This window comes from Camelus ferus, chromosome X (genome assembly GCF_009834535.1).
Source record: "Camelus ferus isolate YT-003-E chromosome X, BCGSAC_Cfer_1.0, whole genome shotgun sequence".
Classification (NCBI taxonomy): Eukaryota; Metazoa; Chordata; class Mammalia; order Artiodactyla; family Camelidae; genus Camelus; species Camelus ferus.
The window spans coordinates 76,346,742-76,418,830 of record NC_045732.1 but is presented as its reverse complement, the minus strand read 5'-3'; the positions used below and the strand labels follow the sequence as shown (position 1 = coordinate 76,418,830).

The following is a 72,089-nucleotide window of genomic DNA, read 5'->3' as shown; positions in this document are numbered from 1 at the left end:
GAAAACTACTAGAGCTCATCAATGAATCTGGTAAAGTTGCAAGATACAAAATTAATACACAGAAATCTGTTGCATTTCTATACACTAACAATGAACTATCAGAAAGAGAAATCAAGGAAACAATCCCATTTGCCATCGCATCAGAAGAGTAAAATACCTAGGAATAAATTTACCTAAGGAAGCAAAAGAACTGTACTCGGAAAACTATAGACACTGATGAAAGAACCTGAAGACAGCACAGATGAAAAGACATACTGTGCTAGTGAATTGGAAGAATAAATATTGTTATAATGAACATACTACCCAAGGCAATCTATAAATTCAATGAAATCTCTATCAAATTACCAATGATGTTTTTCATAAAACTAGAACAAAAGAAAAGTTTAAATTTGTATGGAAACAAATGATCTCGAATTGCCAAAACAATATTGAGAAAGAAGAACAGAGCTGAAGGTATCACAGACCCTGACTTCACACTATACTACAAAGTTACAGTAATCAAAATTGTATGGCATTGGCACAAAAACAGACACATAAAATCAATGGAACAGCCCCACCTCCTTCTGATTGGCTGTAAAGTTCTATTGCAATTTTCAGAATGCCAGTCTTCTCTCTAGTCATTTGGAATTTCTTAAGTAGTCACCTTTCCCAAACCTGGAGTGTTGGGGCACATCTGAGGACTATCTTCATTCCCTTCCATTTCAGATTGCAGATTGGAGAAATTCTCACCTGAGATCAACTCTTTTTAATGCTTTTCTAAAAGCATCAAAGAACAGCCAACATAAATATTCTGACTCTTTCTAATCACTTTCTCTAGCACTATAGTCTCAGTAAGCAGTAGCCTGCATTCCAAGTTAGTTTAGGTGATAGTTTTACCATGCTTTGTCATGGCATGTAAGGAGTTATCAGTTTTCAATTTGATAATATCAGTATCTTTGTCCCCAACACCTACCTGCTAGGTTTTTGTTACAATAGAACCCTATTTCAAAATACAATTCTACTTTGGTTAAGGTAAAGCTAAATTGTTTTAATACAGACCTACCAATAGGATGGCTGAGATAACAAAGCTTTTTATTTCTCTCTCACTTAACAGTCCTGATGTGAAGAACCTTGTTTGTCAAGTGGTTCTCCCCCTACCCCTTTGAAGTCATTTAGGAACCCATGTTCCTTTCAAATTGTTGCTTGGCTATCCATTAGGGTATTGATATAATTCACCTAATTAAATGTGCATGACCACAATATAAAAGAGTGTAACTGGTGGGAAGAGGGCAAGAAGACAAGGAGAAGGCACACTGTGTCTTAAGGTGTGTATATTCCATTAGTGATAATATAGTCACATGATAACATCTAGCTGCAGGGGATTCTTAGAAATTTGGTTTAACTGAGCAGTTATGTGCCCAGCCACAATGTCATTATTACATAAGAAAAGGAAACTAGATTCCAGTGCACATCTAGCAGTGTTGACCACACCCATTTCCCCTTGCTTCTTCCACATCCAGAAGCTAGGCTGAAATCTTCGTTTGCATTTAAACCTAAAGATCTATGTACTGCTTACCCTAGCAAGCACCTCCTCGGCCTTTATCACATTTATCATTCCCAACAGTACTGTAAGACAGGCAACTGTGGATTTTGGGCTCCAAAGATAAATAAAGCAAGGCTCAAGGAATTTACCTGCCCCTCAAGTGGCAAACCTGAGGTCATAATCCCAATCTTCCAACCCCAAGCACCTGTAAATTTTTTCATTATCCTGTATTCTATCTTTCCTTCTTCTTATAATCATCTGCTGTTTTTAGTTGTACACCTCTATTTCTGCCTTGCCCGCTACCCTCTCCTCATATTTTCCAGGACATTGCCAAAGCCCCACAATAATAGAATCTTCTTTACCTTGGCAGTTTGATGCTTTCTGTCCTTTACACTATTGCTTAAACAGGTTCTCAGTCACTTTGCATATATCACTCACACTCCTTGACATACCCTCCACTCTGCTCTGTTTAAACTTCTTTTCATCAACCCCTTCAAATTCTGGGTCCAATACACCGTTCTGAACAACATCCACTATGCTTCCTTAATATTTATATCCATAGGCCACTTACGTGGTCACCTTTGTTCTTCAGTAGTTCTTCACACTGGGGCCAGACTGCTATTTATTTAAAGTTAAGTCTGATCATGCTGCTTGTATTAGTTTGCTAGGGTTGCCATAATGAAGTACCACAAACTTGGTGGCTTAAACAACAAACTTTTATTTTTTCACAATTTTGGAGCCTATAAATCCCAGATCAAGGTGTCAGCATGGTTGATCTCTTCTGAGAAGTCTCTCTTTGGCTTGCAGGTAACCATTTTTTCCTGTGTCTTCACATGGTCTTATCTCTGTACATGTCTGTGTCCTGATTGCCCCTTCTTTTAAGGACATCAGTTATATTGTATTAGGGCCACACCCTAAATTACCTCATTTAACTTTAATTTCCTCTTTAAATACCCTACCTCCAAAAACAGTCACATTCTGAGGTACTGGGGGTGAGAAGTTCAACATATGAATTGGGAGGGACACAATTCAGCTCATAACACCACTCCTATGATCAAAATCTCTTTAGTGATTCCATTTCAGAGTGAAAACTAATGTTTTTTCACTGGTTCTGAAGATACTTCAGGATCCAGCCCCTAGCAACTCCCTGACCTCACTCCTCCACTACTCTCTCCCTTGCCACACTGGCCCCATTTCCATTCCTCCAACACATCAGGTATGCATTCATCCCACCACCCCCAGAGCAGAGATAGGAGGAATTCTTTCCCTTCAGACATTGGTCCACATGGCTCACTTCCTCTATTCCATCCCCTTGTCAACACAGCATCCTACTTAAACTAATGAATGACACCCTAAGCAGTACATCTTTCCCTCCCCTTCTTTAGTTCTTTTCATAGGATTTTCCATCTTGTAATACATCTTGCAATGTACTTATTTTTTTAAAGTATCTCCTTCCATGAAATGCAAGATTCATGAGGCCAGGGATTTTTTCTGCTTTGCTTACTTCTGTATCCCCAGCCTCTAAAAGAATCTCTGACATACAATAGGTGCTCAGAAAATATTTGCTGAAAGAACGAATAAGCCATGCTTAATGAGAATATAACTAAGAGGGAGAAAAAAGGAAAGACTCAGAGCAACCTAAATCATGATCATGAAGCCCAAGCCCCACTCTTTTACTGGGAATGGGGGATTCATGATTTTAGTCAGAGCCCAGAAAGTTACATAAATGAAATGTTTGTATCTAAGTTCCAATCTCAAAGCAAATGAGAAACAGTAAAGAAGAGTGAGTTCATGCAAGAAGCAGGCTCACTGACAATCATGAGAATTGGTAGTTGACAGATTGACAGGGAAAGAAGAGAAGAAACCCTGTAAAAAGAGATACACTGACTCTAAAAGTACATCAATCTGGGGCCATTTTTCACTGAAGTAGAGTGAATACATCTAAGTAGCAACAAAGAAAACAACTGTCATGACCAAAGACAGGACATGACATTCACAATAAGAACCTGGAGTCATTAGAAAGAGGTTACTTATGTCTGGTGTGCTTCGTTTTGCTAGGATAGAGAAAAGATGTGTTTTTTACCTCCTAATACATAGCTTAAATAGTTCTTTTTAAAAATCTTGATGCCTAAAGTGGTGAACTTCCTTTTGACAACTTTATGCAGATCCCTCACTACTCAGGTTGGAAAATGCGATATAAGAAGTATGATTATCCTTAGCAAAGTTCTGCTACTTGCTTTCTCCTGACATGAGGATGGGAACAAACTGCCTCCAGTTTCCCTGAAGACAGGAACCGTAGCTTCCATTATCTTCCTTAACACCCTCCCTCTTCCAGCTCACTCTCAAGTTGACTCTTGCCTTTTGGATTTTCCTCACTGCCTCCTCACAAGGACCATTTGGAGAACTGCCCTCCAGTTTACAATGCCCTCATTTCAGTCTAGTATGCCATTTGAACCTTCACTGGAGTTTGTTTGCCAATCAAGCAAATCGCAACCATTCCTTCACAGACCTGAGAGGGGATTAAGAAACATGTCTAAATTAATTCCTCCCTTGTAATGTTCCCTAGGCATTGGCACCCAGAACCTAAAGCCCAGCCAGCTCAAGCCCTGGACAGAGTCCAAGACCCAAACAGAGAGGTCTGGGATGGTGTAGTGAGTCAACAATTTAGGGATGCAGCCAAGATTCAGAACCTCAAAGCACAGTCAATAGAGCCAAGATACAAAATACAAACTGAGTGACTTTGGTAGAAGCACAGGGAGGAGAGGGCTAGAGTAGGTATGGAGGAAAGCTGAGAAAGACAAAGTTGCAGCATCCCTGGGGCCAAGAGCAAGGTCTAAAGGCAAGTGAAAGCATAACATCTTATTGATAAGAATTATGCAGTCCCAGCTACAGTCAGCTTATATCTACTTTCATGAGAATTCCAGGATTTCATCTTCTGTCAAACACTCTTCTTACTTTCTATAAGCTTTATGAGGGACCTCAGCAAGTTTCATGGCTACCCCTACCACCTTTGTGTAGCTGATAGTGTCATTTTGAAGAACAGTGGAAACATGTAGCATTTGGCATCAGGGGACCTGCATTCTAGCCCCAATTCTATTCATTCTTGACTATGTGATCTTAGGCAAGTCATTTAATTTCTGTGGAATCCAGTTGCCTCATCTGGGAAGTAGGAAAAATAATGTCTATCTCAGAGAATTGGGGTAAGAATTAAATGAAATCATGACAATGAAGATGCTTTGTAAAACACATGCTATACAATATCAATCATAATATTAAGTCAGTCTCTAATCTAGCCTTCTGTCCTACGCTTCAGCCTGATATATTCAACTACCTCCTGGAAATGTCCACTTGGATCTTCAGTGGATCTGCCCTCATGGCTTTGTGAGCACAGTGCCTGAGGGGCACTAGGGCAAACTGCTTGTATTCCCATGGCTGAGATGGGGCCGAGGGCAGTGTCAACAACAGTGTACATTAGGAGCCTGTACAATAGGTGACAGGCAACACCACAGAGTGTACACCCCATGGATATCTCCTACAGAGGAATTATCAGTGGCTCCTATACCAACAGAAGCACTACAGTGCTGCCCACCTCATACAGCAGCTCAGAAATGGATTTGGGGGCTTCTTCTCCAACAACTGGAAAGCAGACTCAGTCCCTGGCAGGGCTGTGACAACCAAGGAGCAAAGAGGAGGCCCTGCTCAACATTCAGTGCAGGCTCTGGTCACCACAACACCAATCATGCTCCCTATCAAGGGGATAACAGCCAACACACACACAGGAAAGACATGGCAGCCATACATTTCAAAATCAGTGCTCACAACAGAAATACTAGATGCATGCAGGCTACACAGGGACACTTCCACATAAAAACAGCTCTTCGATACCACAGCAGATAACTGTTCCCTGTTACTCCTAAATTCATAGAGTCAGAGAAACAGAAATGAAATGAAGAAACAAAGGAACTATTCCCAATTAAAAGAACAAGATAAATCCCCTGAAAGAACAAATAATGAAATAGACCTCTCCAGTCTACCAGATCTCGAGTTCAAAAAGGAGGTAATCGAAATGCTGAAAGAATTAAGAAAGGCTATGAATAGAAATCCGGATGATCATGAGTCTGTTTCTGGACATTTAGGTTGTTTCTATGTTTTAGCTATTGTAAATAGTGCTGCTATGAGCATTGGGGTGCAGGTCTCTTTTTGAATTAAGGTTTCCTCTGGATATATGCCCAGGAGTGGGATTGCTGGGTCATATGGTAAGTCTATTTTTAGTCTTTTGAGGAATCTCTTTACTGTTTTCTGCAATGGCTTCACCACACTGCATTCCCACAGAAGTTGACACAACATTGTAAACTGACTATAATTCAACAAAAGAAAAAAAGAAAGAAATTCAGATTACTATAAAAAGGAACTAGAAACTATAAGGAACCAATTAAAATCAGAAACTCATTTGCTGAGATGAAAGCCAAGCAAAAGACAATAAACAACAAACTAAATAATGCAGAAGAATGAATAAGTGATCTGGAAGATAAAATAGTGGAAATTTCCCAATAACAACAGACAGAAAGACAAATGAAAAAAAATATGAAAGCAATATAAGGGACCTATGGGATAATATAAAGCATGCCAATCTACACATAATAGGAGTCTCAGAAAGAGAAGAAAGAGAAAAAGGGATCAAAAATGTATTTGAAGAAATTATGGCTAAAAACTTCCCAAACCAAAAGAAGGAAACAGATATCCACGTACAGGAAGCACAGAGGGTCCCAAACAAGCTGAACCTAAACATACCTACACCAAGACATATTATAATTAAGATGACCAAATTTAAAGATAAAGAAAAGATTCTAAAGGTAGCAAGAGAAAAACAAAAGATTAATTACAAGGGAACTCCCATAAAGCTATCAGCTGATTTTTCTAAAGAAATGTGCAGGCCAGAAAGGAATAGCAAGGTATATTCAAAGTCCTGAAAGGGAAAAATCTGTAACTTAGAATATTTTATCCAGAAAGATTATCATTTATAATAGAAGGAGAGAGAAAGAATTTCTCAGATAAACAAAAACCAAAAGAATACAGCAATACTAAATCTATCCTAAAAGAAACACTGAAAGGTCTTCTCTAAATAGAAAAGGAGTAAGAACATATAGAAAAGAGAAAGTCACAATTGGAAATGCAATGATAACTACAATGAACAGCAAAAGAATAAACATGAAGATGTAAAAGAGGACATCAATCATAAAATGTGGGGGATGGGAGTAAGATTTTTTTTTTTTAATTAGAATGTGCTTGAGCTTATATGACTACCAGCATAAAGCAAGTAGATATAGTAATGGGTTAATATACTTGAACAAAAGGGTAGCTAAAAATCAAAACCATACAATAGAGTCACAAAAACCAAAAGGAAAATAACTCAAGCATAACAGAAAAGAAAATCATCAAATCACAAGAAGAAAAAAAAAGAAGAAAAAAAAGAAAGGAACATATAAGAAATACAAAATCAACCGGAAAACAAGTTTTAAAATGACAATAAATACATTTCTTTCAATAACTATCTTCAATGTCAATGGTCTAAATGCCCCAATCAAAAGATACAAAGTGGCAGATTGGATAATAAAACAAGAGCCTAAAGGGGGGTGGAGGGTGGGAAGGGATAGACTGGGATTTCAAAATTGTAGAATAGATAAACAAGATTACACTGTATAGCACAGGGATATATACACAAAATGTTATGATAACTCAGAGAGAAAAAAATGTGACAATGAGTGTGTATATGTCCATGAATGACTGAAAAATTGTGCTGAACACTGGAATTTGACACAACATTGTAAAATGATTATAAATCAATAAAAAATAAAATAAACAAACAAACAAACAAATAAATAAATAAATAAATAAATAAATACCAAAAAAAAATAAATAAATAAAAGAGCCTAAAATAAGCTGCCTAAAAGTGACTCACCTTAGGATGAAGAGCCCAAACAAATTGAAAGTGAGGGGGTGGAGGAAGATATTTTATGCAAATGGAAAGACAAGAAAGTGGGGATAGCAATATTCCTATTAGACAAAATAGACTTTAAAACAGAGTCCATAAAAAGATAAATAAGGACACCATATAATGATAAAAGGAGCAATACAAGAGGAGGATATTACACTTATTAACATATATGTACCCAATATAGGAGCACTTAAATACATAAAACAAATACTAACAAACATCAAACAGACATAAAGGGAGAAATTGATGGAAATACAATGTAGTAGGAAATTTTAACACCCCACAAACATCACTGGACAGATCTTCCAGACAGAAATTCAACAAGGCAATAGAGATCCTAAATGACACAATAAAACAGTTAGACTGAATTGATATTTTCAGGACACTACATCCAAAAAAGGAACAGAATAAATATTCTTTTCAAGTGTACATGGAATATTCTCTAGGATCAACCACATACTTGGATACAAAAGAAGCCTCAACAAATTAAAGAGGATAGCAATTATTTAAAGCATCTTTTCTGACCACAATGGCATTAAACTAGAAATCAACCACAGAAAGAAAAATGAGAAAAAAAAAACTGCATGGAAACTAAAGAACATGCTAATAAAAAACCAATGGGTCAATGAAGAACTCAAAGAAGAAATTTAAAAATAACCTGAGACAAATGACAATGAAAACACACCCACACAAAATCTATGGGAAGCAGCAAAAGCACTCATAAGAGGGCAGTTCATAGTGATATAGGCCATTTCTTCAAGGTTGTCCAATTTGTTGGCATATAATTGTTCACAGTATTACCTTACTCTTTTTTTGTATTTCTGTGGTATTGGTTGTAATTTCCCCTCTTTCATTTCTTATTTTGTTTATTTGGGTCCTCTCTCTCTTTTCATCTTGGTGAGCCTGGCCAGAGGTTTGTCAATTTTGTTTACTCTTTTGAAAAATTAGCTCTTGGTTTGATTGTTTTTTCCTATTGTGTTTTAATCTCTATTTTATTTATTTCCTCCCTGATCTTTATCATTTCTTTCTGCTGACTTTGGGTTTTGTTTGTTTGTTGGTTGGTTTTTCTAATTCTTTTAGGGGGTAGGTTAAGTTATTTATTTGAGATTGTTCTTGTTTTTTGAAGAAAGGTGATATAGAATCTGAACATAAATGAATAAATAAATAAATATTTTATAACCTCCCTGCAAACAAAAGTCTAGGACTGGATGGCTTCACTGAGGAACCTTATCAAGCATACAAAGAAGAACTTATACTGATCCTTCTCAAACTATTCCAAAAGACTGAAGAGGAGGGAATATTCCCAAACTCATTCTATGAAGCCACCATCACCCTGATACCAAAACCAGGCAAAGACACTACAAAAAGGAAAATTATAGGCCAACATCATTAATGAATATAGATGCAAATATTCACAACAAAACATTAACAAACCAAATCCAACAACACATGAAAAGGATCATACACCACAATCAAGTTGGATTTATCCCAGGGACACAAGGATGATTCAACATATGCAAATCAATCAGTATGATACACCACATCAACAAGAGAAAGGACAAAAATCACATGATCATCTCAATAGATGCAGAAAAAGCATCTGATAAAATTCAACATTCATTCATGATAAAAATTCTTACCAACATAGGTATAGAGGGAACATATCTCAACATAATAAAAGCTATTTATGACAAACCCACAGCCAACACACTACTCAGTGGTGAAAAGTTGAAAGCCTTCCCACAAAAATCTGTAATAAGACAAGGATGCCCACTCTCATTTCTTCTATTCAACATAGTATTAGAAGTCCTAGCCTCAACAATCAGACAAGAAAAAGAATGGATCCAAATGGAAGGGAAGAGGTAAAATTGTAACTATATACAGATGACATGATTTTATATATAGAAAATCCTAAAGACTCCACACAAAAACTATCAGAGCTGATAAACCAATTCAGCAAGGTAGCAAGATACAATATTAACACACAGAAATCTGTCACATTTCTTTACACTAACAATGAAATATCAGAAAAGTTAAAAAAAATTCCTTTTAAAGTCACATCAAAAAAAAAAAAAGTAAAATACTTAGGAATAAACATGACCAAGGAAGTGAAAGACTTATATCCTGAGAACTACAAAACACTGATTAAGAAAATCAAAGATGATTTAAAGAAATGGAAAGATATCCCATGCTCTTGGACTGGAAGAGTTAATATTGTTAAAATGATCATACTACCCAAAGCAATCTACAGATTTGATGCAATCCCTATCAAACTACCCAGGACATTTTTCACAGAACTAGAACAAATAATCCTAAAACTTATATGGACTCACAAAAGACCCAGAATTGCCAAAGCAATACTGAAGAAAAAGAACTAAGCTGCAGGAATAACCCTCTCAGACTTCAGACAATACTACAGAGCTACAGTAATCAAGACAGTGTAGTATTGGCACAAAAACAGACATATGGATCAATGGAACAGAATTGAGAGCCCAGAAATAAACACACACACTTATGGGCAATTAATCTTAATTGACCTTAATTAGTCTTAATTAATACAATGCAGAAAAGTCATTCTCTTTAGTAAGTGGTGTTGGGAAAACTGGAGAGCTGCATGTAAATCAATGAAATTAGAACACTCCCTCACACCATACACAAAAATAAACTCAAATTGGCTTAAAGACTTAAATATAAGACAAGACACTCTAGACTTCCTAGAATAAAATATACACAAAACATTCTCTGACATTCGTCATAGCAATGTACTCCTAGGGCAGTCTACTAAGGCAATGGAAATAAAAGCAAAAATAAACAAATGGGACCTAATTAAACTTATAAACTTTTGGACAGCAAAGGAAATCATAAACAATATGAAAAGACAACCTACAGAATGGGAGAAAATATTTGCATATAATGCAACTGACAAAGACTAATTTCCAGAATATACAAACAGCTCATACAGCTCAGTAACAACAGCAACAACAACAACAAAAACTGAATCAAAAAATGGGCAGAAGACCTAATTAGACATTTCTCCAATGAAGACATACAGATGGCCAATAGGCACATGAAAAGATGCTCAGTATCACTAATTATCAGAAAAATGCAAATCAAAACTACAATGAGGTATCACCTCACACTGATCATAACAGTCATCATTAAAAAGTCTCCAAATGATAAATGCTGGAGAGGGTGTGGACAAAAGGGAACCATCCTACACTGTTGTTGGGAGTATAATTTGGTGTAGTCACTATAGAGAACAGTATAGAAATTCCTTAAAAACCTAAAAATTACCATATGATCCAGCAATCCCACTCCTGGACACATAACTGGAGGAAAGTGTAATTTGAAAAGGTACACACAGCCCAATATTCAAAGCAGCACTACCAAGACACGGAAGCAACCCAAATGTCCATCAACAGATGAATAGGGATAAAGAAAATGTGATACACACACACATACACACACAATGAAATAGTACTTAGCCATAGAAAAGAATGACATAATGCCATTTACAGCGACATGGATAGACCTAATTATTCTAGTAAGTGAAGTCAGACAGAGAAAGACAAATATAGTATGGTATCACTTATATGTGGAATGTAAAAGAATGGCACAAATGAACTTATTTACAAAACAGAAGCAGACTCATAGACATAAAAAGCAAACTTATGGTTACCAGCAGAGGTGGGGGGAATGGGAGGAGGGATAAAATGGGAACTATATTCAAAATCTTGTAATAACCTATAATGATGAAGTATATACATATATAACTGAATCAATATGCTGTACAGCAGAAACTAGCATGTAAATCAACCATACTTCAATTAAAAAAATAAATCTGACCATGTCACACTCCTCTACTTAAATCATTCAATGGGCCCTAATAGAGAAAATCCAGTCTTAGCACCAGGGCACTAGAGTACACGCCAACTTCACTTCCTACCCTATCATTCTAAGTATCCAGTGTTCTCACTACTCCTGACCAGAAACATCCTAAACAGATCATGTCCTCTTCAACTTCCTTGACCCTTTTCCATTTTGATATATCTTGAACCTTATCATGGAATTAGATCCTTCCTAGAGTAATGGGACTTTAAAGACAAATGGCCATCAGATATTCCCCTGAGATAGCTTTCTTCAACTTCCAGTGATTTTTTTCCCCAACACAGCCTAACACAGAAGATAATCAGAATATCTACAATCCTAAGAGAGCACAGACAGTGGACATAACTCTAAGTTAACTGTCAGGTGAATTTAGGTCCAGCTCTTGTTATAGTTCAAGTTCTACCACTAAAGGAAAGAATCAACATAGACAACATTCTGTTGTCTGTGAGATGGGCTTTAATGACATTGTTGAGCTACTGAATTAAGCAATTCAGTAGCTCACATACCTCTGGACTTCCTGTTATAAATGTTTTTGTTCTCTGAGTCAATCTAAGTAAGGATTTTTCATTACTTGCAGCTAAAAGCACTGTAAATGATCCAACACAATAGCTGACTTGAGCAATAACACAGGCATATGAAGTAAGCACGGGAGCTATCACCTTTCTCACATCAATCAAACAAACAAAAACGGAAACTGGCTCAGGGAAGGAAAGTAGTTTCTCCAAGGACACACTGAAAAGTCTATGGCTAATCGCATTGATTATGACGTCACTAAAAACTATTTACAGCCTGAGTTATCAGGTGAATAAGCCCTGTTCCCTTCTAATTGTGCCATTAAGCTGCTGTGGGTTGGGTAACCTGATTTCCACAAGATATTTAGAACTGTGTGTAGAATAAGTTTCAACAAGCTCTGAGTAAAGTCCTAAGGGCTTGCCTATGAAAAGTTGGCAGAAGCACTAGTGTTGACTCTAGGACATTCAAATGAGTGTGATTATATATTATTAGCTCTTCTTTGGTCCATACACTAGCAAAAATACTAGGATAATGTGTCTCCTATTTAGTTGCAGTGTGTGTGAAAATGATTACTGAATGTCACAGAGTGGATACCTACAGAGGGAGAGATCAAACCATTCCTGCCTATGTGGGCAAGGCAAAACAGTGGTAGGGACAGGCTCTCTAATTTCAAGTTTAAATATTTTGTCCTGGCCAACTTAGAGTTGAAAAGCAAGGGGAGTCTGATTGGCCCCTCTATCTTCTTTCAGGAAATTATTTACTTATCATATCAAGGGAATGCTTTGCTGCAGAGCTAGTCTAAAAGTGACATAGGCTACCCCGTGAGTAGTGGGCTCCCCATCCCTGGTTCAGTCTAAGGTTAAATGCCCCACTTATGAGGGAGACTACAAAAAAGACTCTATTTCAAGAGGAAGTTAGGGCCAGTTTCATCAAATCACTTATAGTGCCTTCCAAATCTGGATTCCTCTTAAGCCCTCATACTAGGCTGTTAGAGATAAAAACATACTATCTCTTTTCTTCCTGTTAAAACTGCCCATAGAAATAGGGAGTCTCAAATTTATCTAGCCCACCACAGAGCCCTTTCTATTTCATACAAGAGCACTAACCCTGATAATTTTGGAACTGAGACCCAACCAATGATGTTATTGATGATGCATCAGAAAAGAGAGAATGCCTGCTCTTTACAAAGATCTTTTTACATTAAAACTACATACTTGCTTGGTGAATTCACCTCTCAATCTATTGGAACAAATTTCTTTTGTAGAACAGGCTGCTTCACATTGTAGATTCAATGGTGAAGCTTCCATCCAATGAGACTTCCAGAGCACTTGACCAAACCCAACAATCCCAATTGTTACAAATAGTTGGCAGCTGGCCCCACAGGCATTATGAAGTTGCTAATCAGTTTTCCACAGGCTTGGAGAACTGTCTTTCATTAAATAGGCTATATTTGTCAAGAGCACCAAGGAAAAGGTGCTCCTCCTGGGAATCTCCAACAAGAGACTCCCTAATGTACAAGGCAAAGAAGTGTGTCTGGTGAGGAAGGGAGAGTGAAACAGACTATTCCATCTAAGTGCCTAGCTCCATCCCCATGGGGAAACCACCTTGCTCCCAGACATTGTTTAAGCATTTGTTTGTTCCCTTTGGACCACTGACAGTCGGGAAAGTCTTTCTTTGAGCTGGAGTGAAGAAATACCACTCCTCAGGATTATTCATGCTCAGAAGCTCTGTCTCCTGAACTTTGGGCTTGGGAAAATAGGCAAGCCAGTAAACCACTGGGACTGTTTGGTGCAAAGTCCTTCAGCTCTGAAGGATGAGTCATCTGCTTTTACCACCACTTGAAATAAATGATAATGGCTTGGCAGCCTCTCGTATATTAATAGCCTTGTCATTTTACCTCCCTCCCGCTCCCTTTATTCCCCATTGGAATTAGAAATGGCAAAAGCAGTTTCAGAGCTGATTGCCCTGAGTTTCCAAGCTGCCCAGAAAGCCCAGAACATTCCGTGCACCTTGGCCAGACTGACAGTCCACTGTCCTTCTCCTGTAGTCATTCTTGGCTATATTATCAATTTTAACTACATCCTCGCATTTCATACTGGAAATTATCATATTTGTTTCCTTGTCTGTGTATTACCTGTTTCCTTCTATAAAAATGTAAGCTTCATGAAGGCAGGGACTCGTCTGGCGTGTCATGGTATCTCCAGCACCCAGAATAGCATCTGTGAGAAAGGAGAGGGGAGGCTGGAAGTGTTACCTCCTTTCTATACAAAGAAGGATACACAAAGTGTTGGTAACGAGGGAAGGGCCTCATGAAGGGCAGAACAGGACTCTCTGTAACCAGAGGCTTACTGATATACCATGCCATTTCCCCCACCCCTGCTACAAACATGATGGTCACAGCCCCACCTCTGGTTAATCTCAGACTTAATCATTAAGCTTAAGGGGTTAAAAGGAATAAAACCTGGAGATTGTAAGTGAAATGATTCCTCCTCTGTTTAGCATCTCCACTTTGCTCATATAATAGGAAACATCTGTTGCCAGCCTATTTGAGAAACATTTCTGCTCCTTCTCTTACTTCTCCCCAAGGAGCAGTGGCTTACCTGATTAGTAAGACAGAGCAAAGGAAATGAAGCAATCCCAGTTCCCCAGTTCTTCTGTACCAGGAGTCTGAGGTACACAGAAGGGTCACCTGCCTTTTGCAGCTGCCTGTCCTCAGGAAGAGTAGCTAAATTTAATTTGAGGCAGGGGTGAATGATGGGATTGTGTTCCTGGAAGCCAGTCTTTATATATTTATTTATTAGGGAATATGGGGAAGTACCTGTCCTTCTGTATCTCTCTGACCCCTGAATCTTATTTTTAAATTACCCTGAATTTGGAGAGAGGGGATAGGAGGGTGGATAATCCTCCCTCTCAAACCCCAACAAGACCCACCACACTCCACTCCCCAGATATCCACCATGCTCTCTGGCACCCCATCCCTCTGCTGCTCTGTGCTTCTGCAACTTCCATTGAACTCCTGACCACTCTGGAACCCTCTCCACATCTTTAATGCCTCCCACTAGCCCACTGGCACCTTGCTCTATGAGGTAGATGCCTCCACCTTCGCACCTCTTGGTGAACACTACCTCCACCTCTTTATCCAAATTCAGTTCTAGCTCCTCCATCTGGAATACATGGCTTCGCCTGCAAGCCTCTCATTTACACACAGTTATTAAGCCAGTCAATAAACAATGATTGGGCACCAGCTCTGGAGGCCAACTGTAGCCGTCTATTCTCCTGTACTCCATTTCTCTCGGGGTGTGATTTAGGGTTGTCATATTCCCCAATGCTGCTTCCAAACCATTCCATCTCATCCCTGCTTGCTTATTCAGTGACATCACAGCAGTCCTCGTCCTTACTCTCCTACAGCATAAAGATTTTACTCTTATGTGGGCATTCCCTTCAGCATCTACACATGCTGTCACTTCTCCCATACAACCTTTTCTTGATCCTCCTTCCTTGTCCAACAACTGCCCCATTTTGCTACAAACAAAACTCCCCGAAGGAGTAGTCTATGCTCCTTACCTCTAGTTCTTTGTCTTTTTTGAACCCATTTCAATCAATCTTTGTTTTTCCTCCCCACCCCCTCCCCAAACACAATTATAGAAACTTCTTTTATCAAGGTCACTAATAACTTACATGCTACTTACCGCAATGGCCAATTCTTAGTCTTATCCCGCTCGACCTGCCAGCAGCAACTGAAAATTGAATTCCTCCCTCCATCCTGATGTCCACATTGATTCACACTCTTGATTGTCCCCCTACCTCACTGGTAACATTTTTCTCAGTCTTTTTTGCTGGCTCCTTTTCTTCTCCTCAGTCTCTTAATATCAGAGTACCTTGAAGCTCAGTCCTTTTTTCACTTCTTTTCTCTAGCTACACTTATTCCCATGTTCATCTAATCTAGTCCCATTATTTTAAATGCCATCTCTATGCTGCTGATTCCCAGTTTTATTTCTCTAGGCTACACTTTTCTCCCCACACAAACTTCAGACCCATAAACACATCTATACAAGGAGATCTAATAGACACCTCACATTCGTCATGTCCAAAACTGAACTTCTGACCTATCCACCAAAAAATAAAACAAAATGAGCAATAACAAAAACGCTAACAAGACAAACAACAGAAACAACAAACAAACCCTGTTCTATCCATAGCCTTCCCTATTTTACCTGGTGGCAGTTCCATCCTTTTTGAATCATCCTTGACTTTTTTCTTTCTTTCACACCTTATATATAATCTGTCAAGAAATGCTGTTGGGTCTACCTTCAAGATATATCCAGAGTCTGAACACTTCTCACTGTCCATCCACTGTTATCACTCTGTTTGAAGCCACCATTATCTCTTTTCTGGATTACTACAATTGCCTCTTGTTTTGATCTTTGACATCATCACTTTATTCTAAACACAGTGGTCCTTAAAAAAAAAAAAAAAAGTAAGCCATATTATGTCACTCCTCTGCTCATAACTTTCCCAATGGCTCCCCTTTTCAAGCAGAGTAAAAGTTAACATTTTTTTCAGTGACATATGACGCCTCATAATTTGCCAGCCCCCATTTTGTTATTTCTCTGACCTCACCTCCTACTATTTCCTCCTTGTCCAGTCTACTCCAGACACCCTAGCTTTCCTGTTGTTCCTGGAACACTCCAAGTATGTGCTGACCATTGGTAACTTTCATTATTTATTCCTTTTTACTAGGACACTCTTCCTTCAGACATTTACATAGTCCAGTGCCACCTTCTTAGTGATGTTCTCCCTAATCATTATATGGAATATTGTAGCCCACTCTCCCTAGCACTCCAGATCCTCCTTACTTTACTCTGCTTGTTATTTTTCTCCAAGCCATTTATTACCCTCTAACATGCTATAAATTTGCTTATTTTATATATATATATATAAATAAAACTATACTATATATACATACATAGTAGTTGTATTTTAGTTTATATATATTTAGTATATATTTATATAAATTATATATTTATATTTAGTATATATTCAGTATTATGTATATATGTGTGTGTATATCAATACATATAATACATATATATATATATATATATATATATACATATCTATATATATTAAATGGTTGGTCTTCTCCCTCTGGAAGGTATGCCCCACAGGGCAGGAATTTTGATTTGTTTTTCTCTTTTCTTAGCACCTAGATAACAAATGTTGGTTGAATGAATGAATGATCCTGTCTCTTTCCTCTCATCTCCTTCTCTCCCTTCCTCCTATAAAGAAAAGTTGTTCGTCCTCCACTAGCCAACCAATTTGGCCACTGGGTTGTGACCATACCCAACTACCTCCTTAAGAACACCCTCCCCTCTCTTTTCTATAGTTTCACCCTCTTTTCTTCAATTTGGTTCTTTCTATCAATTTATAAAAATGCTTATATCTCAATTGTCTTTAAAATACAAAAATCAAAATGTTTCAAATATTTGCTTCCCTCTAGCTGTTGCACTTTGTCCTCCTTCATGGTAAACTTCTTGAGAAGTTGTCTATGTTTTCTGAACCCACATCCTCACCTCAAATATTCACTCCTAACATAAGACACTTTCTAGACCTTGTCATTCTCAATTGCTGCCTGCTAGCATTTGCCATCATTGTTAGCTCCTTCTTTGAATTTATTTCCCTTCCTCTCCAAGGCCTTGATCCATGCCCAAGGGACTTAGAGAAGAAGCAGACATGACCCCTGCACTAAGCCTTCCTCCCCATGTTTCGTCTGGGAGACAGCAACAGCTCCCCTTGCTTTCCAGCCAGACTTCTCAAATAAGCTATCTACATTCATATTTTCCCTTATCTCATTCCCCCTCTCCTCCACTCCTCAATCATCTGTGAACTAATCCCCACCCCACTGCTCCACTGCAATAGCTCATGCTAAGCTCACCAATGACCTCCCTGTTGATAAACCAAATGGACACTATTCAATCTTTGTCTTATTGGAATGCTGTTGAACCTGCCATGCTAATAAAAATGCCCCTCTCTTCGGTTGGCTGCTGTGACAACCCTCTCAGGATTCAGGCTTAAGCCCTCTTCTTTCTCTCTAGATGACTGCATCCCATCCCATGGCTTTGAACAGCACCCATGTACCAGTGACTCTCAATCTCCATCCCCAGTGATGCCTCCCTTCTCCCATGTAGACTGGGCCTGAGTACCACCAGCCTGGGGTGCTTAATAAGTGGTTCCATTCTCTGAAGCCTAGAGTCCTGTTTTGTCCACTCCGTGTCTACCTTCTTGGGATAGGGGCCTTGCTCTGCAGTGTATGTCTGGGGCTCAGCTCTTGCTACCTGGTCAGACACTTCCTAGGTGATGTTCAAAACCTCAGGGATACCGCTGTGCCTGCATTGCTATTTATTAGTTATTAGCTAATAATAGTAATGGTGAGAATGGCACATAAGTTTTGTTGCATACTGACCACATGCCACAAACTGCTAAATATTTTACATGGTCTATGCCACTGAATCATCACAAGTTCCATGTGAGTGGAAAGCATTATAACTCCCATTTTACACATGAGAAATATGGGACTCAGGGGGCTTTAAGTAACTTGCTCATGGCCATTTAGCTAGTATCTAGTGGAGAGTCTAAAATTCAAACCCAGCTCTGCCTAGTGGAGCATAGAGGCCTAATCACTGCCCTGTGCTGCTTCTCTATGGTCCGTCTATTTGCTCTGAAGCCTGGCTGCCTCCTGCTTGCCTCTTCATCCACTTCAGCTCCCAGCTTAGCCCTCTAGATTATTCTTTCTCTAGCTTGCCTCACCCAGTGTCCCAGGTATCTTGGTCTTGCTGCAAGCCCAGATACTTAACAAGCTAAGAGTCTTACACAACTTGCCGCAGCTGGTGTTTTTCCCTTGGCCTAATAGGACAAGCTCATTGTGTACGTGTTACAGTTGGGTCCACCCAGGGCAGGGACACAGATTTTATGACCAGTAGCTCTGGTTTTGTTCCTAAACCACATTTATAGTAGGGCATGTGGTGATTGGATGTTGGCTATTAAATGTGATCATTCACAACTGACAAAGAGGTCACTCACAGCTATTCTGATCAATGAATATCTTGGTTTAGTTATGAAAATACAGCTACCACATAATGTTCTTGTTTATACCCAACTTGAATATCAAATTGAAGAAAGACACATTTGAAGTACAAACAGCCCAGGATAGAGAAGTGGGCACATGCACACACACACATACACACACACACACACACACACACACACACGTCTAGACAATAAATGTTAAGGTTCTTGGAACATTAGAAAGTGAAATATAAAATGCCAGGTTCTGTTCTCACTACCATGACTAAAAGCTCTTCCCCCTCCTCCTGCCTTCCCTATTTTTGTTTGCCACCTTGGTCCCCTGGGGATGACCCTATGTCTTCTCCAGCAACACTCTCTCCTTTGTCCCCTCCCCTACTCCACCTAATATGCCATCACCTGTGTCGATTAAACCTCACCACGTTGTTCCCTCTCTTCTAACCATTAACATGGCTCTGATCTCATTCAGATCCCTAAAACTCCTTTTTCTGGGAGAAAAGAGGCTTCAGTCTATTCTTCCTGCGAGCACTCTTGCCTACCCTCACCCGAGGGATCTTCTTGAAGAACAGCTCTGACACACAATGGCCCTGTTCAAAACTCTTCTGTACCTTCCCTTTGCCTACAAGATCAAGTGCAGGTTCTTAGTTTGGCATTTAAGGCCCAGCGTTAGCCTGTCCAGCCTCCCATTCCAGCTTCCTCTCCCAAAGACTCCTCCTTGTTCTCTATCACTGCACATTTCTGATTGGCTGGCTCTCTGCTTGGAATGCCCATCTCTGAACCCCTGCCTGGAAGACCCATTGATGGCTACAAGGTCCAAATCTATGTGAAGGGCTGGCTCCTCCTGCCTGCATGCAGCTTCCAGGACTGCTCAGCCACAGGGAGGCCTATCTTCCTGGAAAGTCCAGGGCAATCATGACTTCCTACCTCATACTCTCCTCTCTTGAAACACATATGAGAGCCAATACTGTGTCCGAGGCCTTGCTGGCTATTCCCCCATCACTAAGTTCAGGGCCTGGGACAGACCAGCACACAGGAAATAGTCAGAGAACTGCAACACAGTAATAAGGCCCTGCCTTCTGCAAAGCTCAGGAGTCTTCAAAGGTCCTTGCAGCCATCTTGTGAATGAGGTTTAAAAGGAAGATGGTAAAGGGTAATTAAACTCAGCCCTTAAGAGAAAGGTGCCTGGGGTGGATGTTCCGATGAGGAGCTCTAACCATTTGCCTGTTTTGGCTGCTTGGATTCACTCACTCATTCACCAAATACAATTTGCCAGCCATAGGACACAGCACTCCACCCAGGGGAATACGGGTAAATCAGACAACCCTGCATCTCCTGGAGCTCCAATGTCAGTAGAGAAAAAGACATATGTGTAAGACACTTCAAGTCCAAGGCTGGCTGCCTTAAGTGCAGAACTGCCCCTCTCTGCAGCAGTCTGGTGCTGGACAGAAAGGCAAGCAGAAAATCCAGCAGCTTTCTCTTTCTAGTAGGTTCAGGAATGCTCTGCTTTTGCCTGTTGCCTGCTCTGCAGCATGTTGTCTTAGGGCAAGAGTGGCTACCTAATGTGCATAGCCCAGGGAAAAATAAAAATGCCAGGCCGCTTGTTCAAAAATGACTAAGAATTTTAAGAAAGAGATAGCAAAGCATGAAACAAAGCTTGGGGCACTTCTGTGTGCAGGGCCACATGGAGCTGCCCAGGCCACACACCCAGGAACCTGGGAAGCATGAACGTGGCCTGCAGTCTTCTCTCCTGCACAGTGAAGGGAGCCAGATCTCAGTGAACTCAGCGACACTAAGACACACATAACTGCACACAGGCCAGTAAACAAATATTTGTTGAGTGCCTACTGTGTGCCCAGGACTCATCTGAAGTTTCAGGGATGTGGTGGAAAATCAGACAGGCACATTCTTTGGTTGGGTTGGTTGGGTTGTCATCACTGAGTTCACTCCGGTAGGGGAAACCCCCCCATAAACAAGCTCACAAAGAAATGTTCAGGAAAATCATCAGTTAGTGAGCAGTGTTGTGAAGGTGACAAAGCAGAGTGATGAGATGGGGGTGGGGTGGTAGAGAGGGTGTATTAGATTAGTGCAGTACAGCAAAGCCTCTCCAGGGAGCTGTCGTTGTGAGCTGTGATTCACACAGCTTGTTCCAGAGCAACAGGTGAGGATGCTGCTAGTGTGGCAGCAGCTTGAAGGCAAATCTCTGCAATCCCTTCCCCTCTGAAATAAATTATGAGGGTCTAGGCAAGAAAGATGAAGTCCAAGGATGCTTGAGACTTGAGGTGTCTTCCCTGAATGGAGCCACTGACCCCCACCCCACCCCCAGTGCCTTTTGCCTTTTCCTTTTGGCATCACCAGGAGCCAAGTCTCCAGAAAGACACGGGCAGCCGTCTTGGAGAGGGGGTTGACAAAGCCCCTCTACCCCAGGGGGTCCCTCTCTCACCCAGGCCCCTAGGCTGAACTAGGAACCACATTGTGTGGAGGGCATTTCTTTTGGTTTCAGAGAAAGTCCTCCAGTGGCTGCCTTGGCCTGGTGCTCTGTGGGAGGGTCCTCTCCCACCCCTAAATACCAAGGAAACTGGCCTGTGTACTAACTCAGAACAGAGATTTCTGGGGAGACTTCTTCTGTACCCAGGAAGGTGCTAAGTTACCCAGCTTCTTTTGGATGCCAAGGGATGTGCTCTGAAGGGCTGGAAGGGGTGGAGTGACCGTGGGGGAAATCTCAGAGACCAGGGTACTTGGGAAAGTGATGAGGTGCAACAGGTTGCGCGGGGTAGGAGTGGGGGGTTGCGGGGGGAGGGGCGGGGGATGGGGTACGAAGCGATAGAGGCCAAGTTTGACCCCCGCAGGCTGGAGGAGGTCGCAACCTCCCATCCTGCCCCTACGAGGCCCACTCTGCAGCCTCTCTCCCAGCCGCAGCGGCGGGCCGCTGGTTTCCCCTCCCGGGGCCCGCGCACCGCAGGCTCGCCTCCTCCCCCCTCCCCCACGTCCCCCGCCCCTGGCTGTCTGGCAGCGCCGCAGTGGTGGCGGAGAGGGGCGGGGGGCCTTGGCGACAGGGCTCCTTCCTCCTCTCCCTCCTCCCCTCCCAGCCCGCCCCAGCCTACCCCCGCCTCTCTGCTGCAGCAGTGAACACGTCGTCGGAGATTTCCATCGGGGCTCAGGGGGCGGGGCCGGGGGGGCGCGGGGCGGGGCGAGTGGGAGGAGTGAAAGTTGGAGCCCAGCAAAACCCTCCACACCGCGCTTGGTGCGGACAGACCCAGTGCAGCGACCTCCGCACAGGTGGTCGCGCCGGTCCCCTCCAAGATGTTAGCCAAAGTTCTCCTGATCCTCCTGGGCACATCCGTAATCCTCCCGTCTAGGTGAGTCTCCAACCCAGGACCCAGGAGCCCTCGGAGCCCAGGTCCCTCTGCCCAGGAGCGAGGCCGGCTCCTGAGAGCCCCGCACGCCGCGCCCCTGAAGCCCCGCACGCACCCCGCCCCTGGCCCTCGCACTGTCCAGCCCGGTCCCGTGTCCTTCCGACGCCCACGGCCAGCCTCCGCCCCTCTTCACCTAGGATGGGCGTCCCGGGGCCCCAAGGGGCGCCCAGGAAGGAAAACGGGACGCCTATCACCTGGCCGCTCGCGTCCCCCCCGCCCCCACCCCAGGCCCCTAGACTCCCGCTCCCCAAACCCTGCCGCAGCTGGGGAAAGAGCGCGGCCCTCCCTCTCTGAGCCTTCGGAGGCAAGAGTCCAGCGGCCCGTGGGGTACCCCGCTGGAGCAGGCTCGCGCTTCTGGGGACTCGGGGGGGACTTGGGAAGGTGGCGCCCAGAAAGGTGTGCGGGCAGGAAAGAGAAACTGCGCCTAAAATGTTTGAGTGTTGGCTAATCTGTCCTCTCGTTCAAAAAGAATTTTTTTTCCCTCAGCGCCTACTGAGCACCAGATACTGCTCCAGACCACTTTGACTTTACTTGCTACCCTTCCCGCCTGTCCTCTTGGTGCCAGGCCCAGGCAGGAGCCCAGGTGTAGTCTAAGAGTTCCTGCCCCAGCTCTCCAAACACTCCCCTCCGCCACCAGCCTCCCTCTTCCTCCCTTGGCCCCCTAGAAACCCTGCTGGGTCTAGGGCAGACTGGAGCCTGAGGCCAGGAATGGTAATCTCTTATGTCTGTGGTTTAGGTCTGCATTTCAAGCCCTCCCCCCTCTTACAAACCCTAGAGCTGCCAGTTTCCCTCACATCTTTTTCTGGCCCTGGGACTTTTTGAGGAAGGTTGTCCCCTGCATTTCTGGCTTTTTAGGGTAGAGGATGACTGCTTCATATTTTTGAGACAGCTTCCCAATGGGTGCAAGCTGTCACAAGTTGCTCAGCTTTCTGATCTGTCCAGCATTCTTGAAGTCTCCATGTTACTGGGCTTGTCTTGCTTTTCTGTTTGGGGTTGGGGAGAGGGGAGATAGCTGCTCTTCTCACCCCAGAATGCCTTAGCTTCTCAAGTTGCGTGGCTCCCTGGTGGCTCACTGGTGCACTAGCGGGCTGACCTCATCAGGGGCTTGGTAAATATTTCTGAATGCGTGCTAGGAATTTCCAGTCATCCACATCCCTCCAGATGTGAGCTGGACTGGTTGGGAGAGCTGACATGGTGCCTGATTAGGGCAAAAGAGGGGTCTGGGGGTGCAGAAGGAGGGAGTGGGACCAGAGAGGAAAACAGCATGGAATAGGGGCTATTGTGATGGAAATTACCCTTCCAGACAGAGGAAAGGGCTGCAGTAACTGACGTTCAGACACTGTCCACATGGCAACCTGTGACGTCAGAAAAGAGCTAGGGGGTTGGCAGTGGGGTGTGCTGGCAAGAGTTACCTTGAACCACCTCGCTGTGGCCCAGTCTCAGCTTAAAATCAGTTGTATGACGTTGGGTACAACCCTTCCTCCATCTGGGCCTCAGTTTCTCCACCTGTAAGGTGAAAAAGATGGGAAGAAAAAACAATCCAGTGGCCCTTCTCATGTTCCTTTCCCTCTCCCCAGCCAGTTGAATGAGCATCCTCAGTGGGGGAGGGGGTGCAGAGATTCAGCTCCATCTTGGATCATCGCATCTAGAAGGATGTGGGTGCCTGAAAAGCCCCCATGGAGAGATACCACTAGTCCAGTGCACGAGTGTTTTTCACATTTTTATTATTTCTAGCCCTGAAAGTGGGCTTAATGGCTGGCTGAGAAAAGGTATACATTGTCAGCAGCTCCTTAACCCCAGGGATCACAGGATGAGGGTTTTTTTTTTTGTTTGTTTCGTTTGTTTTTTTACTGGCAAAAGCAATTTGTAGGATTACAGCAATCTCAAGACCCTCTGAAATCATTTTCGTCACAGACAAAGTCTGGGAGCAGAGGGACTTCCGTGGTCCTTGGGCCTTTGCTTGTATGTTTGCCTTTTGGACCTCGGGGTTCTTGCTGTTGGCTTTGGACATCTGGGAAGGGCCGTTGCAAGCTCTTGGGTGGTCTTAGCTAGCACTGCCAGTCCTGATTATGCCATGGTCCCAGCCACGTCACTCATTTTGCAGGGTCTCAGTCCCCTAGTTCTCCCTCTCCCCCTCCGGCAGTGGCTGGTATTGTCTACTCAGAGGACTGGGGGGAAAGCCTCAGGGAAAGAGAACATCTCTGGGTATGGCATTTGGAAATGCAAGCTGCTTTTCCCAAGTCCAGTTCTTCCCTTGCCCACAATGTGAATTAGCTATTTCAGACATGAGAAACGGCATAGACTTGGCACATATGTACCCCAGTTAAGCTTGAAATGCTGCAGGAAAATGCATTTTGCTGTTCAAGTTGGCAGTCCCTTGGTCTGCAGTCCAGAGACCATGTCCACATTTCCTGCCCTTTTAACCCCTTATTTAAGGAAGCAAGCTGTCTTGATTGCTTTTTTAAAAAAATAAATCATTTGGAGGTGTAACATAGAAATATGAAAGTATAGAAATCATGAGTGAACAGCTCAGTGGATTTTCACAAAGTACACATGCCCATGTAACCAGTACCTAGACTAGAAAATAGAACATGGCCAGTTCCCTCCCCCCACCCTCCACAAGCTTCACCACCTGTCCCCTCCAAGTACACCCTCCTCCCCAAAGGAAAGCACTCTCCTGCTTTCCAACATCACAAGTTAATTTTGATGATTGCTTTTTTAAAAGCTTTTAATTATAATTTTTTTCAAAGACATGTAAAAGTACAGGGAACAGTAGAGTGAATCTCCACAACCCATCACCAGCCTCATTATCAACTCATAGCTGCTTATTTTCTCTGTATCCCACCCATTTGCCATTTCCAGCTTAAATTATTTTAAAGACAATCTCAGACATCATATCATTTCATATGTAATTATTTTAGTATGTATTTCTAATAAGAACTTCAAAAGCATAATAAAATACCACTCTTACACCAAAAATTTTTAGAATAATTTCTTCATGCTGAAGAAACTTACCAGTGTTCAAATCTCCCCTGTTGTGTCATAAATGTTTTTTGCTTTGTTTTGTTTTGTTTTTTATGGTTTGCCTTTTAAAACCAGGCTCCAAATAAGGTCCATATAGTAGCAGATTTTACTAGCATTTTAATCTTTCAAAATACTTTTTATTGAATTAGAACATATATGCAGAAAAATGCTCAAATCATAAGGGCATGACTTATGAGTTGTCAGAAAATGATCACATTGGTATCAAGACACCCACATGAGGGGCTAAAACATGACCAGAACCTTAGAGGCCCCCTAGTGCCCTCTTCCTCACTGCCTGCCAGCAAAGGTAGCACCACCCTGATTTCTAACACCATTGGTGAGTTTCATACATTGGCAGGCAGCTTTTTAGAGGGTTTTTTTTTTGTAATTTAATTATTTTTATAATTTTTTTGGCTGTGGTGCATGGCTGTGGCACTCAGGTTGGACTCCTGTTAACCATCTGTTTCCTGGATAGCCTCTGGGTGAAGGCCTCAGAGCTTCCCCCACCCCTGGCCCCCAACTCCAATGCAATGAAGTCTCACAAAAGCAAAGAAATGCAGAATATTCCCACAGTGTTCTAGAACATTCCTCAGCAACCCTGGCCCTCTGCCTGCCCACTTACTCCCACATGGTGCTGGTCAGGCAGACTGGAGACCAAGGCTAGTAACAGCAGCTGATTGGCCAGAGCTCACACATTTTACGTTGCCCTCTTCATTTTACGTTGAAAAATTCTTTTAAAAATCTTGAACCTAGTTTTGTTATTGATTTTTTTTGAAAAATAAAGAATTACTGTTAAAGGAGGGTAGCATGGGGAGTTCCCAAAGAGCAGCAAGATTTAGAAGAAATTAACTAGAGTAATCTATTACTGGCTCTTCATTTACTGTTACCAGTCACTATTCATGCCCTGGGTTGTAGCTTATTTTGGTTTGCTTTTGTCCCAAGAGACATCACCTGGGCCCCCTACAGAGTGGAGGACAGAGCTTCACTTTTTTTATTTTTATGTTCTAGGATTGAAGGACCTCATGTTGAATCAGAGAAGGCACCCTCTGCTAGTGATGGTGATGTCTACGACCCCAAGTCTCAGGCTCCTGAAGAGAAACCCTCTTCTGAAGAAATAAAGCCCACTGCTACCGATACACAGGACAGACTTGGCAAAATGCCAACAGCCACTTTCATCCTGGACAGTCTCTTTAACAACTACGACTACAAACTGCGCCCTGGCATTGGCGGTGAGTAGTAGAACATAGTTCTCCTCAGGCCCAGAGGGGAAGAGAGTTGAGGGCATAAGTGTGGAGAATGGGCCTGGGGTATAGGTGATGGTGCCATGCATGTGGGCGGGAACAACTGCTGCTGACCTGTCAAGTAAGAGGTATCAACTCTAGTCTCAGCAATGTCATGACCTTGGTCTAGACTTTTCCCTTCTCTTACCTTCAGTTTCTCCAGCTGTAAAATGAAATGACTTGGGTAGATAATTGACCTTCAAGGTATGTCCAACTCTTAGCACTCTATGAATTGAGTCTTGTCACGAAAGAATACAGAAAGAAGTAGTATCGGATGTTAAAACCATGTGGTCCAACGCTTACCCCCTTTATTCCCCATTGACCACACCCTCTCCTGACCCATGCTTCTGTTTGACACTTAACTCTGCCACTTCTACTTACTTTACAGAGAAGCCTACTGTGGTCACTGTCGAGATCTCTGTCAACACCCTTGGTCCTATCTCTATCCTGGACATGGTGAGTACTGAGCTTTGGTTATAGTATATTCTAGTCTAGGGAGCATAAGGCCTTTCATACCTGTTTTTTCTGGGTGTCTGTAACAAGCGTTTTGGGGGGAAGAGATTTTAACCAACACTGACTTGAGAAAGAGGCTGCAAAGGATAAGTCCCTTGTTGCCTGAAGAGGACCTTCAGAATCTTGACTATATCTTCCAGTCTTTCATTCAAAATAAAAATAAAGCAACTTTAAACAACACGATGGAATGGCTCTTTTCTTCTGATAATGATTTTTATGGATGTAAGCTTATAGTCACCAACTCTTGCTCTAGGACTGTTTCTCTAATTTTGCTCTAGTTCCTTGTCTCCTTTCATACTGCTGTCATCCTAGTGTCAGTGCTGTCCCCAGTTAGCCTTCAGTATCTCTCACAAAATATATATCACAATGTACCTACTAACCTGGCCTCCTGAGTGATGTGCCTCCTACTGCCCTGACCTTGCTTAAAGCATGAAGTTCAACTCCACACTCTAGCAGTCAAGGCTTTTGATGGCTGGAGCCAACCCAGGGCTCTAGTTTTATTTCTTTTCACCCTTTTAGAGTCACACTAGTGTATGGGTGTTCCCAGACTATCATGTGCCTGAGCCTACATTTGAGCTATTTCCAGTTTGGGATGGCATGTCTCCAATTTTCTACTTGTAATAAGCCTTATCCTTCAGGGTCTACCTCAAATGATACCTCTTTCATGGCATCTTCCCTGACCTCTACAGCTGTTAATTGCTCCCTTCCTACTCACACCACACTTCTTTCTTTGGCTTTCAGATCTAGCTCGTCTCACAGTTGTTTATGTGATCTTCCCTACCTCGCTGTTTTGTAACTATGCACTGTGTGTTTGCATTGCTCTCTCAATTATGGGTTCCTTGATGTCAAGGACTCAGTATATGTTAGCTGAGCAAATTATGAAAGATGTTCTGCAAATGTCACTTTCATCTGCAGAGGCTGACAATGAGTAAGGCTGTGGTAACCAACCCCATCATGGCCATAGCTTTGACCTGGCCCAAGTCAGACACAGTTTTAGCATACACAGTGGTACCCAACAAGCACCATATAATTGAGTGAGCCCAGAGTCTAGGCTCTGAGATTGTACTTGCAAATAGATACTCAAAGGTAAGTACACATTGATGGAAGATCAGTGTTTACATAGGCTGAGTAGAAGAGTGGGGGATTCCCCATTGTGATGCTTTGTTTGATATCCAATTCCTGAAGCACAGTGAATGGCTATACAAAAAGTTACCCCCGAACACAGTGTCTTAAAACAACGAATAGTCATTAGGTCACAGCTCATGTGGGTTAGGAATCCAGGCATGGTTTAGCTTGTCCTCTGTGCCAGTATCTCACAAGGCTTCAGTTAAGGTGTCAATCGGGTCTGGGGTCTCATCTGAAGACTCAGTTAAGGGACGATCCACTTCCCAGTTCTCACATGGTTGTTGGCAGGGTTCAGTCCTTCTCTGGCTGCTGCCTGTAGACCTTCCACAGTCCTTGCCATGTGGGCCTCTCCACAGGGTAGCTCACAGTGTGGCAGTTGGCTTCCCACCAGTGAGCAAGAGCACGAGAAAAGGATAGAAGCCACACACTTAGGGGAAATAACAAGAAAGAAGAGAAAATGAGAGTAAACAGCTCTCTTTGACTTTCTGTTGATATCTTAAAACTTTTTCTTCCCTCTTCCCTTGATGTCAGATTTATTATTTGCTGTATGAATGTGCCTACCACTGAGTGTGATTTTATCAATCAGCTTGATTAAAATTGTTGATAAACTAAGAACCACCGGGTTCTGAGCCAGAGCTTGAGGTCTTCCAGTCCCACCATCATGGCCACTGTTGACCCTTAATAGGAAATGGACCTTTTAGATCATTAGTGTGGGAATCGAGAAAGTGGCCTGAAGAGTAGTAGATAATTTTGTGGCTACAGTCTCCTTGCTATTTGTGTAAGATATAATTTGGGGAAACAGTTTCTATCATCTGCAAGAGCCCTGGTGGCAGCAGAGCAGCAGCCCCACTTAGTAGCTGAGTGCCCTATTCCTCCTTGCTGTGCCTCCTGGTGTTGGCAGCATTGGTCTCACCTGAAGTGCTGATACCTGACAAGACCGAGCGGTACAGTTGAATAACTCAGCTTTCACCGAACCTGGCATGCAACACAGAACTGGTCCAAAGAGGAGCCAACAACTTGATTTTCTTTGGCCAGTAAGGTGGTGCTTTAGCCTGAGCCAAATTCCTTTAGAAGATTCCAAATACTCACATGGTATTAAATTTCCTGGAGAAGTCTGGCCTTCTACGTAGTTCCAAATTGTGCTTTAAACTGTAGGAGGTCCCGGTCCTTATACAGCCTACTTTTCTGGGGTGAAACTGTAGAGTCCTGCACTGGGTGAGGAGGGGGCGCATATCTGTCTCACACAGTCACAGCACTTGCCAATGAACAAGTCTCCTCAGATCTTTGTGACAGCCTGTGTGGCAGGCCAGGCAGCCACTGGGATCCTCATTTTCTGTTTGAGGCAACTGAGCCTCCCAGCAAGGTTGTGAGTCCCAACATCCTGTTACACAGTGAGTGCGGTTGTTTGAGGGAAGTTCTAACATCCTTTAGTCAATCAGAGGTTGTGCTGAGCACAGGATTTGTCCTTAGGGAGAGCAAACTGAACCCACAGCATGTGGATTTAAATCAACTGTTTCTACCAATCTCCTGGCTAACCTTTTGAAATACATATCCTGAGCCTAGAAGGCAGTGACCAGCCTGGGAATGACTGCCTATCACAGCATCAACAGTTACTGAGTCTGCTTCTCCCTGTGGTAATTATTGAAAGTGATTCCAATTAAGCCAATTACTTAACACCAAATTTCTAGCATTTCAGCTGAGCTGAAAGAGAAGTACATCCCAAGCTCCCCCGTCAAACTGGGGAAAAATTGAGCCGTTAGTTATCAGTTGATGTGTAGTGAACTTAACAATGGGAATCTTGTTAAATAGAAATGAAATGCTTGTTTGAAACACATAACATAGAGCAGGAGCAAGCTGCGGACTGTGGAAGGGAAGGCTCCTCTGGCTCCCAAGCAGTTCTGCAGGCCAGTTTGGAACTGTCAGCCACTTGGGACTGTACAGCCACTCTGAAGGCCACTTGTGAAGGCTGATGTGGCTGGGCAGGACTAGGGGCTCCCATGTGAATGGTAGCCAGACTCTGCCATCCTTTTTTCTGTGTGAGTCTCAACATTCTCAGTCTGGGGGGCCTGGCTCCCGGCAACTTGGCAGTAGCTCTCACCACCTTTTGGCCTGAGCAGCAAAGGCAAGCAGGAATTGTCTTGACACCTCCATCCCAAGGGCTCTATGGGACCCCATGTTGTGAGTTTCTCGTTGAGGTTCATTGTTTGATGCAGGATAGCTCAGGGGAAAGGCCTAGAGGTCCTGCAGAGGAAAATTGGACCTTCGTACCCAAAGGGATTATTGGTGCAAGTGAAGTAAGCGCTGTAAAGGAAAATGGGTAAAGTTCGTCCCAGGGCAAGGCCATGGTAATGGTCCTCTTAAAAAAGGGCACCTAACCTCTGGATGTATGCATGCGCTATTTGTGTGACATTGCACAAATCTCTTTCTCTCTGAGCCTCAGTGTCCCTACCTCTAAAGTAAAGGAGGCTGGGCTAGCCCTCAAGGTTCTACCGTGGCCTAGTACTGGTAGTTTCAGTTCAAGCTGCTTGCAGTTGTACTGCAGTCTGTTTTCTCTACCTTCAAAACCAGTGGTATGTACTTCTCGCTTCTCATGCTTCTTACTATTAAACATCTTTTTTGATGTTTATGGGATAGAAAGCCTCTAGGGACAAAATCATCATGAGTGTATCTAGGCATGTGCACATGCATATATTCAGAGGTTAGGTGCCCCTTTTTAAGAGGAAAAACAAAACAAAACAAAACAAAACAAAAGATTCAAAAAACATGAGACTAAATCAGCTTTTCTGTCATGACTCAAAGCACTTCATTTTTAATACAATTCTGGAGAATGAAGGATTAAGATGGATTAATCTGTGCTTCCCAAATAAAAGCTAAAAGGGCAGACTTCACTATATACAGTCCAAGGTGTATATGTTTGTAAATGTTTAGAATGATTTTGAGCTGAGATCTTTGATTTGCTATGGAAATGTGGGAACTGAGAGGATTTTAACCTCGCTAGAGTAACACCATAGCCCTACAAGGGAGCGGTGATGTGATGAGCCCAGCCCATGCAATTAAGCTAACATTACCTGCCTGTTTCTAGATGAATTGTGTCTTTCCAGATTGTTGTATATTGGGAATGTTTGTTTTTTCCTTTGAGGAATATCTGTGCAAACCTAGGTGGGCTCCTGTCAACTTGACAGGCCCATCACAGGATGGCATGGACATGTTCTTTGTCTGCACAGTCCCAAATGTATGCTTTTTTATCCTTCTCACCAGGAATACTCCATTGACATCACCTTCTGCCAGACTTGGTATGATGAACGCCTTCGTTACGATGGCAGCTTTGAGAGCTTTGTTCTGAATGGCAACATGGTGAGCCAGTTATGGGTCCCAGATACCTTTTTTAGGAATTCTAAGAGGACCCATGAGCATTCGATGACCATGCCCAACCAGATGGTCCGCATCCACAAGGATGGCAAGGTGTTGTACACAATTAGGTATGTCAAGCCTCTGGAGTCTTGCTTCTTGGAACTCTCCTTCCCCTTCTGAGAATTTTTGGCAAAGAAACACGGGCAGAGGTTTCATCCTGAATAATACTTCTAAGGGCCCGTCCAGCTTTCTTAGACCATGAGTTCAACCCCCTCATGCACAGACACAGATACTAAGGCCTCAAAATAGAAAGATATTGCTTAAGGCCACACACCAAGTTTGTGGCAGGGCTGGGACTGATACCTAGTTACTTACTTCAAGTCCAGAGCTCCCCCAACTATAATATACCAGTATGACTGCATTGCCTAGACAATTCCACCCCAAGTGGGCCCTGGATGTAGAGACATGTCCATGGTGATGGAATTATCCAGGTGGAGCAGCAACACAGCATTTGGAAAGCTACCTAAGACCAGGCTGGACACTTGAATGCCTGGTGGGGGAAGGTTGTGTATAGGTGATATGGGGCAGAGAGGTGGTAGAGAGTGGGAGAGTATTGGCAAGTCCTTGAGGCTGGGATGGGCAAGAAACAAAAGCCCATCTAAGTTGGTCCATACATTTCTCTGGTGATGGAGACTAGAGGAGCCAGATACTTTTAAGCTGTTCTTCCTCTCTTTTTGTCTCTCCTTTAAGCTCTTTGTCTCAAATCCCACTGTTGCCACTCATTGGTGGTGGTCCCCAGGCCCAAGTTGGGTGGATATCTAAGTGCTCAAGGCCAGCCTAATGAGGCTCCTTTCTCCCTTCCAGGATGACCATTGATGTTGGATGCTCACTCCACATGCTCAAATTTCCAATGGATTCTCACTCTTGCCCTCTGTCTTTCTCTAGCTGTGAGTACCTTCTTAGGTTCCTGGGGCCCCAGAGTTGTCATGCTGGGCCCCGTCTTTTTCTCATCTTTGCCCTTTACATTTTTCTGCCTCTGCTTTTCCTCCTAAGATGGTGCCAAGGCTGCCCAGGACCTCCCATTCCATCCTCATCTCCTTTCCTGCTGACAATACTGTCTTGCTTAACCTGGGCCTCATGATGGGTTCCTCCCTCTCGTTTCCACCGCATTCAAGTCAGTCATCTGCCTCTGAAGTGCATCTCAAGTATGTCTGCTCTCCACTGTCGCTACTTTGGTTAGGTCTTTGTCAACTTCCACTTGGCCTTTTGTAATGTTTTCACTTTGAAACTGAACATGACCAAAACTAAGTACATGCTCTCCTTCCAACTTCTACCCCCAAAACAAGTGTGTTGCTTCTGTGTTCTCATCTGTCTCATTGAAAGGCACCATCACCCACTCAAGCTGTCTAAGCCAAGGACTTTGATGCTTCATTCTTCTTCACTTCCTACATCTAATCCATCAATACATCCTGTTGGTGTGCCCTCCTGAATCGTTATTGATCTTGTCTATTTCTCTGCATTCTCACTGCCACATATTTGACTCCTACTTTCATTCATTTTATTATACCTGGGTTACTGCACTGATCTCCCATAACTGGTCTCCTTGTCAACAGGCCATTCTTCTGTAAGAACTAGAGTGACCTAGCTGAAGCATCACCCAGACCTGGTCACTTCTTAGTTTCAAATCCTTCCTGAATTCTCATGGATCAATTCCAGATTCCTTAGAATAACCCTCTAGGCCATTCATAAGCTGGCCCCTACTATCCACTCCCACATACTTCATCCATCCTCTCTATGGCTTTTGGCACTTCCATAATACAACAGGCATTTTCACCTTTGTGTGCATAGAACACCCTCCGCACCCCTTCAGCTTCATCGATACAGAGAATATCCTCAACTTTTAAGACTTATTGGGAATGTCACCTACTATATGGACTCTTTTCTGGGTGTGTCCCCAACTCATCTTTCCCTCCTTTGTTTCCCTACTGTCCCATGGGCAGAAGTTTCTCAGAGGAATTCCAACAATTACAGATGTGTACTCATTGTCTGACTCAGTAAAATGTGAATGCTTGAGGGCAGGGCCTCTTCCTTGCCCATCTCTGTATTTCCAGCACAAGGCTTGGTACTAAGAAATGCTCAGTAAATGCACTTACTGGATGGACTTCAACAATGAGATAAGAGAAGTAAGGTCTCATAGCTGGTGAGGCCAGAGTCAGGACTCTAAGGCATTGCTCAGACACCATGATGGTGGAGACCTCAGCTGGGCTTCCCAGTCTCACATGACCTTCCTTCTCATGTTGCTTTCCAGTTTCCTATCCTGAGAATGAGATCATCTACAAGTGGGACAATTTCACGCTTGAAATCAATGGAAATAATTCCTGGAAGCTCTTCCAGTTTGATTTTATAGGAGTGACCAACACGACTGAAACTATTGCAACCATAGCTGGTAAGTGTACCTATGAGCCAAGGCCAGGTAGAGGCCCAGGAGGGAGGTAGGGATGACTGGAGGTGGCCATCCATCCATACAAATGCTGTGTAATCATCCCATGAAAATGTTGTAGAACATGGCTCCTGTCTTGTAAATGCTAAGCACTTACAACTGTTTGCAGAGGAAACTGAGACTTTGTAACTACATCTCAGTCTCATCTGCAAAGAAGTAAGTGCTTTGCCAAGCCCCGGAGAGGGTAGGTAAGTAGAAAAGTTTTATTGCTGTCAGAATTTGCAACTAGCTTTGTCATGCAGACCCTTCAGTTTCAAGATCTGTGTTACAACTGACCTACTTGGATGACTTTGGGAAATGGAGGTCATGTGAATTTTCCATATCCAGAGCCAATCTAGGTGGTTCTAGTTGAGTGGGAGGCAAAGTCTCTCCTAACGGGAGGTGGAGGCTAGAGTTCTGATGTCAGCTAGGTGAGGTCTGGGATAGCATGGAGGAAGGTTCAGCACCTACAATGGCTGCTGTATCAACATTTATTTTAAAGGAGCAGCCCTGACACACACAGATTCCTGTCAAAGCCTCCACGGTGGATTCAACATGGACATGGTGATCGTTGGTTTTCTGATATTGTCCCAATAATGACTAAAGGGGAGGGTCCTGGGGTCCCTTAAACTTCAGCTCCCAATAGGTGTGAGTGTCTTTGCTTGTGTTCCTAGGTGATCTGAATGAGAAGCCAAGGGACCTCCCTAGGGTTGCTCCCAGAGCAGCTTGGAAACCCTCTTCACACATACTGACCAAATCAGGGCAGTGGTGGCAGTGCCCTCATCGTTTCCAGAATGTGGATGGAACCAGTCACCCAAGCAGCCATTTGCCATGGGAGGCGTCTTGCTTTGCTTCCATGTGGCTAGGCAGAAAATCTGCTTTTGCTTTACTTGTTGAGTGATCACTGGGTGAGGGATAGCTCATGCTCATCTGGCTAGAGCTTTGCTTGCACTGTACTAGGGGCAGAGGGCTGCTTTACAAATGTTTTACTTTTTCTTGGGGGGTCTGGGTAAGCAATTTTACTACCTTTGACTTGGGATCCTTGCTCTTCTTCCAGCTAACCATTGGCCTGCCTCTTGCCTTTCTGCACCTCTGTTTCCCCAGACAGGTGGGGACCCATCATCAAAAGCGGCAGAGGAGACAAGGCCCAGGGGCTTTCAAGTCACTAGTGGTTCCGTTTAGTAGATGGTTGTGCATTGTTTCAAAATGGTGCCCTAGTGACTACAAAGCCCCAGAGCCAGCATCATCACCAAAGCAATGACAATAGGTAAGCACCAGTCCTCCTTGGGAGAGAAGAGAATTCTTGGGGAGAAAGAAGGAGGGCTTCTTTCTCTTTTACTAGAGATCAGTTGATCTTGAATCATGGTTTCCTCAGTACCGTAGTTATCTTTGGGATTGATCCCAACTCTTTCAGCCGGCCCTAGGCAGTTCTCTCCATCCAGAGCTGATTTATGTACTCAGCTCCTAAGGGAATAGGAATGCAGTGGTAGCTTGCTACTCTGGCCACCTTGGGCCTTCAACCAGAGAATCTCTGCTTCAGGAGGCTTTCAGAGAGTCCATCCTTACCCCCAGTGAGCGTGTCATCTTTCACTGTTGGCTGTTAAGTCCCTGATGGAATCTTACCCATCATTAGGATTTCAGTTTCTTGCAAGGGAATTTCTTCCTTTTATAGACAATTCTGTCCATCAAAGACTCTCCTAGTTCACCTGAAATTGGAGTCTCTGGAACTTCCACCATTAGACATTATTTCTTTTTCCCTAGAACTACTGAGCTTACAGTAAGTCTAGTCAGTCTTCTACAGGGTCAGGATCAAAGGACCAGTATTATGGCTCCAACTCTGGGTCATATTCTTTTGTATACTATACAACCATTGTTCCTTTTCCTCCCCTGCTCTTCAAAGCTTTGCTCTACTCATCCCTCTAGTCCCAGTGCTCTGGACACAGTCTTTTTTATTGTGTTTCTCTGACAGTACAGTGACCAACTGTGGTCTGGCTAAATCAGATAAGAGCAGAAAGAAAGAGTCTTTAGCTTTTTTCCCTCTTTGGCTCCTCAGCCCCAGATATCTTTTTTTTTTTTTTCCTTACCCATGCTCCTCTATTCCTCAGGAATAAGAAAATGTATGTTAGTATCTTTACTCAGCCTCCAAAGACAAATTTCCATCTCTTGACAAGTAGAGAAGGTTCTTCTTTGCTGAAATAAATAAAATACAAATAGAAAAAGCTGATAGGATAATAAATCTTATTGCAACAAGAATTTGCAGGGAGTGGTTGTAGCTGAGTAGGGCTGTCTTAAATTGCAGTCAAGACCCCAGGAAAAGGGAACTAGGAACTTGATAAATATATTCTGGCTAGTAGGTAAGTGCGAGTGGTCCCTGCAGCAGCCCTGGAGGAGGAGTTCTATCCACAAAGCTAACTATTCTGGACACAGGTATTCAACTGACCCCAGGCCACTTCCTTGCCTTTTTCCAGAAGATTCTGAGAAGTCTTGCCCCTTGAGTGTCAGTGCTGCCAGGTGAGTAGGAAAGGCTGTTCTTCTCATGCAATTCCAACATTCCCAGACCTGCTGAGTAGGTGATCTATTTTCTAAAATAGGAAGACACATGGACAGGTTAGTGTTCTGGTCCGCTTTACAAAGCTGTTGCCAGGCAGTAGCAAGAGTTGCCCAGCATCTGCTAGGTTCCAGGCTGTGCTGGGCTTGGATTTGCCAGAATGTGGCCACAGGGCTCACATTATGCCTGCTGTGGAAGGGTTTAAAAGCCTACCTAATTCAAGGCCAAACAATTCTACAGCATCACTGAGGTAGAAAATCTGAGCCAACATCAAGGACATGATATCCAATGAATGTGAAGACCTCAGTCTGCCTTGTGGATGTATATTCTGCAGACCTGACATCTAGAGGGCTGACTGAAATTTTCACTTTCAGCCAATTCTTCTATTTTCTCAAAATAGTCAGTTTGGGCTAGGGTACTAGACTAAGAACAGGGAGTCCATGATGCAAATATCGGTATAAGTATGTGCCAGCTGTCTCAGGGAATCTGAGAGTGGATGGGATGAGCTTAGAGTAGGGTGTATGTGTAAGACATCAGTTGGAGCCAGATCACGATGGGCCTTTAGTCTCAGATGATAGAGTGTAGACTTGATTCTTGTAGCTCTTGTGGAGCAGGGAACCACCAGAGGTTTGGGGTTAGGCAAGTGATTTCTTTTGGCCGTTGCTGGATACATTGTAAGAGCCAGAAGTGCATGTGTTAGGCTGTGATTCTGCAGACTAGATATGGCACCTCAGTGGATGTGAAGGCCTCAGTCAGCCATCTGGACATTGGCTGTGTGGTTCTGATATCTAGAGTGCTAACTGATTTTATTGCTTTCATCTGACCCTTCTGCCCCCACTCCAGAAATATGGATGCAGGATGTGGGACAGTGAATTAAGAAAGAAGCAATTAAAGTTCTAGCTCTGGCTTAGCTTTTAACTGACCATGGGCCTTGTGGTGAACCTCCTATCTGGGCTTCTTCTAATCCTCTGTGGGTGGCACTGGGTTAATGTGTGTCTATCCTAGGACCATGGTGGGGATCCCATGAACTGAACAATGGATGGGACCCTTAATATGCATGTCTTGTGCTGGCAGTGCTATAATGAAGTGGTGGGATTTTTTTTTTTAATATCTTCCAGGTGATTTCGTGGTCCTGACGCTTTTCTTCAATGTGAGCAGGCGGTTTGGCTTTGTTGCCTTTCAAAACTATGTTCCTTCTTCTGTGACCACGATGATCTCCTGGATCTCCTTTTGGATCAAGAGAGACTCTGCTCCAGCCAGGACTTCTTTAGGTAAGTGGCTAAGGTAGGCATGCACATGAAGCACAGAATTGCCTTCTTGGGGGTCCTTTCAGAAGTGTAACGTATGAATCAGGAGCTCAGCCCACCTCCATCCTGTGCCTTCCCAGGGATCACCTCTGTACTCACCATGACCACCTTGGGCACCTTTTCCCGGAAGAATTTCCCACGTGTCTCCTATGTTACAGCTTTGGATTTCTATATTGCTATCTGCTTCGTCTTCTGCTTCTGTGCTCTGATGGAGTTTGCTGTGCTCAACTTTCTGACCTACAACCGGGCAAATCCCCGTGGTTCTCCAAAACTTCGCCATGTATGACCTGGGTATGGGAGTGGTGGCAAGGCTTTGGCGTTTGGAAGCATGCAAGTGAGGGCACTAGGACTCATGACACATGGGTGGCAAGCTCACCAAGTGATGGGGGTAACTTTGGGCTTTAGCAGGAATGGAACAAACTTTCCCATGTAATGGTGGGAATCTTGGGCGGGGGAGGGGTGGGAAAGAAACAGTGTACCAAGGACAGAATCTCCCAGAAACCCAGAGGCCACACCCAGGCATGGTTCATCTTCCCTTAACTCATTCCCATTTCTTCCCTTGTTCCTTTCAGCCTCGTGCCCGTGCACGTGACTTTAACCGTCCCCGTGTCCGTGCTATCAAGCATCCGGATGCTTTTGTGTGTGACATCGAGGACTCCGAGGACAGTGATGAAGAGGAGGGCCCATCTTGCCCAGCCCGGCAGTCCATCAAGCCCTGCAGAGCCCCACGTCCTGGTGGCTGCTGCAGGTGGTGCAGGAAGTACTTGTGCGTGGTCCCCTGTTGCGAGGGCAGCATGTGGCAGCAGGGCCGCCTCTTCATCCATATCTACCGTCTGGATAACTACTCACGAGTTATTTTCCCCGTCACCTTCTTCTTCTTCAATGTGCTCTACTGGCTTGTTTGCCTTAACCTGTAGGGACCAGTTGGTGCCCTGTGGGGCAGCCTCCTTAGTTCCCCAGGAGGTCCCACACCCTTTGCTAAGGGAGTTGAGGGGGAAGCAGCAGCAGCAGGAACAATTGGAGAGTGTATTTCCTTCCCCATTCCCCAAACAGAAGCCTGCATGGAATTGGTCTTCATGGCCCTCTACCCTGCCTGGCCCATTCACTGAATCTCCTTGGCAGCCAATTTGAAGTAAAACGGCACACCTATCTGTTCCTCAAGGGGCATTTACGATCCTCCGGCTTCAAAATGTAGGCTCTCAGTGACCAGCTCCCTTAAGACTGTGTGCATGTGTGAGTGGATTAGTTGTCTCCTAAAAGGGCTAACACCCACTGCCTTTTTTTCCCCAAAAACGCAGTACTGCCTTTGTGGTGCTCCAGGCCCAGCTCTGGCCTCAGCCTCAAAGTGCACAGACCAGCTGTTTTCCTGTTCCTGACACCTCCTTAAGGTGCTGGACAGCAGTGTAACAGGGAGAGGGGACCCCATCCTTAAGTCAGAGTATTATATTCTTGATTCTTTCTCCCTGCTCCCCTCTTCCTTCCCCTGCAGATAGACAGACACTGGCGTCATCCCTTTAGGAGGAGGGGAGCCAGCAATTCAGCCTCTTTAGGACAGTGTCCCTCCCTCTGCTGCTGTGACACCTCCCTCTCCCCTCCCCGCTGGGCTCCATTCTTCATCTGCACTACCAGCTCAATGCCTTGCATCCAGTGGGTATCTATTTGTGTGTGTGATAATAGTAATGACCCCCTGCTTTATATGCCACTTTCTCCCTCTTCCTTGACCCCTGTGACTCTTTCTGTAATTTCCCCAGTGACTTTCCCAGCCCTGACCCAGGTGCTAGGCCGTGGTGACTTCCCAGGGCCAAGAAATTAAAGGAACTCTGCTTTTCAGCGAACATTACCCCCATTGATTGGTGCCCACTTAAGGCACACTGTAGGAGTTCTGCCACTTCCTTGGCCCCTGGACCCATGAAGCAGTCCACTCTTATCCCTGGGGCAGTCTGACAATCACAATCAATCAATTGAATTCCCTGAAATTTGTACAGCACTTTACCTTTTGCAAAGCATTTTTGACAGATTATTTCTATTTTGTGCCTCATAGCCCTGTGATCTATTCAGGACAGGTTTCTTATCCCCATTTTGCAGATGAGAACCCTGAGGCACAGATTTCTATGGGACTGTGGCCTCACTAGGAGCTACCCAGGAGCCCACTGTCACCTTCAAGACCACATGATAGGGCTAGGCAGCTCTGATCACATTGATTTGATTCTATAGCCTCTGCTGGCAGGGCCCAGAGCAGCAGCCTCTTTTAATCAGCATTGGCCTGCTCAATTTCTGGGCCTCCGGTGCTCAGACTGCCCCTAAGATCTAACGTCTCCTGGCTCTGGTAACCCAGTGAGATGAATTTGGACACGCCCCAATGCTTGTATATGCTGAATGAAATCTGTGTCTGTATTTTATTGGGGGGAGGGGAGGGTGGGGCTCCATCTGCTTTTTGTGACCATCACCTGAAACGGGGAAATATATCAATAAATATATCAACAGAGTATGAACAGTATGACTGATTTCTTGGGCATTCGAGTTTGTTCTCAGCTCAGCTTTGAAACCTTAAGTCAATGACCCAAACCTTTGTCTGTTACCCTCTCCTATCCATGACTCCCATCCATGACCTACCACATATGCACCATGTACCCCTCTCTCAGTGGAGAACTGAAGGGAAGAGGGTAACCCAGTGGATGGCCCTCTTTTAACTGATTCCCTTACTTGCTCCTATGACTCTTCTCCCCTCCATTCCCCTTTTACTTTGCCCATCATTCTAACTTCACCTAGTCAGCTAGAATTTTCTTAAAGACCATCAGACTCAGAACACTCCCCACCACCATGTAAATATGGGGATGCTGAAGCACAGACAGGAGTGTCTACTACGACACATCCAGTCAGTAGTGGTGTGAAGAGACCCCAGAAACCCTAATACCCTGTCTTGGCTTATTTTTTTAGAAGTTCATGTAAATAGTTTTTTTGAAAATGAAGAAATTAAAACTATAATCGGGTGTGTAATATCAAAAATTAAGTTGATCAAGAAAAAAACCACATATGTTTTAAAATGCATGGGATGCAGCCAACACTGCACTTGGAGAAAAGTTCATGATTTAAGCATTTCAATTACTAAACATAATGGAAGATAAATGAGTTAAACATTGAAACCTAGAAACTGGAAAAAGTATAAAAGCATATTATACCTTAGAGAAGTTTTGGGGAAAGAGGAATTTAAAAATTAATTAGTATCAGAACTAGTTGCTTATTTAAAAAACAATAAGTGAAACTGAGTCTCTACCTCTCTCTTTACATTAAAATTACAGATGAACCAAATATTTAAAAACTTTTTAAGGAAATCATATGACAACATGGGTGAATATATTTATATTCTTGGGGTGGGAAAGGCCTAAACATGACATAAGACACCAGAAATTATAAAGGAAAATATTGAAAAATTTGTCCATATTAAGAAATACTAACTAAAGGAAAAGAAAAAAATGTGTAACAAAACACAATGTCACTGGTTAGTTTTTTCTGGGAAGCAATCTCTGAGACAGATTAGCATGCAGGAGGTGGATTGGGGAGTGCTCTTAGGGTCAACACAGTCACCATAACATCCTCATCTGAATATATGGAGAGTTTTGGAGTTGGGATAGGCCCTCCAAATTGTCATAAATTGGGGCAAGGGGACTGGGCCTTTATACTCTTACACTTATCAGTTGTTGGATGTGAGCATGAACTTGGGTGCATCTGAAGAGGGACTCAGCTGAGGGAGGTCAGCCTCTAACAGTCTCAGCAGCTGGAGAAATGAGAGTGGCAGGGGCAGGGATGTGGAAAGGTCTTGGTAGGGGCAGGGATGTGGGAAGGTCTTGGTAGCACACCACAGCATCCACTATAGTTCATCTCTCCCTTTGCTCAGGTTCATTTACTTCAAATAGATAAAATCTGGAGCAATTCACCCATGGTTATGTTGAGCTTTTTTTTCCTAAGGAAAACTTACAAGATCAGTGAACACATAGTGCCTGCCACTGAACTGGTCGTAGGGCCTTAACTAATATTATCATGTCCATGGTACTCTACCCATCCTGGATTTCCTCTGACTCTCAGCTAATATCTCTCTTGATCCAAGTAGCTTACCAGGTCAAGTGACTAAAAGGGTCTTTGAAGGTCTTTAGAAAGACTTAAAGGGTCTTTGAAATGACTAAAAGGGTCCTTGAAGGATCTGAGACTGGACAACAAGCTCTTCTTAGGCTATGGCTGGACAACTTGTCTGTCATTTTTAAGGGATACCTAAGACGTCAAACCTATTCTTGCCTGTCCCCATTGTCTAGCAGTGACCTTATCTCCTCCTGATTATTAGGGTCAATTTCCCCTGTCAGCATGGTGACTTGTGTCTGTTTGGCTGGTGCCAAAAGTGACCAGGAAGCAGCCATGAATTAAAATTGAGATATAGATGACATACAGCACTGAATACTTTTATTTGGGGGGGAGTTAATTACATTGTATTTATTTTTTTAATGGAGGTACTGAGGTTTGAACCCAAGACCTTGTGCTTGCATGGACTCTATCACTGAGCTATACTCTCCCCACAGCCATGGATTAAAATTTAACGGGACTCATTTGTTGTCCTCTCATGAAGGCACAATCTGGGAACCAAGAACTCTAAACCTGCAGAACCCAAAATTATGAGGATGGGAGGCACAAATTCCTCAAACGGACCACGGGGAGTGATGATAAGCAAGACAACTCTTACTCCTACTCCTTTGTTCCCCAACCTGTATATTCTTTTTTTATATTGGTCATTGATTTAGGATGGATAATGCTTCCTGGTGGATGACAGCCCATCCTCTCAGGGTTATCATCTCCAAGCTAGCACTTCAGCCGTGCCGTCAACATACCATTTCATCATTCTATCTGGCCAGCACCTACTCGGTGGTGCAGTATGTAATAGAATCCCAGGCATGTGCCCAATGTTGGACTCCTCTGGCAGGAAACTGGATCTCTGGGTCCAATTCAAGTTATATAAAATCCTGTCTCCATAGATCAACGACTATGCATTTGAATAGTGGAGCTAGCTGAGGTCCTCCAGTAAAGAAAGGCAAACTCATATCCGTAGTGTGTTGATTGCAATTGAGATGAATCATTGCCTCATGCAAGCTGGAAGAGGTTCAATATAGTCAACTTGTCCCCAGATCACTTGTTTTTCTTCAAGAATGGTGATACATTGGGGACTCACCATTGGTCTCTGTTGTGGGCAAGATCAGCCTTAGTGAGTTGGTGATCATGCTGTTGTGCCTGCATAAAACCTCAACCTTGTCTTTGTAGTAGAGTTGGCAAATTTAGTAAATAAAAATCCAGGATATCCAATTAAATTTGAATTTAAGATAAATAACTAATAAATTTTAGAAAAAGTATGCTTCATTTGAGGTCACACTGTCTGTGGACTGCTACTAGCCTAGGACTGAGCACTGTAGGGGTACTAGAGTTTGCACACTTCTGCCAAGTGCAGAGGGACTCCTCCAACAAGCAGTCTTTGCATAAGAACACCCCATAAATCAGTGAAACTTCATCAAACCTGCTCTGCAGTTTGAGGGTCTTCCTCCTATTATTCCTTGCTTTTCCATCTCTTATTGGGTGTCAGACCTCATTCTCACCTGAAGGTTTTTCCACCTTACTCCTGCTCCTTCTTCCTTTATTTTTCACAAACATTCCCCATCAACAAGTCTCTTGCTCTTCTAATCTCACCTTGGCATCTTCTTCCCAGATAACCTAAACTGACACAGTTGATACCATGAATAATACAAGAAGCACACAGTAAGGTGGGGTTCTGGGATCACTCACCACCTGGCTGGCAAAGAGCAACCCATCCTGAGTATGGGGCACAGATGGTATCTGAAACAGTGTGACAGCCCAATGCCTGAAGATTTCACTGGTGGTTATCTCAGAAAACATCTCAGTGGAGGGAGCCATATTGCTGATTCAAGCATATATGAAGACAATGGGGGATATCTTGTATACAAAGAGAGTGGAGTTGGCCAGTTATTACTAAATGTATTGATGCCCTGCAGACAGATAAAGAGAAATCTAGATGAGACTAGTTGACAGCAATTTTAATAAATTAAAGGATAAGGATGAGAGTCAGAGGGCCTCTTTGGAAGCTTATAAAGTGAACTATATCTCCTACAGTGGGAAAGCAGACATAAATAAGGAGAAAACACATAACTTAAGAGTCACACTTGCAATTAGAAAGTAGGATGTAAAACAATGGTCAAGATAAGAACATTTACTTATACTTTCCCCCCAGGCTTTGTTAATTATCTCACCCCTAGTCATAATATAGTCAGAAAAAATCAAGGCTGTCAGGATATCATGCAGAACATCATTCAGATCCATTGCACTGGCACCATCATACTGATTGGACAGGACGAGTAGAGGCCTCTGTAAGACACATGAGCTCAATAGCATGGGAGATAAACCCTATGAGGATTCAGGGACCTGACATTTCAATAACGTTTTTAAAGTCCAGTAATCAGAGGCATACCAGATGTCCCCTCCAAAGTGAAAGACAAATCTTTCGCCTTGAATCCTCCAGCACGAAGAAGAAAGTAGTGCTCTGGCCCATACACCAGGTGGCACAGAAGTCTGAGAGCCTTGGGAGAGGTGAGGTGCAGGAGAGGAAACTGCCGCAGGTCCAGTTTCCTGCCATGCTTATCTGACAGACCCCATGGTGTCAAAGGTATCAGTGATGGGCAAGGATGCATGTAAAGTTCAAAGCTGGCCCCTGTAAGAGAATTGCTACTCAGGCCCCTGGGGTTCTGGGGCGAGGCCATGCCATCAGTATCAGAGATTATATGCCTTTCTAGAAATACTTTCTGGTGTGCTTCTGGGTCCTGGTAGAGACAGATGCTGAACTATGGGACATCAAGTGACTGTGCATATTGGAGCTGGTTGCTGTCAGACCCACCTTGTCATAAAGACAGGCTCAATATCAGTTTATCCTAAATTGAGCCTGAGCAGCACCAGAGAGAAAGAGTAAGTGCCAGGGTACTTGTTACAGTTGCCCCAGCTTACACCAATGGTCATTTGAACCTGGCTGCAGGTCCAGGCTGCTGTGCAAGCAGCTAAAGGAGAAGGAAAAGGAATACTCTTGCTTTACAAATAAGGCAGGTTTAATAGTGGTTGAAAATTGAGGAAGGACAAAGGCTACACTGTAATCACACTGAGGGGTGATCTTAAAAGACAGTCTAGAGGGAAAATTTTCCCAATGGCTGGAGCTACAAGCTGTACACCTGGTCATCTGGTTATTAACTTTGTGTGGAAGAAGTGTCCCAGAGACAGAATTTTTGTGTCCATCCAAAATTCATGTGTTGAAGCTCTAACCCACAATGTGATGGTATTTGGAGATGGGACTTTTGGGACATAATTGGGTTAGATGAGGTCATGAGGGTGAAGTCTTCATGATGAGATTAGTGCCCATGATGGCTTTCTCTGTCTCTACATGCATCCCTGAGAAAAGGCCATGTGATAAGCACTCAACAAGAAGGCAGCCATCTGCAAGCCAGGAAGGGGGCCCGTACTAAGAACCAAATTTGCTGGCACCTCGTTCTTGGGCTTACCAGACTTTACATAACTGTGAGAAATAAATGTCTGTTGTTTAAGCCACCCATTCTCTCAAAATATATAATTCATTGAATAGGTTCTAGGTTTGAAAAAAGGCTGACATCCAGAAACTGGGCAAATGATCATAATTCTTTATTGGGGTCATCCTCATCCTCCTGATCATCCATATTTGATTTATTTTGGTTGTATGGATGGAACAATAGCCGTGGTATCTGCTACTAAGAAATCTTTCTTGCAATAACTATCCATAATCCTCATCAAGTTAGACTGGGGCTGCTACTCTGACCTTGTTGCTCATTCTGATAATTGTGCGCACCTGGCTTCTGAAGGTTACGCACCATCACCTGATCTTTACTGGGACCCTATTATTGCGATAGCCCAATTCTGTAGCAGCATCTTACTGGCTACATTGACCTTCAGACAGGCACCACTCAACTTCTGGGAATTACTGGTTTCCCTCTCAGGAGTTCATTCTTTACCACTTTGGTAGAGTGTCCTTCTGGCTCTCCTACAGAATATAGTCATTTGGGTGGGTTTTCAGGTTTTATGAAATACATTCACTCTTCCATATCCATTTCTCTAAGCACTTGAATCTCTTCTTCCACTGTCTTTATCTATCTATATTTAATTTTAAAAGAGTTTCTTTCTCTTTTTAATTTCTTTTTAATGGAGGTACTGGGGATTGAACATGGGACCTTGTGCATGCTAAGCATGCACTCTACCACTGAGCTATACCCCTACCCCTAGTTGACACATTTCACCTTGACTTAGTGTGGACCATCACCTTCTTCATGTTTCTAAAAGATATCCTACCAGCACATTAACACTATTCCAATGGGTTCTTGCCAGGCTATTAAATACTGTATTATACGAGAGTTTCCCCATATCTATAAAGTGTCCCTTATCCATTATTATGCTCTGCCTCCATTAATCTGACACTCTCAGAACCCAGTCCTATATAGTCTTAGAGCTCCCTTTGGTATATGTTAGCTTGATCTTGTAGCTCCTTTGGAGTATAGCCTGTTTCATCTACTAGCAGATTCAACATTTGTTCGACCATGTTATGTTGTGACTTAACCATAGCTATTGCTCAATTATATGGGAGGGTGAATGGGGACATATATTGAAGAGGATGCATGTTCTCATGCAAGGCAGCGATCTTTGCATAGCCTTCAAGCAAGTAGGGAGTATGTTATCTTTCTCAGGAAGGAATGGTTCACTTTGCAGACCCAGGGTTTCTGGGAAATTTGAGGAATCAAGATGTTTGAGTACATCAGTTCAGACATCCCCACTCAGTGCCCCAAGGTCCCACTCCATCCCAGTCAAGGCTCTAATCTTCATTAAGCCAACCTCCGGGAGCCTTGCAGGACATTAAGTCCTAACCAAACATCCATAAGACATTTGGTCCATGCTAAAATGTCCTTGATAAATGGTCCTGTCCAAAATGTCCACAAGACACTTGGTCTGCACCAAAAGTTTCTTGATATATGTAGGACCATTTAGTCCTGTCTAAAAAACCCATGAGACTTTTGGCCTATGATAAAAGATTCTTAGTATTTGTTCATATTTGGTTCTGTCTAAAATGTCCATGAAGATATTTCATCCACGCCAAAACCCCTTTATATTTCGTCCTGTCCAAAACCATTTGACATGGCCCAAATATGCCCATGGATGTTTTGGATAGGACCAAAGGTCTGCTAACCTCTAGAAGTTTAGAATTTAAGCTCATTCACTTATAATTAAGCTCTGGGTCTGAAAATCATCTTTTCCGACCTGCCTTCTGGTTGCAGAAGCAGGTCTCTTTATATGCTGCCAAGGAGATACACTGATTTTTACACTTAATTTTAATGGATATCTAATCACCCTCAGCCTTTGACTGTCTTTTTTCAATGTTTTCATTGTCCCCAGCATCATCTACCCATTCTATGGTTCTTATATTTATTATTTCCCCTGCATTTCTCAAACATCTGATATTTTGCATGCACCATGCATTCTCTTCCAATAGTGTACCAGTATTAGTTCACCATCAGTGAATGTTATCAATTGCACTGCTATCAGATTCTACCCACCACCAGTGACAATGTTCTTATTGCTGGCTTGCTTGTGGGTGAAGTGAGATGATTCAACTCAAAATACCATTTTACAGTTGGCTTTCTCACTCCTAGCACCAACAGTTGCTGGTTGGATTCCCCAAGAATCAGACTCTAAAATGGAGACTTGCATGTGAGTAGTTTATTGGAGAGTACTCTCTGAATCAACACTTAAGTCAGAAAGAAAGGAAGTAGGTTTGAATACATGAACTGTAATGTGTTCATTACAGAGGCTTCAGCCAATCCCATGAGGAACATTGAGGCTGAGGTTACCTTTTAGAGTTGTCCTGAACTGAGACAAGGAAGTCAGGCCTTTATATCTCCACATGACCAGTTACTGGATACAAACTCTTCCCAGAAAGGAAATATGACTTAGGAAGGGTGACTTCCGCTGTGAGCAATCTCTGAGTGTCAAACTAAGGTAAGCCTTTAGCCACAAAGATTCCTGGCATCTGGAGAAAGGAGTACTTTAGTCATGAGGGCTGGAGATCAGAACTTCAACATCCACTCAATGCTCCATTAGAAGGTTTGAAACACAAACAACAAATTGTGAGTTATTTGCACTAAGGTTTAATGACTCTAAAATACCAGTGCTTTAACCAAATAAAAACAAAAGGCAATAACCACAATATAAAACTGGGGAAAGGATATGGAGAGAAAATTCATATCATGAATGGAAAAATATGTGAAAAATATATGAAAAATGTACAAATTTGCTAGTAATCTAAGATCCAAATGCACACACATACATATGTGTGTATATGTAAGTATGTAGTTAACAAGGATGAAAAAGATTAATATCACACAGTGTTAGGAGAGGAAATAGATTTTCTCCACATTGTTCTGTAAATTGGTGCCACCTTTTTGGAAGGATATCTATAAGTAATATGTATCAAAATATAAAATATGCATAACTTTTTATTCAGTTCATTACATTCCTAAGAATTTATCTCATGGAGATTATAGGACAAATGAGCAAAGATAAATATATATAGGGACTGAAAATCACAGCCTTGTGTACAAGAGAGGGCTTTTAAAATGACTTAATTGTCAATTAAGTGATTAGTAGTTTGAATACATTTATGACACTGCAAAACAAAGGAATGCTCTGAAGTTATTTTAGAAGTCTAAGATATGTCTGTCTTGACAGGAAAGATAGCCACAGAATTACTGAATGAAAAAAATCAGGCTGCAATGTACCAAGTTTAGTATTATCTCACTGAAATAAGCTGTTACTATAAAATTATATTTTCAATTTAATTTTAATTAATTTTATTAATTTAATTAATAAATAAATTTAATTTTTATTTTATTATTTGTACTTTTCTGTATTATTTCTATTTTCTAAAATGAGTATTTATTTTTTTTAAAAGCAGAAATAAACTAATTTCATCATTAGCCTAACCATAGAATAAATCAGAAGTGGTGTCAAAAGACAGCTCCAAACCACAGGCACTGAGAAAAGCAGAAAAGAATAGTGGACAGCCTAGTAGACAGAGGGGAATCCAAAAAACTAGAAAAGGTAAATTATTCAAAAAGCACAGTAATCTAGGATTATTTTGTACAGGAGCAAATATAACACAATATTATAGAGAATAAAATAAGTGATGCTCATAGGATGATTTTGAGTGACAAAGAAAACATTGAAGCCCATTTAATATTGCTTGCTAAAGAAGACAAAGAAATGTATACTTTAATTTTTTAAATTTTATTTTATTGAGTTATAGTCATTTTACAATGTTGTGTCAATTTCCAGTATAGACCACAATTTTTTAGTTATACATGAACATACATATATTCATTGTCACATTCTTTTTCACCGTGAGCTACCATAAGATCTTGTATATGTTTCACTGTGCTATACAGTATAAAATGTATACTTTTTAAATGGAGTTTCTACCCAGACAGTTAAAATAATAAAACACGGCAGTGCCTATAGGAGAAAGCTCAAGTTCTGTTGCAAATACCCTCTTGTGCAGCTTCTATTCACCGTAGAGTATTAGAAATGTTGATGAGTAATCCTGTCTTGAATAGAATATCGAGCTAACTCCTGATTATCCATGCGTGTGGGAACCAAGAACATTTAAATCATTAAATATTGTTAGGTTCTAGTCAAGTGGAATGGAGTGACTTAGAAATTTTTTTTTTGCCGGAGGTGAGGAGTGGCTCTGTTGCTAGTGAAATAAAGGGAGTAGGCAAGACAAATGGGTAATAACCTACGGAGGAAGGCATCCCTCTCTGAATAATCAGGAGCTAACTCAAAAACCAAATTAATAATATCCTAGGTTTTCTGAGAGGGAAGGACTATGAGAGGAGGCAGTCCATCCCTTCATAGTGGAGATGGGAGCAGGAGGTCCCTGAGAGTGGCAATATTTGGCCCTCTTAGTGAGTAGCTATGGGTCACTGAGTGCTCTCTAGGGCTTCTCTCTCACTTGCAGCTTGTGCAGGCTCACATTCCTCTATTTTTTCCCAGAAGCCCAGCAACCTTGGGCCTCCAAAGTCTAGCTGGGAATGGTGGGAGATACATGGGCCTGAGCCAAAGAAGTCAAGACTTCCTCAGTACATTCAGTCAGATAACAAAGAAGGTCACTATGGATTAATGCCAGTCTTGTATGACTTCTGGCACCATCTACAACAGATACAAGAGAAATAAATGGTGGAAAGAATCAAGCCCACCTGAAAAATCTGAGTTGGCAGAGACATGTGTGGAGAGAAGTCTTGAAAAACTCAACAGCATCCTGGATAAGTACAATATGGTGACTTTTGCATTTCATAAAATTAGATGTGACCTAACTCTGTATTTGGACAAAAAGGCAAAACATTAATGTTATCTGGAAGCCACTTGTATTAGTTTATTAGGGCTGCCATAACCAAGCTTCACAGATTGGGAGATTTAAAAAAAATAGAATTTTATTTTCTCACAGTTTGGGAGGCTAGAAGTCTGAGATGAAGGTGTTGGCAAGGTTGGTTCATCTGAGGCCGCAATCCTTGGCTTGGAGATGCTGTCTTTGCTCTCTCTTCTTACACAGTCTTTTGTACCTGTCTGTGTCCTAATCTCTTTTCATAATGACACAGGTAATAGTGGATTAGGGCCCACCCATATAACCTCATTTTACTTTAATTATCTCTGTAAAGACTCTATCTTAAAATACAGTCACATTCTAAGGTACTGGGGGTGGGTGGTTAGGGTTTCAATATATGAATTTTGAGGGGTACAACTCAGCCCATAATACCATCCATAGAGCTTCTGTTATTTGTATGGACAAATAGACAAAGTGCACTGTCCTTCATGCTCCAGCTCTGAGCCACAGAGAAAAATACTGAAGACACAGGGAGAAACACTCATCTCCCCTTTCAGACCACTTACTCTTTCCCAGTGTGAGGATTTGCACCACTCTCCAGCTTATCACATAGGCCCTCAAGACTATTCACCTCAGAGTATTTAATAACTGTCCATCTGTGCTAGGCATTATGGGGAGCACAATGAGGAATATGGCCCTACAGTGACCCTCAAGTCGTTCATTGTCTTCTACGTTGCTAAGAGCCAGATGAGCTCAAGAAGAGTGGGATGGATCAAGAAAGTTGTAGGGTCACTCAGAACAGGGAGAATGCAGTGGCTGCCAGGACAGATTCTGCCCCTGGACCTAAAGACCCCAAACTCCGATAATAATGTAATTGAAGAATGAGGCAACTTGACTGCCAGAAAAACAGGCGATTTTATTGGCAAAACATGCATCATTGCAATTAAAGTCTGGCAAAAGCCCATTCTTAAGCTGACCCTCAGAGAAACACAATTCTACGAAGAGTTTACAAGCTTCAAAATCAAAATAATTTTCCATGGTCACGTCAATGGTTCTATGCCCCTCCCATTATAATAGACACAACCAAATGTCATGGGAGGAGAGTGGCTGGCCATTGGGGTGAATTAATGTGGAGAGAATCCTGTAAGACCAGCTGCTACAATTTTTGCCCTCTTCTGATATTATGAATATTCTGATATCCTGTTCATATCAAACAGAATATATATGATTCTTCTTTCCTATATATAGCTTTTGTTTTTACATTGAGTGGAAAAAATAACTGTGCCCAAGATCTGGAGACAAGTTGAATTACCAGAAACACCATGGTTCAGCTAGCTGGGAAGGAAAACTAAGGAAAACCAGAATGGAAATGTCTACCTATCTTTGGCTATACTGATTTGAAGAGTCTGGGTGCAGGATAGCATATCTGGAGTTTCAAGAATGACTAAATGGCCAATTTCATTTGAATATTAGACCTATGTATGATTTATAATATTACATCTCAAACAGAGACATGCCACTCTGTGTTGGTGAGCTCAGGACAGGCTTTCCCTGGAGTTGGCTGGAGAGCAAGAGTGGCACCAGAGCAAGACCCATGGATTGAAAAGTATGAAATTCGGAGGCTAGCCTAGCATCTCAGCATCATCGGCCAAGGATTTGCACCATTTCTCTGATATGGGTTTGTTTTTCTAACAACATCATTAATTTTGGCATTCAGGAATATGAACTGAGATTCAACTGTGTGCCAGAATCTATGGATAAATGCTATTGAGAAAAATAAAGCAAAATAAGGGAGTTAAGGAGTATCTAGGAGTTGGGTAGGCCTTTTTTAAACTGAGGTCTCATAGGACACACTGATGAGGAGCCTGAGGGAGGTGAGGAAGTGAGCTATGTGGCTATTTGGGGAAAGACTGTTCTGTGCACAGGGAACAGGAAGTGCAAAACCCCTGAGGCAGGAGTACACCTGATGTGGATTAAGTACAGAATGGAGATCAGGGTGGCTGGACTCGATTGAACTCTAGGATGAGTAATTAGAGAGGTAAGAGAGTCAGAAGGAAGCCAGCTCATATCAGTTCACCTAGTCATCTGTAAGGATTTTGACTATTGCTCTGAGTTTGGGGGCTCTTGAAAAGAAAAAAATGGCCTGATCTGATTTAGGTTTTTTAAAGGATCACCCAAGCTACAATGTGAAAATTAGTCTGCCATCACAAAAGGGCATAGATAGTGATATCACTTAGGAGACTATTGCCCAGGGAAGAGTTCATGGTAGCTGGGACCAGGATGAAGAGAATGAGAAGTAGATCGATAATGGGAAAATTGTCAAGGTTGAGCCAATAACATTTGCTGATGCACTGGGTAAATTTCTGCAGGTAAGATTTTTCTCTCCATTCACTGCATCACTTAAATTCTTGGTCTTTGCACAAAGGAGCACACCTGGAATTCCATGTCAGAAAGGGAATCCATGGGATCCTGTGCCTCTTAATTGATGACCTTGAAAACCCAGGATCTGAGGATGGATACTTAAACTGTGAAGCTTGCCTTATCTTGCAGGGCACATTCAATCTAGCTTCACTTGCACACTCTTAGTTTGAGCTCAATAACCATGTGGCATGCTTAATTCTTTGATAAATGCAGTTTTGTTCAGACTCTAGTGAAGCTGATAGGGAACTGAATTAAAGGCAGACAAGTAAAATTCTCAGATAATTTCCACTAGAGTAAGTATAAATTCAAGGAGGAAATGCAACATTATGAATTCTTCAAGGTCAAATATGCACATTTCAAGTAAAGGACTTGAGGGAAATCTCATAAAATGGACAAGAAGGGTCATCCAAACATGTGACAGCATCATGCAGCACTCCCCAAAAGGTGGAACCAGTGCTGCCAGGACTTGAGTGCAGTGGGAGTAACATGGTAAATGGCTTTTGTGTCAGAAGAATGGGCTTTTAAAAATTTCAAGAGGCCCTCTAAAAATAAAATAATTACTTCACAATAGAGACCTCATCTTGGTACACATTTCAAACATGTTTTATATTTTAAAAACTGAATAACAGTAGCCCACAATGTGGTCAGTTGAATGTTTCCCAAGTTTGACTAACAGTAAAGGAACTACAAATAGCCAGCCACGTGATGGTCAAAGTTCAAATCCAAGCTGTCAGGAGCAATGTGATAGTAACTCCATGCCAGGAAATGTTAGATCTTCATGAAGAAAGTGATTATGCTCTATTTTTTAGACCCTGACTAGATATCAATCTAAAAGACAGTAAGTGAAGAGGCAAGCACTTTAGGTGGTAGCCAAAGTAAGGACAAACTTTTGGTCAAAAGTACACAGGAGGAAGAGCATTCATATATGTGACCTTTGGAGAGGACTGAGAAAAAGGTAATGACATGAGGTCTCTGCAGAGTTTTGCTAAGTTGAAAAATAAGGGAGAAAGATCATACTCCTGCAGGACAATATGAAGAGTTTTGTTAACCCGCTCCCTCCCTAGTGGAATGGTAAAAAACTATACAACCAAAAGCAGCAGCAATCGTTTAAAGACTCTGGAAATGGTCCAAAGGGCAAAAACAAATGAAGAAACATCTATTTGACAATATCTACAAAAATTCCATAAGAAAAGCAAGAATCTGTGGTATTTAAATGAAGACTACTCCCTCTCTCCCACCTCCCTGTTCAGTGAGGCAGAGACTCTCAACACAGGAGATAACAGTAACAAAAACAATACCAAAGAACTAGAAAGGACAATTAAAACAGGCTCAGAGGACTACAGGTTTAGGAATTATTAGTCATGAATTTTAAATAACAATGTTTACTATGTTTAAGGAAATGAAACAATAGATTGAGAATTTTCTCTTTAGAAAATTAGTAATAATAAAAATAATACACAATGACTTTCTGGAACTGGATTTTGAGATTAAATTCAGTGAGGATCTCGTTGCAGGTAGAAAAATGGCATACTAGTAACTTATACTAAAATTATCTTTTATATTGCTTGGAGTGAGGCGCCTTTTGTAAGACTTTGGGAAATCACATATCTTTACCGCTTGATCAGTGTAGGAGTAATAATGACTATGTCTGTGAAGCAGGATGGTTAACTCTATTTTACCTCTGAAGGAAGAAATGTATTCTTGCCTCTGACTTCTTCCTTTATAGCATTATGTACCCAGTATAGGATGGTGAGTGACAATGGAGAGATTTTTTTAAACATTCTATTGTGAAATTTTCAAATACACAAAGAGTTGAAAGAATTGTAAAATGGATGCATGTATTCTAGATTTGGCAATATTTATGAAATTTTAGAACTTCATAAATTAAAAAGGCGGCATAATCTTAAAATGTGCAAGAGACTATAACAGACTCTTCATAAAAAAGATAGACAATAACTATATAAAATGCTGGTCAAGCTACTTAGTAAACACAAGAATACAAATTTAAACCACCATTAAGATACTACAACATGGAAGGAGGGCTCCATAAACAAGGTAGATTCTTATCTGCATGGCATTGTATTTGCAAGTCTGAGAAAAGTTAACTGACTCCCTATCAAAGTTTTTTTATTTCTTTCTAGTTACATAAATGGTAAGCAGACAGAAGGCTGAACAAAATCCAGCAAGAAGTTGAACAATATTGGAAATAAATCATCAAGAGAATACAGGTTTATTTTTGGTAATCTAAATCACATTTAACATATTTATAAAATTTCAAAATAATGAAGGAAATCCATATTTGTTTCAGAGGGCTAGAAAGTATTCAAAGCATAAGTAAATAAATTATATTTCCACTAGCAAGAGAAAAACATGACTGCTATTTTGATATATACTTTCCCAGTTGTTTGTATGTCTACATGAACATATGTGTGTGTGCCCGTGTGTGTGTGTGTGTGTGTGTGTGTGTCACAGTCTTCCAATTTTGCTTTTAATTTGAATAAGTTTGAAATTTTGGGACATTTGTTATGCATAGATAATTTGAGTTTTAAATTTGGAATATAAAACTTATGCTTCTCGCCAGAATGAAATAATAGGGATCAAATGTACATGCCTACCTGAAACAACTGAAAAAACAGACAAAATATATGAAACACAACTTTTCAATTTTTTGGAATGAGGCAACAAAGGACACCGGTTTCTGATAGAAAATGAACGAATGAGGCAAGCCCTCCAACTGCCCCCAGATGACTTCCTGGAGAGAGATTGCATACTGCAGTGCACAGTGGGGGAGCCTGATTGTCTCCTTGTGTTGAGGAGATGGAGCTGGGGGATGAGGGAGGCCAAGGAAGCTAGACGATGCAAGACAGGATGCTGGAGAGGAGAAAGGTGCACAGAGATCTCCTAAGTTCACATAGAGTTGGCTTAGTTCTTGTTCCCAGTAGTCAGAGTGGAAAACCTCCAAATTCATAGTGCATTGGTTAGAGTACTCAAAAGGATTTTGCCTTAGTAGTGAAGAAATATTGACCATAGATTAAACACTGCTCTCATCTTACCAACAAAGCTTAAAGCAAGAATCCAAAGAATCATACTATTTTCAAGTCACTTAACTGTGTCCCAGTTAACTCTTATAGAAACCATTTCAATGGGATTAAGCTACACAGCTTTAGTAGATTGTATTTGGTTCCTGTTGCTGCTGTAACACATTACCAAAATTATCAAGGTTTAAAGCAACACAAATTTATTCTCTGACAGTTCTAGAGGTCATAAGTTTAAAATAAGTCTTACAGAACTAAAATCAGTCCTGGTTCCTTCCAGCCTCTAAAGCTGCCAATATTCCTTGGCTTGTGGCCAAATCACTCCTATCTTTGTTTTTGTGGTCACAATGCCTTCATGTCTTTTTTTTTTTTTCTTCAAACATCCCTCTATTTCCCTCTTGTAAGGACCCTTGTGATTACATGTAGCGCCCATCCACATAATCCAGTATAATCACCATATATCACATGATCCTTAATTTAATCACACCTGCAAGGTCCTTTTTGCCATATAAGGTGACATTCATAGGTTTCAGGGATTGAGACATGGGTATCTTTATGGGGGTTATTATTCAGCCTACCATACAGATTTTGGTTGAGATTAGGGAATCTGGACATCAGTCAAGGGGACTGTGTGCCATGTTGGGAACAGAGGCAAGAGGTGAAAGGAAAAATGAGTCAAGCTCTCTGCTCTTGTTGAGGGTGTTTGAACGTGACCTAAGAATAATTCCAAAAGAAGGAAGCATGAGTGGAAAGATCAAGTCAGTTGGTGTTGAGAGGCTACTGGGTCAAGGGAGAGACCTGTTTCCAAGAAGAGTCTGAAGCAGACACAGGCTTGGGCAGACAGAGACAGGGATTGAGATCATCAAGAAGGAAGAATCTGTGCAAAATCCTTACTGGGGGGTAGGCTGGAAGAAGAATAACCAATTCTCTACTGAGAACAGAGAATAGATGAGTAGATAGGAAGCCAGTGTGTGCCTATGTGTGTCTAGTTCAGGGAAGGTGGCAATAAGGACTTTGGGAAGCAAGAAATGGGATGGTAAAGTGTGCTGGGGATGCAGAGGTTGGAGGCCACAAGTTGTTGACAGTACTGAAAAGCCACGCAGCAAAATTGACACTCAGGGTATTGGACAGAATGGAGTCTGAATCCGTATAAATACCTCTGCAGGAGCATGAGGAAGTCTACAGGCTTTCCCAGCCATACTAAAGAGGAAGCCTAGAGTTGTGTGGCTGGGTATCAGGACCGACTGCCCCAAGAAGAAGGACAGAGTACTATTGAGTGGACAGGATTCCAGGTTTAAGGTCCTGATTCTGATTTCAACCAGACTACTCTGCCTTCCTAATGTTCATGGAATGGATTTCTGTGGAAGGCTTCAGTTGAAATAAAAGATCCCACCTCTAAGATTTTGACAACCACAGTCTTCCAGTTAGATACAAGATGCATCACAGAGATTTTCCAGTTAGATATAGGATGAATAGGATGGATTCAAGGAATCCTAGTCTCCTGAGACCAATGTTGTCTCCAGCACCTTGCTCTGTTATGGGCAACTTGAGTTACTGCAGAGCTGCCAGCTGCCTGAAATGAGGTTAGAGAAATTAACTAAGTGTCTGAGTACTGGTGGATGTATGCTCAACCTTGACAAGGATGCCAGGAGCACAGTATTAAAAGTAACCTGAGGTGGCATATATATGCCTATACTCAACTGTAAATCCCCAAACAGAGGAATATTTTCTGTGTTTCTTTAAAACATATATATATATGTTATACATATATATGTATTTATATATATATATATGCGTGTGTGTGTGTGTATATGTGTGTGTGTGTATATATATGTGTGTGTGTGTATATGTGTGTGTATGTGTATATATGTGTGTGTGTGTGTATATATGTGTGTGTGTGTGTGTGTGTGTGTATATGTGTGTGTGTGTGTGTGTATATATGTGTGTGTGTGTGTGTGTGTGTATATATATATAATTACTGGACGGTCTCATTCACTGATTCAAAATGTGGAGGCTGCCTCCTGCCTGGGCCTTCTGCCTCCATGGAAGAAACACAGAGTGCTACAACTGCTCACATAACTCATAATTCCCATGGGAAACTACCACTGAGGGTGTCACTGTGGATATGTCTTCCTCAGGCCCCAAGACCATCTTGGAGGTGGGTATGCTCTCCACAGGATGGTCCATGGTACTTCCTGTCTTGGGTTCCACATGTCCCTATCAGTTTGATAAGGAAGGGTGTCATCCCCATGGGTTTTCCATCTACCCTGCAAATATCTGCACATTGGGCCAATCTTGTATCCCAGACTATGTCTGGTGGCAACATGGGCCAGCCATTATAGCACAGGACACCTGTCCTTATTGTGCCAAGAACTCAGAAACCCTGGGAAGCAGCCTGAGCCAGAGACACTACCCGGACAGTTTTTCAAAGCATGTCCATACTCAGCCCTTTATCCGCAGAGTCTGAGGAGGTTAGTCCCTTGGCTTTCCCCTTCCAATTTCACCCTCCTTGCAGCTCTGCAGCCCCTTTCACGGCTCATGGGTATTCCTGGTCTATCTCAGCTGTCCCCAGTCACCAACCCCACTCACTCACAGAGCCCTGACCTCGCTGGAGGGCTGCACTGCACCCAGGGGGAAAGTCCCCAGCCCCCAGAAGGCATCACGGCAGCTCCCAGTCCTGAGACACTGGCGAGGGTGCACTGGACCGCTAGAATAGTCAAGAGATGAAGCTCCTCTGAATGATGCAGGGAGCCAGGTGTGCTGTTCCTGACAGAGGTAGGGAGACTCTAAGGTTGGGGTGCAGTGTCTGGCATGCTGTTGGTCCGTTCACTCGATAGACCTGGCCGCTCAGACCACTCTGCAACTTCCAGCTGGGGAGGACTGATCCAGAGATTTCCCCAGCCTGTTCCTCTTCCTTGTCCTGTATCCCTTCCGCTCCCCAACTTCTCTCCCTCAGGATCCTTTTCCCTACACTGAACTCTGGATTCAGGGCCCTGGCTGCCGGCCTGCCTGGGGGGTCTCTGGACTTGGCTTTGCACTTGGTCTCTCTTGTGGACTCTGCAATGGCTCTCACTGAGAGGATGCTCTCAGTGTCCCTCACTAGCTTGGGGTGTCCTGTCTGGTGCCCTTCCCTGGCTCCTAGTCATTCTGACCAAACTGTCCCTTCTCAAAGTAAAAGGGAAACACCCTGTTGATATTTCAGAATTTTAATCATTTGTGATTTTTTATGAGAATATGAATTGGTATAGCAGTTTTGGAATAAAATTCCAGAAACATTTATAAATTGTTAAACTATTCACACCCTTTCCATGCTCTTCATTAGTATATATATATAAAGAAAACATCCACATTAATCCAAGAATTCAAAGATGTTCATTTTGGGGAGGGTATAGCTCAGCGGTAGAGTGCCTGCTTAGCATGTACAAGGTCATGAGTTTGATCCCCAGTACCTCTGTTAAACAAAAACTGATAACAATAATAAATAAATAAATAAACCTAATTACTTCCCCCAAAAGCAAAACAAGAAAAATTAAAAATAAAAAAGATGTTCATTTCATTTTGTTAGTCATCAACAAAGGGAAAACAACGTGTCCAACAGGAAGAGATTGTTTAACTAATTATGATATACACATACTTTAGCACTCCAGGGGGTAGTTTCAAAAGTGAGGTAGAGTTGTATGTGCTGTCATGGGAGGGTCCTGCCTTCTTTTTGTTAAGTGACAAAGGCTGGTGGCAGAGCAATATCACACGATTACTTAAGTATGCCAAATAAAACCACTAGGTTTTTTAGAATATATATATATTTGAAATATATATATATTATAAATATATATATATAGAATACATATATATATGAAAAAGCCCATAGGCAGCTCTAAAACAACTTACACTGGATTGTTAGTTGCAGTCATTTCTGAGTAGTGAGCTGAATTGTGGAGAAACTTTGAAAAGGGGATACTGTGATTTTTCTGTATTTTTAGACTTTTTTGAAATAGGACCCTATAAACTACTACCTTTGTAATTAAATGATTTATGTAAACCTAACAACAGAAGTAGCAGCTGTGTCAGTTAAAGTTACTGCTACCTGATGCAACAAACCCTGTATGTGAGATAATGTTTTGCCTATATTTTCTTCAAGGAGGTTTATTGTATCTGGTCTTATGTTTAAGTCTTTGATCCTTTTTGAGATGATTTTTGTGTATGGTGTAAGGGAGTGTTCTAGCTTCATTGCTTTACATGCTGCTGTCCAGTTTTCCCAACACCATTTGCTGAAGAGACTGTCTTTATTCCATTGTATATTCTTGCCTCATTTGTCGAAGATTAGTTGACCAAAAGTTTGTGCGTTCATTTCCGGGCTCTCTCTTCTGTTTCATTGGTCCATATGTTTGTTCTCCTAGGGCAGTCTACCCAAGCAATAGAAATAAAAGCAAGAATAAACAAATGGGACCTAATCAAACTTACAAGCTTCCACACAGCAAAGGAAACCATAAGTAAAACAAAACAACAACCTATGGAATGGGAGAAAATTTTTGCAAACGATGAAACCGACAAAGGCTTGATTTCCAGAATATATAAGCAGCTCATACGACTTAGTAAGAAAAAAAACAAACAACCCAATTCAAAAATGGGCAGAAGACCTAAACAAGCAATTCTCCAAGGAAAAAAATGCAAATGATCAATAGGCACATGAAAAAATGCTCAATATCACAGAGAAATGCAAATCAAAATTACAATGAGGTATCACCAGCCAGAATGGCCATCATTCAAAAGTCCACAAATGACAAATGCTGGAGAGGCTGTGGACAAAAGGGAACCTTCCTACACTGCTGGTGGGAATGCAGTTTGGTGCAGCCACTGTGAAAAACAGTATGGAGATTCCTCAAAAGACTAGGAATAGACTTACCATGGGACCCAGGAATCCCACTCCTGGGCATATATCCAGAAGGAAGCCTACTTCAAAAAGACACCTGCACCCCAATGTTCACAGCAGCACTATTTACAATAGCTAAGACATGGAAACAGCCTAAATGTCCATCAACAGATGACTGGATAAAGAAGAAGTGGTATATTTATACAGTGGAATACTACTCAGCCATAAAAACCGACAGCATAATGCCATTTGCAGCAACATGGATATCCCTGGAGAATGTCATTCTAAGTGAAGTAAACCAGAAAGAGAAAGAAAAAAACCATATGCGATCACTCAAAAGTGGAATCTAAAAAAAAAAAAAAAGAACATAAATACAAAACAGAAACAGACTCATAGACATAGAATACAAACTTGTGGTTGCCAAGGGGGTGGGGGGGGTGGGGAGGGACAGACTGGGATTTCAACATTTGTAGATACTGACAGGCATATGCAGAATAGATAAAGAAGATTATACTGTATAGCACAGGGAAATATATACAAGATCTTGTGGTAGCTCACAGTGAAAAAGAATGTGACAATGAATATATGTATGTTCATGTATAACTGAAAAATTGTGCTCTACACTGGAATTTGACACAACATTGTAAACTGACTATAACTCAATAAAAAATGTAAAAAAAAGAACAACTCGGTACACTTTCTCTCTTAGAGGAACTATTATTTAATTTCAATGTGGGGGAGCCTTCCCCAGCTGGATGGAACTCAGAGTTCCTAGAATTTGAGTCAAAGACCAACTCCATCCTCCCTGCTCTGGCTGCTCTTCCATGCAAACTATGATTTTCATTCATTTTACTCCCATCAAAGATACAGCCCTTGCTTACATCTGTCCAAACTGTACTTAAGATTATCTAACTCAAATGTCCTTTAAATGCAGTGGGTTCTGGCTTTCCACGGCCAGGGAAAAGAGTGTCAGTCTAGAGGGTACCACTTCAAAGCAGTATCATCATGTATCTCCAGAAATCCTTGCAGATGACGTGTATAAAGCAACTAGTCCATGCACTGTATTCAGTTGCACTGGAACAAGAGTGTAGGGCACCTACCCCATCTGTCCCAGGTGGAGATTTCTCTCTGTTTTTTCCACCATCCGAAAAATAACTGCTAAGTGCAAGTTTCTATTCCAGGCTTTCCTGTCACCCCTAAGACACAGTGTCTGCAAGTCTGGCCACTGCCACCACCCAGCTTCATTACACCCAGCTCCTCCAGAAGGAATTGCAGTTTCCCAAAGCTCCAAACTGCCCTGGCTTGGGGCATTTACTTTTGAGTATTACCTGTAGCCCCCACTTTTTCATCCCTTTTTTTACATGTTATTTAGTACTTAGGTCTTAGTCCTTAGTTAGAACTTAGAGACTATCTCACAATTTTCCTGATATGAGTGCTGCTCCTAGACCCCAACTTTATGGATGGGGGTGTCTTGCTTATCCCAGTGTCCCTCCTACTTACACAGGGTCAATCCCTAATTAATGACTGCAGAATAAAAGAGCCAATGAGTAGGGAGTCTTATTTATTAAGATTTAATATCTCCCACATTCTTCAATAATCCAAGCATATCCAGGTATGTATCTTTTAATTTTACAGAACAACACAATAAAAGGGATAAGGGAAGGCAAGAATTTACCATTTTTTTCTTTTTTTCTCGATTCCTCTATTTACCAGCTATTTTAGTGCAGTCTTCTTTCACATTTCCAAGGAAAGTTCTTTTCCAATGCCATGTTATGTTGTTCAACATCACAAAATAAGATGGAAAGTTTCCCAATTAATTTTACAAAATAGCAAAATGTAGAAAATGTTAAAAGCAGCAAGAGAAAAGCAACTTGTTACCTGTGAGGGAGCCTCCATAAGAACAATAGCAGATTTTTCAGCAGAAATTTTACAGACCAGAATACAGTGACATGATATATTCAAAGGACTGAAAGGAAAGAAAAACTTCCAAGCAACAATATTCTACCCAGCAAAGTTATCTTTCAGAATTGAAGGAGAGAGAGTTTTCCATTCAAGCAAAAGCTAAAGGAGTTCATTACCACTAAACCAGCCTTATGAGAAATGTTAAAGGGACTTCTTGAAGCTGAAATAAAGGTCGCTAATTAGTAACAAGAAAACATATGAAAGTATAAATCTCATTGTAAATGTAAATATATAGTAAAGGTAGTGGATTAATCATTTATAAAGCTAGTATGAGGGTTAAAAGACAAAAGTAGTACAAAATAACTGTAGCTACAAAATAGGCAAAATACTCACTTCTTGCATAAACAGCAACGCATTTGTGGTCAATGTCATTTGTAAACTCAGAATTTGAACTTAATTAAACTTTCTATTAATAGGAACAACATTTGAAAAATACCAAAAGAGAAAAAATAATCTCCAAATTACTCTTATATACCAGAAACACAAAGGTGTTATATACTCAATCCTCTCAAGCCCCATCCTGCCTCTTCACTACTTAGAATGGTGACTATTCTCTTCAAACTGAGTGAATAATCTGCCTCAGACTTCACTTGTGGCGACAGAAGCTGTTGGGTGTGACCCTGGCCCTGGCCCTACCAGTGGCTCTGACCCTACCACTGGCCCTGACCCTACTACTGGCCCTGGCTGCAACTCTGGCTTGAGATCTCTTTTCCTCATCTCTCAAAGCATCCTCATACAAGATAGGAAAGGCATTGGGGATGGTACCATTTATTTTGGCCAAAAGCTCTAGGATTTTCATCTTGCTGGTCTCTGCGTGGGCCCGAGGACCCCACAGGAACTCGTGGCGAGCGGGATCGCTGTTGGCCACCTGCCGGTACTCCAGGTACCCCTCCTGCACCCACACTTTGGTGATGAGTTCCCTGGGCTCCCCATAGATGAAGTGCTTCCTCCCAGCACAGAGCCCCATCACACTCAGCACTTCCCAGATGTTCTGCTCAGGGGAACAGTTGCCATCCATGAAGATCACACTCAAGATATTTATAAGGAGGCCAGTCTTGGGCACACTTTGGTCATCACTCAGCATCCCATTGTAGGTGAGGCCCAAGGTGTTGACCAGGACATAAGAGTGGCTGATGGGGTCCAATTCTTTCACATCAATGCCAAAGACCAGCTGGAGGCACTCAGAGGCTTGGCTGAGGATCACAGGGAAGTGGTCCTGGTAATCTTTGATTACAATAAGCATTTCTACTTTTGTGATTAGCTCCTTTGTGTGATATTTGAGGAGCAGGAACCCCACTAGATCAGCCACCTTATCTTCTATGGCATCTTTAAACAAGGACCCAGTGACTGGCAGGGACTGCAAAGTGCTTGGGCCCTTCCCATCTTGGCTGCTGGAGCCCTGATCTGATTTGATTGATGGTGTGACTGCCATGGCAATGTGGGAGGAGCAGACTCTCTGAGAACCCTGGAGAAGACTTGGTGTCCCAACAGCACCAGAAACCTCCTTTATGGTGCTTGGGATGACAAAATGGGAAGATAAGAAGGAGGAGGGAGAGGAGGAGGAAGCGGAGGAGGGAGAGGAAGAAGAGGAGGTGCTGGAGAAAGACGAAGAAGTACTGGTGGAGGAAGAGGAGGAGGAAGAGGAACAGGAGGAGCTGGAGGAGGAGGAGGGAGAAGAAGAGGAGGAACAGGGGGAGGAAGGAGAGGAAGGGGAGGAAGAGGAGGAGGATGAGGAGGAGGAAAAGGACGAGGCTTCCTCCTCCTGAGACTCAGGAATGAGTGCGCTCAAAAGGCTCCATACCCTGCTTTCAGACTGAAGACCTTCCTGAAGCATGCAACGCAAACACTTCGTGTAACACCAATGCTTTGGAGTGGGAAGAATGATAACTCCTGTTAGCAAGAGTATGGACACAAGGTGGGCAACTGGATCCACAGGCCTGGGGGAGAGAGGGAGTGTCAGTGGCCCGGGCTGAGAAACCCACCGTGGGGGGCTCTGACAAAGGCTACTTACAGGTCTCCTCTTCAGGGGTGCCCTCGGCCTCACAGGGGCTCTCCTCCTGGTGGACGGTTGTCTGTGAACCTGACGGGGGAAGTGAGGCGGCTCCTCAGGGTGCAGCCGGCACAGCCCGAGGTTCTGGGGGCAACACGGGGTGTGTGGAGTGGACGTTGGCCTCGTGGGGTCCCCTCTGTTCCGGGAGCCCCCGGGTACACACTCAGGGCCCACACCTCACCTTCAGTCCTGGCACTGCCAGCCTCCTGTGCTCTGTGACCCGAGAACACGTGTCTCAGACCTAGGCCTTCCCGGTGTCTGGAGCCCCTGGGAGAGAAAGGAGGGGAGACCTCGGATCTACACTGTGGCACAGCCCTGGACCCGCGTGCTGGCAGGAGGCCTGGGCTCTGGCAGGTTCCCACTCTTCTAGGGTGGGAGGTCCTGTCCGCGCTAACTCAGGGTCCTCACCGGGACTCCAAGCGGGACCTGGGATTCTGCTCTCCAACCACCTGAGGGCCCCATCCTGATAGTAGGTCCCCGGTCTCTCTGAGCCCTGGATGCCGAAGTCAGGACACACCACGTGTGCTCATCCCGCATTGAGGCCTCCCAGGGCTGACAGCAGGCGCAGGATCGGTTGCGTCCCCTCTGTTCTGGGATCTCGGGTCCCTCACTCCTCCCTCGGGGTCACCTTGACTCCTGGCAGGACCTGGGATTCCCCTCTCAGCCCACCTGAGGCCCCGCCCGTCATACCAAGACCCCAGTCCCTCTGAGACCCGCATTTCAGGAACTGCTGCCCGAGGTCCTCCCGCCCCATGGCCTCCCACGACTGACTCTGTTCTGGGGTCCAGGGTCCCTGAATGCTAACTCGCGGTTGTCACCTTCACTCCCAGGCGGCCCTGAGATTCTCTCCTCCGCAGACCTGAGGCCCCCTCCCTTTCACTATGTCTCCAGTCTGTCTGAGACTCGAATGCGGAAGTCAGGACAAACCACGTGGGCCTGTCGTCCCCTCGGGCCTCCGGACAGCTGAAAGCAAGGGCGACTCTCTGTGGGATGGCCACTTTTCTGGGATCAGGGGCCCCTCCTTCCTGCTTGAGGGTCCTCACTTTGACTCAGGCGGCATGTAGCCTCCCCTTGGAGCCCCCGAGGCCCCGCCCCTCATCCCAGGACCCCAGTCCCTCCGAGACCCGGATGGCAGGAAACGCCACAGGTGGTCACCCTGCCCCAAGGCCTCCAAGGTCCAACACTGTCTCGGGGTGCAAGATCCGTCCGTTCTCCCTCGGGGTCCTCAACTTGACTCAGGCAGCATGTGGTCTCCCCTCTGGCCACCCCAATCCCCGCCCCTCATCCCAGGACCCCAGTCCCTCGGAGACCCGGATGTCGGGAAATGCCACTGGTGGTCACCCTGCCCCAAGGCCTCCAAGGTCCAACACTGTCTTGGGGTCCAGGATCCCTCCGTTCTCCCTCGGGGTCCTCACTTTGACTCAGGCGGCATGTAGCCTCCCCTTGGAACCCCCGAAGCCCCGCCCCTCATCTCAGGACCCCAGTCCCTCCGAGACCCGGATGGCGGGAAATGCCGCCGGTGCTTATTCCGACCTATGGCCTCCCAGGACCGACTGTGTTTTGGGGTCCAGGGTCCCTCACTGCTCGCTCGCGGTCGTCACCTTCACTCCCAGTGGGACCTCGGATTCTCTCCTCTGCAGATCCCAGGGTCCCCCCCTCATCTCACACGAAGTCCCCGGTCTCTGTGAGACCAGGGTGCCGCAGTCACGACACAACACGGGGACCTGTCCTGCCCTCGGGCCTCCGGACAGCTGATAGCAAGGGCCCCTTTCTGTGGGATGGCCTCTTTTCCGGGTTCGGGGTCCCCTCAGTTTTCCCTCAGGGTCGTCACTTAGGCGTCGTGTCGTCTAGCCTCTGGCCACCCGAGGCCCCGCCCCTCATCGCAGGACCCCCGTCCCTCGGAGACCCGGGTGTCAGGAAGTCAGGGCCCCACGAGTGCTCATCCCACCCAGGCCCTCCCAGGGCTGACAGCAGGGGCGGGGATCTGTGGGGCCCATGCTGTCCTCCGTCAGGGTCCTCACCTTGAGCCCTGGCGGGTCCTGGGACGCCCCCTTGTTGAGCCGAGCCCACACCTTCACACCAAGGCCCTCACTGCCCAGAGACCCCCAGGGGCGTCTGTGGACTCACAGCAGGCCACCAAGCCCAGGGCTTCCCAGGACTGTGGACGCCAGGCGCTGAGATGGATTCCCTGGGGGGTCCCTCAGCCTTCCCTCTGCTCCTCACCTGGGCTCCAGGCTGGGCCTGGGCCCCTCCCTCTGCCCACCTCACTTTGCTCCCCTTGGACCCAGGCCCCTCCACAGCCAGGACCCCCGAGAGGGAAGCGGGGGTGGGGGTTGGGGCACTGATCCCCGCAACCCTGCCTGCGGTCTCCCAGGGCTGACAGCAGAACCGACCTGGATTCCCTGCAACCCGAGTCCCTCCACACGGTTCTACCTTGACTCCTGGCAGCGCTGGGCTCCTTCCCTGTGCAGACCTGAAGCCGGCCTCCCTCACCCAGGCCCTCACCTCTCTCACCCCCCAGGGAGGGGGCATCAGCGCCCGTCACATCCGGACCCCGTGCCCGGGGGTCTCCCAGGGCTGTCGGGAGGGCCGGAGCTGGATTCCCGGCGACCTCAGTCTCCTGTGTACTCACCTTGAGACTTGACAAGACCTGGGAGCCGCCCTGAGTCCACCGGAGACTTAGCCCTTGAGACCAACCTTTTGACTCCCCGAGTTTGCAGAGGAGGTGGGGGCGGGGTTGTGCTCAGCCTCATAGCCCCTCCCGGGGTCCCCCAGGATTTGTCCTCGGGGCCGAGTTTCATTCGCAGGGACCCTCCGTCCTGGGGTGGTTGGACCCTCTGTCCTCACCCAGGAGAGTCCTCACCCACCCTTCTCAGACAGAGGCTGCAGTCCCAGCAAAGATCCTGGAGGGCACCTGCCAGCCCGTGACCGTGACCGTTGGGGAGCAGATTGCAACACACATTCTGTCGCGGGCTCCTGGCCAGCCAGCCTGACTTCGGAGACGGTCTGTTCTGCCAGGTTTCTTCTCTACCTGGAGGAAGCTGAGCAGTGGGATTTGGGGAGGCCCTGCTGTTTTGAGTTTATCTAACTTTACATTGTCTAGCGCAATAGTTTTTGTTTTCTGAACCCTTATTTCTAGTAAACAATACATTTTATATCTCTCCCAAGCCTATTTTTAGAATATATATTTGTGTATGTGTGTGTATATATAGGTAATTTCATGAAAGAATACCTGCCCTTACTGTCTGTGGGTCCCTCGTCATTCTATTTTTCATCCATTCTGTACATTCTCTAATAATTTTTGGCTGACCTGTCCTCACCCACTAAAGGTAGTTTCAGATGGCTGTAGATAGCACAGATTCCAGAATCGTATGCCTCAGTCAGCACCATCTTTCCTGCTGTCTGATATTTCCCCAGGGCTACTGGCATGTGTGGTGTGAGAGCCTGGCTCAGATGTGTGCGGTGAAGCAGGAAAGAAGCTGAAGCATTTCCCCTACCCGTCCTGCCATCTGCATCTGTGCAGCCCACAGCAACCCCCCACTTCCCTGCTGCTCCCCGCTCCCCCACCACAAACACAAGAACCAGCTCCCCACAGTCAGCAGTCTCCCCTAGGGCTTTCTCATGCTTTGTTGTTTAGATTTTGTTGTTGGTTTTTCCCCCCTGCTTTTTCCTATAGTTTTCCAGGTTTAATTTGGGGAGCAGAAGTCAGCAGTCTGAGCTTGACTGTCATCTTGGTAGCTACAGAGAAGGCACTAAATCTGTATATCACTTAAGCAGAACTAGTGTATTCTGGTCCCCATCGATGACTATGATACACTGCTCCATTTATTTGGGACTTCTGCTACCTGAATCCATCAGTAAACTTGCATAGTTTACTTGTATTCTGATATGTATTTATATAGCTATATAAAACTATGTAGCCATATATTATCTGGATCCTATATATATATATAATACACGTTATTATACATCGTTATACAATTTTATGTATAGTTACATGGATCTTGCTCGTTTTCATCAGGCTGCTTCATAGGTAATTTTTGGATCTTGTTGCTGTTTTGAATGCAGTATTTTCTGTTACATGTTCTAATTAGTTAGTATTAGTTGTGTGACAGAACTCTGTATTTTGCTATAATGATCTTCCTTACACTAGGTGAAGTCTCATTCACTTGAGTATCCAATGTGCCTACTGCTTTGAGTTTTTAAAATAGATGACCAGATTGTTAGCCAACACTGTCTCTTTTCAATATTTATACATCTTATTCATGTGACATCCACAGCTCTGGCTTTGTGTTCCAGTACAGTTGTGAATGGTAGAAGTGAGAATATTTATCTCTGTGTAGTTCTTGACTAACGGGAATGCTTCTAATAGTTCACATGTAAGTATGTGTTTATTGTCTATTTTAGGAAATGGAAGTTCTTTCTCATCTTAGTTTGAACTCGTCCTGAATTCCTTTAAAAGACTTTCTTAACCCATTGATGTGATCAAACTTTTAAAAATTTCCTCTGATCTGTTAGGAATTACCATTGAAGATATTTTCAAATATTAAATCATATTTTCATTCCTCAGACACAGACTGTTGGTTTAATTCACTGACTTGTTGAATGTGCTATTTATTTAGGATATTTGCTGTTTGAATGAACTTGGCGCATGCATTCTTCTTGTGGCATGCTCACATCTAGTTTTTTTAAATTATTTTTATTGAAGTACAGTCAGTTACAATATGTCAATTTCTGATGTACAGCATAATGCCCCAGTCATGCATATATATGCATATGTATATATACACACACATATATATTTTTGAATGATAGCTAGCCTGGGAGAAAGAGTTGAACAATTGTGCATCTTTTCACGTGTTTGGAAGAGTTGGCATAAGATGGTGATGAGTGTGCCCTGACCATTTGGTAGAACTGGTCTCCAAAAAGTACCTGTCCTGGAACATTTGATGGTGACTTGAGCTTTAAATACAGTTTCAGTTTGTATTTTGGGGTTAAGGTTTTCTATTACTGTATGGGTAACTTGGTCACTTTTTTTCCTAAAGAGTGATCACTTAGGATTTCAAGTTTAATTACATGATAGTTATAAGGAAATGTTTTCTTACAGAAAGATTAAAACATATACAATAGTAGAGAGAATACAAAATAAACCCAATATACCTATCACTGAGCATGAAAAACCTTAAATACGTGGCAACCTGGCTCCAGTTATTTCCCCACCTAGCCCACATCTCAGTCTCTGGAATAATGGGACACAGACCCAAGACATCACATCATTTTATGTCTAAATATTTCAATATGCATTTCTAAAAGATAAGGACTTCTTTTTAATAAACCATAAACCCAATACAATTACCACTTCAAAAAATTAAATGTCATTCATATCATCAGATGTCCAGTTTTTTTCACATTTACCTGGGAGCCTTATACGTTTCCAGAAACTTGAATTGGTGTCCAAATATGGTCCACACCTTGTGGTTATTCATTATGTTCCTCAAGTCTTAAAAATCTGTGAATTCCTTTCACGTCACGTCTTTTTCCTTAAATTTTTTTTGGTAGGGGAAAAAACAGGTCTCGTGTTCTGTCCAGTACCTCATAGTGCAGATCTTAGTGAAAGTAACATTTCGGTGCCCTTTAACATGTCTTCCAGCCTCTTGTATTTCGTTAAAGTAGTGATTATAGGTATAAGCTTGATCGGACTGAGGTGCTGTGTGTTTGTTTTATTGTTGCTGTTTTACAAGACCACTGCATAGGTGATGCTGTGTACTTCCAGTAGGAGGGACAATAGTGTCTGGTTGTCTCTCTCTGTGCTGATGCTGGCAGTCATTGATGATCATCACCTTTACCCACAAATCCATTATGGCGTTGCTGAATGGCAATGCTCTCATTCTCTCTTTCTTTCTTGCTTTGTTTATTAGCTGAAAAACTTCTGTATGTAGAAACTTTTCCTTGACCACATCCACCATTTGGTTATACTGAGGGAAAGGTATCACATATTTGTAGTGTTTGCTTATAATATTTAAATCTCCTCTGCATTTGTATTTTGTACAATTTATTTAACTTATATTGTTTGCTTTTTTCATTAATAATTGGGCATATTTGCAAAAAAAATTCTACTTCATGAGTATTTTGAAAGAACTGGCTTTTGTTATTCAGCTCTACTGTTTTCCATTTCACTATTTCTGCATTTATATTCATTATTTCTTACCTTCTAATTCTATGTATTTCCCTCTGAGTATCACTTGGGCTGTATCACACAGATGGTTTTATATAGCTTTGTATGTATTGCTTAAGTTTGTGACAAGTTGAAGCTATCACTATTATTTAGTTATTAGACTTTTTTCAACATACGTACAAAAACTAAAGTGAGTTAAATTATTATTTTTATTTATTCATTTATTTATTTTTATTAAGGCATTGCTTAAACAGAAATTTTAGGTTCACATCAAAATTAAGAGGAAAGTACGGAGGTTTCCCATGTAGCCCCAGCTCCCACACACGCATAGCCTTCCCCAATATCAACATCCCATACCAGAGCGGTACATTTGCTACAACTGATCAACCTATACTGAAACCTCATAAAGAGTCAAAGGTAATGGTTGACATTCAGGTTCACTCTGATGTTGTATATTCTGTGGGTTTGGGCAAATGTATGACATGTACCCATCATTATTGTATCACACAGAGCACTTTCACTGCCCTAAAAGTTCTCTCTGCTCAGCCTATTCATCTGCCCCCCAACCCTGCCTCAACTCCTGACAGCACTGATTTTTTTTCCCCCAAAGACTCCATAGTTTTAGCTTTTCCAAAATGTCATATAATTGGAATCATACAGTATGTAGCCTCTTCAGATTGGCTTCCTTTACTTAATAATATGCATGGAAGTTTCCTCCATGTCACTTCATGGCTCAATGGCTCATTTCTTTTCAGTCCTGAATAATATTCTATTGACTGGATGTACCACAGTTTATGTATGCGTTCACTCACTAAAGAACATCTTTGTTACTTCCAAGTTTGGGCAATTATGAATAAGGCTGCAATAACCATCCATTTTCAGATTTTTGTGATTTTAGTCCTCAGCTCCTATGGGTAAATGCAAAGATTGTGATTGTTGGGTTGTATTGTAGGAGTATGTGTAGTTTTGTAAGAAACCTCCAAACTGTCTTCCAAAATGGCTGTATCATTTTGCATTCCCACCAGCAATGAATGAGAGTTCTTGTTGT

General features: G+C 43.1%; 2 protein-coding genes across 4 annotated transcripts; one reads left to right on the top strand and one right to left on the bottom strand.

Annotated features, from left to right (window-relative positions):
• The first annotated feature begins 22,224 nt into the window (after window positions 1-22,224).
• On the top strand, window positions 22,225-40,465 carry GABRE (gamma-aminobutyric acid type A receptor subunit epsilon). Of its 3 annotated transcripts, none has more exons than XM_032475221.1 (9): window positions 22,225-22,357; window positions 26,447-26,667; window positions 27,107-27,174; window positions 31,615-31,835; window positions 32,572-32,654; window positions 34,016-34,153; window positions 37,853-38,005; window positions 38,200-38,321; window positions 38,614-40,465. In XM_032475221.1, the coding sequence occupies exons 1-9, from the start codon at window positions 22,302-22,304 to the stop codon at window positions 38,956-38,958; spliced, it is 1,407 nt and encodes a 468-aa protein (XP_032331112.1). In that variant the 5' UTR covers window positions 22,225-22,301; the 3' UTR covers window positions 38,959-40,465. The 3 variants fall into 3 exon arrangements, with proteins under 3 accessions (XP_032331112.1, XP_032331111.1, XP_032331113.1); XM_032475220.1 differs by having other exon boundaries at window positions 38,122-38,321; XM_032475222.1 differs by having other exon boundaries at window positions 38,122-38,332; window positions 38,614-38,749.
• A 22,043-nt stretch (window positions 40,466-62,508) lies between these two features.
• Window positions 62,509-64,650, bottom strand: LOC102523894 (melanoma-associated antigen 10). The gene is made up of 2 exons (XM_014566973.2): window positions 64,565-64,650; window positions 62,509-64,432 (listed from the first exon to the last, which is right to left on the bottom strand). The coding sequence occupies exons 1-2, from the start codon at window positions 64,648-64,650 to the stop codon at window positions 63,403-63,405; spliced, it is 1,116 nt and encodes a 371-aa protein (XP_014422459.1). The 3' UTR covers window positions 62,509-63,402.
• Window positions 64,651-72,089: the final 7,439 nt, after the last annotated feature.

Coding starts and splice junctions, on each gene's coding strand:
- LOC102523894 (XM_014566973.2), bottom strand. CDS start 64,650: ATGCTTCAGGAAGGTCTTCAGTCTGAAAGCAGGGTATGGAGCCTTTTG. Junction 64,433..64,564: donor TCTCAGGAGGAGGAAGCCTC/GTCCTTTTCCTC, acceptor TTCCTCCACCAG/TACTTCTTCGTCTTTCTCCA.
- GABRE (XM_032475220.1), top strand. CDS start 22,302: ATGTTAGCCAAAGTTCTCCTGATCCTCCTGGGCACATCCGTAATCCTC. Junction 27,175..31,614: donor CTATCTCTATCCTGGACATG/GTGAGTACTGAG, acceptor CCTTCTCACCAG/GAATACTCCATTGACATCAC. Junction 32,655..34,015: donor CCCTCTGTCTTTCTCTAGCT/GTGAGTACCTTC, acceptor GTTGCTTTCCAG/TTTCCTATCCTGAGAATGAG.